At 26.8% G+C, this 72,089-nt stretch overlaps 1 protein-coding gene across 2 annotated transcripts; it reads right to left on the bottom strand.

The window, feature by feature from the left end:
• Window positions 1–19,723: 19,723 nt before the first annotated feature.
• LOC100206526 (RNA exonuclease 1 homolog) lies at window positions 19,724–69,688 on the bottom strand. 2 transcript variants are annotated; one of them, XM_065801796.1, is made up of 15 exons: window positions 53,496–53,656; window positions 50,313–50,396; window positions 49,886–50,025; window positions 49,154–49,675; window positions 48,708–48,800; window positions 48,362–48,598; window positions 44,172–44,502; window positions 43,903–44,037; window positions 40,454–40,567; window positions 32,956–33,029; window positions 32,775–32,879; window positions 28,304–28,419; window positions 26,157–26,295; window positions 20,988–21,108; window positions 19,724–20,048 (listed from the first exon to the last, which is right to left on the bottom strand). In XM_065801796.1, exons 1-15 carry the CDS (start codon window positions 53,590–53,592, stop codon window positions 19,915–19,917), a joined length of 2,442 nt encoding a protein of 813 aa, XP_065657868.1. In that variant the 5' UTR covers window positions 53,593–53,656; the 3' UTR covers window positions 19,724–19,914. The 2 variants fall into 2 exon arrangements, with proteins under 2 accessions (XP_065657868.1, XP_065657869.1); XM_065801797.1 differs by lacking the exons at window positions 48,362–48,598; window positions 48,708–48,800; window positions 49,154–49,675; ... (1 more) ...; window positions 50,313–50,396; window positions 53,496–53,656 and adding exons at window positions 58,006–58,066; window positions 66,800–66,950; window positions 67,467–67,729; window positions 68,527–68,864; window positions 69,472–69,688.
• Window positions 69,689–72,089: the final 2,401 nt, after the last annotated feature.

The raw sequence follows: 72,089 nt of genomic DNA, 5'->3' as shown, positions 1-72,089 counted from the left end.
GGAATGCTAAAGAATACTAAAAACACTATATATTGAAAGAAAACACCATACAGATAATTTTTTTAAATTATACTTTTGTACGGGAACTTTTTCCGCACCCTGTATATATATATATATATATATATATATATATATATATATATATATATATATATATATATATATATATATATATAATAATTTTTATTATATATATATATATATATAATAATAATAATAATAATAATAATAATAATAATAATAACAACAATAATAATAATAATAATAATATTAATAATAATATAACCCCGATTTTAAAAAAAGGTAATACAAACAATGCATCTAATAACAGGCCAATCTTGAAGTCAATCATTCAAGATAAAGTTATGGATTATCTAACAAAAAGATCTTATTAAATTTATCTAACAAAAAAAGCTTATTAAATGAAAATCAGCATGGGTTTAGAAAAAATAAAAGCTGCACATCAAGCCTATTGGATACTTTTGATATCATAACAAATGCACTAGAAAATAGCCACACAGTTGTATGTTATATCTAGACTTTAAAAAGACTTATATCAAACTTTAATTATCAAACTTTAGGCTGATATTAGTAAAATAATAAACATAAAAAATTCGAATGATTTAATAACTCAAAATGATAATAATATAATGTCATAGTCATCTATCTGACTTACAAAATTTAATTATAAAAAATGCCAAATTATGTATATCGGGAAAAAAACATGATTTAGGTATAATGATTCAATCAGATCTAAAATGGCACTTACAAGTTGATTTAGTAACTAACAAAGCAAGCAGAATATTAGGTATCATAAAGAGAACATTTAAATATTTAGATGTAAACATAGTAAAAAAACTCAATACGACATTCATATGTCCATATGTTGAGTTTATGGTCCTGCATGGTCTCCATTCCTACAACAAGACGTAGACAAAATTGAGATGATCCAAAAAAGAGCAATCAATCTAGCACCTACAATTAAAAACTTATCTTATAAAATTAGGTTAAATATTATGCAACTAACGACACTCGAAGAACGTAGACTATGTGGAGATCTTATTCAACGTTTTAAAATTCAACATGGCCATGATAAAATAAATTGGGTTACAAACAATTATTAAAATACATCAAATGAAGGTCCGTATTTATGATAACGCAAATTCAAAATGAAAAAACCTTTTTGCAGAAATACCTTCAGATATCACTTTTTCCAAAATGGAGTTGTAATTGCATGGAATAACTTACCATCTGAAATAGCAGAAGCTGCTTCAATAAATAACTTCTAAAATAAACTAGACAAATCTGAATTTTGCAGAAACTATTTGTTAACACATAAACAAAAAACAAACTGAGCTGTTACAGTGCAGTATCTACTGTTATTGCACTTCGTAACTGTTAACACCAGTTGTTACAGCTATACCTTATTTTTATTAATATATATATATATATATATATATATATATATATATATATATATATATATATATATATATATATATATATATATATATATATATATATATATATATATATTACTAAATATTATGAAATATTTACTTATTTTTAGATACTAAATGGTTATAATATATCAGCAGAACCAGTAAAGTTTTGTCTTGAGTTCATTGAAGAAACTTTGTCATTGCTTCTGCGTACATTCAGATCATTGCACAATCGACCTGATGAAAGATGATATTACTTATATGGGTGTTAAAAGTTTTTAAATGATCAGGTAAATGCTGGCCTATATTATATGGCTGGTTGTGTATACATGTTGTGCATAGTTTATGTAACAATATCAGTCTCTCAGTTCCAAAATTAAGAATTATGTTTCACATAGTAAATTGGGTTTTCTTACTCTTTTACAGTTCATTCGTTTTTATTTAACAATGTTCTAAAATATGAAAAACGTTTGTATGTGTAACTTTTGAGAAACTCTTTTTTTATTAGTGCACTCGACATCATCAATTAATTTAGAAAGCAACACTATAGGTTTAAAAAAATTATCTCTCCAATACAATATGAGGGTATAACGAATGTTTTTTTGATTTGAATTTTATATTTGCTCTTATTTTTTAAAATTTTTAAATTTTTATAAATAATAGAGCTTTAAAATATATTTGTTAATTATTATATTACTTTTTTATAATTTAATTGTGTTAATTTTTCTCTGTCCGTCCTCACCATTATATAAATACAATAATATTACTAAACCAATAAATAAATTTATTGTTTCAGTAATCCCTGATGTAGCAGTATAACTCTCACTTGCTTTGGGCTGATTGAACAAGGTATTGACCCAAGAAAATTACCTAAAGATGGTAAAAATGAATATTTTTCATTTACAAAAAATCATGAAATTGATATCTAAATATTACGTCAGAAAAATGGTTGATATATTAGAAAGCCCTATAATATTTTTTATAACATTTTTTAACATTTTTAAATAAAATAAAAATAAATATGTACATTGTAATTGGTAAAAAGCGCTAGTTATTGGTGTCGACCTTCAAAGATATCTAGCGTCAATGTTGCTCAGTGTGTAGGGATTCATTTTTACATGAGTTTGAGGCCCACATAGAATATTTTCCATCATCGTGTAACAAGAATTGATATCTCAAGAGATGCTCTCTGCTTGAGGACAAGGTTTGCCTCAAATAGTTTTAGAGTACTGGTTGGTTCTCTTACACAGCAACAAAGGTTTTTTTTTCTTAACACAGTATTCTTGTAATTATTTATCTGAGAATTCGCTGACTTTATGGTTTACCCTGGTCATTATCAATAACTCCATTTAAAATTTTCTAAATTTAATTAGTTAACAATTTTTACGCAAATTCTCTCGATACTGCTACTAAATATGAAATTAGCAAACAAATTTAAAAACAATTTTATAAATATTAGTTTTTATTTCTCTTTTTCTGTTATTATTCGCAAGAGTTTAAAAGTTTAAGAGTTTAAAAGGGCAGAAGCAAAGCCAAATTTGGCTTTTTCTTCTGTCCTTTTAAACTTTCACATTTACAAATGTGCATAAAAAAGTCGGGGGTACTTAATTTTTCATTGCCTTTCTTTACGGTTACCGTATGTCTTTTATTACGCCATTTCTTTCGGCTTTTCGGCGTTTTAGAATTCGGCTTTTTAGGCGGCCTTCCTGGATCTCCTGCTTTTAAAGCAAGCGCTCTAACTACTGCGCTACGGCCGCACAATGTCATCATCTTGTTATTTGTTTTATGTCATTTCTTGTTGTTTTTCAACAATCATTATTTTTAGAAAACAATATTTAAAAATAGACATATTAACCTTTATTCAATAATTTCAAAAAAAGCTAATCTTATTACTGTTTTTCAGATCAAATATATAATATAAGCAATAATGGTACCACTGTGATGGCTTTTTGTCAAGTTTAAATTATTTATGTGTTTATTGAATATTTTTATAAAAAATGTGCAAATAGTCCGATGGTCTTTGTATTAAATCATAATACAATGGTCATTGTTTTGTGATCACAGTATGACACTCTTTGTAATGAGATCAACATGTGTGAGATTTTAGGCAATTAAAGTATAGAAAATTTTCTGAAAACTTTCGTCTTTTCAATTGCCTAAATGTTTCATTAATCGTCTAAGCTTTGTTTTATTTGAAATGTTTCATTTTAAATTTTAACCCTCTAGTGCAATTCCTGCACTCTACTTTTTGTACTCCTTTGTACTTTGCAACATTGTGCAATAGTTTTTACTATACTATGCTTAAAGCTGCTAGATCAGTCATTTTAGAATCCATTGCCTCACAGATAAAGTTGTCTGTTTTTGAATTATTGTTACTAGGTTGTATATAAATAAACCTTGTGACGTTATGTCTTGTGACGTATATTGTGACATTAATGACATTTCACTTACTAAATTAACTGAACCGATTTTAGCGGCAACATCGACCATGTTAATCAATAACTGCTCTTCAATGCTATTATATGGAGATTTATATGCCGTTATATACTATTATATCAAAATTTGATCTGAAACGTGAAGGGTGAATACTCTCAAGATTTGAGTTTCCAATCATATTTAAAAAATATTAACTTAACACAATATATTGGGCACTGAATATCAATCCAATATCATTTTTAGGTTGAATTTCATCGGAGACATCAACTGACTTAAGTTGTTTCAACACCGATATAATAATATTAGAATCACGTTCGATATAACAATGTTAGAACCACGTTCGTTATAACAATGTTAAAACCACGTTTGGTATAACAATGTTAGAACTACGTTCGGCATAGCAACTTTAGAACCATGTTTTGTATAACAATGTTAGAACCACGTTCGCTATAATAGTTTCAGAACCACGTTTGAAAAACATGCTGCTCTAGCACATATTTAATAAGATGTTTCATGAATTTCTTCATTACTGGATCATAAGTCTCAAAGTTCTTTATGCGTACGGTAAAATGATACTCAATCTATAATCTTTATGATGCTCATGTTGTTGTTTTTTTCTATTTGTCTCTTATCTGAAGCTACTTGCATTACTAAATCCACTGTTTCCTTAGATATGTAAATTTTTTGTTGAAAATAAGTGCCTCATATATTCTTCATGAATTTTTGATGATTTGTGCTTCTCAATTTAGGAGACATCTTTTGCAATTTTTGACTGTCGCTGTTTAAAAAGTCAGCTCTACTGCTAAAATGCAAGCAGGCAAATCCTAGTTATTGATGATGTTTTTATTGCCAGGGTCAGATAAAGACATTAATGGAGCCCTTAGCCAGCCTTAGATGTGGGCTCTTGTTTTGCATACAAATGAAGCACACAGTAAACACTTTTTTTACTTTTATGAAAGTATGTTTACTTTTCATTTTCACAAACAGGTAGATGAAAATATAACTGCAAAATTTTAATTCACCCATGATGTGCAAAAAAAAATTTTTTTGATTTTTGAATTAAAAAATTACATACAATGTTTTCAAACTTTATTTCTTTTATTATATCTGAATGAAACTTAGTAAGCAAAAGAAGCACAACCTTTCTTGAGAAACGAGGTTCAAAAAACTGTTCATTTTTTATTTTCTTTAACTAAAAAAATGAACGCACTTCAAAACAATTAGTTACCATTAGTGGTAAAAAAAATACTTATAAAAAATACTTCTATATTCTAAGACATTTTATATCTGACTTTTCGTTTGGGAATTGTATATAGAGATCAGGGTTGTTTCCTGGCCAGTTGAGTTCACAAATCTTGCTGTTCTTGAAAATGCTCTGTATTAAAGTGTGACAGTGCGCATTCTTGAAAGTGTAGCGTGATGTATTTTTATGTTTGAAGATTGTTGTTTTGTGAGATGTTAAGAAACTTTTCTTTTAGAATTTCCGTGAACTTAAGAATTTATGGTTTTGCTCTTCGGCATAAATTGTAGTCTATCACGAAACCGTGCAAAGAAGCAACTCCAGACCCTGTACCAAAACTGTTGAATGTACTTTTATTTAAAAACATTACTTTCTCCCAGTCTTTCTGTGTCCAAAGTTTGTGTTTCTTTCAAAACTGTAACTTTTTCTTGTGTCGTTTGTCATTTAAAGCAGATTTTTGCTGGTAGTAGAGCTGGTTGCTTCAGATTGACTTGCAAAACACGCATAATTGATTTTGCAATTACGTAAACAGCGTTTTCATATTGTAAATCTTTGTTAACTCTAAATGATGAAAACTTTTTTTATTGATTTCTCAATAACATATTCACATGTCTCACTAAACTAACAGTTGTTTTCTTTGATCTACCGCTTAGTCTCCCTGAGGAAATCGTGCTTGAAGCTCTCTATCTACTTAGCGTCTTATTACACACGCTTGCAATACTTTTAAAAGAGTTAAATTTCTCCAAATTGTTTTTTTTTTTTTTTTTGTAGATCTATTACTATAATTTGACCTCTTAAAACTTAAGATAATTTTGTAAGCTTTTTATATAAAAATGTGAATGATGCGAATATTGTCACCCAAGGTTCGGTGTAAAGCTATATAAATGAATAAACATTTTCTCTAGGATTGTAAAACAATTTAAGATACCAGAGGCAAAACTTACTACAGACCACCAAAAAGCGTTTTCCGATTATAACTTGCCTTAGCAACGCTCTCTGAAAATCGAAATAGGATTTGAAAATAAATATTTTTATAATTAATCACCTGAGAAAAATAACTTAGAACTTTATAGTTTTCAAGTGGGGTAAAGTAGCTCTAGCTCATAGGAGGCCCTAGGCACATGAACTTTCCCCTTAAAATAACGGAACACCTAGCTTTCTATACATAAGACACACTACATCTGTGCATTTTTTTACAATACAATACAGTATAATTTGAAACAAAGTTTATGAAAATATAAAGTGTAGAGTTTATTAATAAGATAAATTATTTTATTAGCTAATATTTAAGTTATTTATAAATATCAATATTTCATCAACTTTTAAAGTTGTATAAAATTCTCTATAACTTATACTTTAAAATTTATTTATAACAACAGAAAATTTTATTTAAAATGTGACTTTTAATATAAACTATTATTTTTAATGTAATAGTTGTAATTCTACTTTAATAATATACTAATAACTTTTAATGTAAATTACTGAGTAATTGATAATTGATTTTGTACCATATACACTCTGCTTAGTTTACAAAACGCTTTTCAACGAAATCCACTTATTGTCGTGAAGCAAATTTCAAATTTTAATTTCGCTATTTTAAGAAAGTATAAGTTAAAGAGAATTTTATACAACTTTAAAAGTTGTATAAAATATTGTTTATAAATAACTTAAATATTAGCTAATAAAATAATTCATCTTATTAATAAATTCTACACTTTATATTTTCATAAGAGAAAGTTCTTTCTACAATAAGATACTTACTAAATAAATACAATGTGCGTCCAAAGCCGTGGCGAGAGCAATGTTTTAAAGAATACTTTTTTATTTACTTTTGAAAGTAGTAAATTGAGCATTTTTTTAAATCTTTTTTTATATAAAGACATCAGAATATAAAAATATTAGAATAAAATTTAAAAACGATCAATTGTTTTGCAATTAGTAATTATAAAAGTCATGTCGATTTACCTGAGGTATGTGTCAAAATTCTTATTTTCTTTGGTATTTTCTTTGCAAAAAGTTGCACCACCAGGGCTTTTTTTCCTTCCTGAACTTTTTTTTTCATCAAAGCAATTATTAATAACTTTTTTTTCAAATTCTCTTTCAGTGCCTTTAAGGTGGCACACAACTGAAAAAAAGCAAGTTTTTTGAAAAAAATCAATTTTTAGATTTTTGGGTATTTTGATTCTATACCCATTCCTTGAACATATAAAAAAAAAATTAGTCTCAAAAATGATATAAAAGTTGATTTAATATCATTTTAGTAGATGACACTTGAAAATAAATTCCCTAACAACGCCTTAGCAACCATCAGTCATAGGAGTTTTTCTGAATTCAAAACAGTAAAACACCATCACAAACTTGGTTTTAATTTGTTATACGCAGACTCTTGTTAGTTTTCAGTTTTAAAAGTCATAATTCAAAATTTTATTTACGAACAAGAGTGTTTTTAATCTGTTAATGTTAGTCTTTTATACTGTAACTTTTCTCTCATTTTATACCAAATAATTTAAAAATTGATTTCAATTTAGTTGGAATAAAGTTGTTTTTAAATGAATAAACAAGGAAATAAAACTAAACAAAATTTATCAAGAAGGATAAAACGAAAATGGAATGGTGTTGTTGGAAATAAAAAATCATCTTCTTCTTACATCTTATCATCGACGATGACATCGTCCACAACTCAAGCAGCAAGTAGCTGTTCTAGTGAAAGGAAAATCAAACCCAACTACTCGAATACATTTGATTCTGGAAAAGATAACTATTTTGTTTTTATTAATTTTTCAATTCTTAAAGAACTTATAGCTAAAACTGCATGCAACAACTGCTTTCAGCCATTACTTTTAACAGATGTTGATTCCAGTAGAAAAGGATTTGCACATTTGTTTCAATTAAAATGTGAACACTGTGATTATGTTAAAAGATTTAATTCATCAAACAAATCAATAAATGCTAAATTTGATGCAGTAACAGCTAACTCACCATATGATGTTAATATTCGTGCAATAATAGCTTTTCGAGAAGTAGGCTGTGGTTATGGAGCTATAAAAACATTTTCATCTTGCATGAACTTAAAATGTATATCTGAAAATGGATTTCAAAAATTAAACAAAACTATTATGGTAGCTTATAAAAGTGCTTCAGAGAAAAGTATGTTATTAGCGACTAAGGACTCTAAAAAAGTTGACATTGCTCAGGATATACCATGTGTAAGAGTTTCAATTGATGGTACATGGCAGAAACGCGGTTACAATTCATTGCACGGTGTAGTTACTGCGATTTCTGGGGATAAATGCATTGATATTGAAGTTTTGTCTAAGTACTGCATGGGCTGTAAAATGTGGAACAGTAAAAAAGGAACTCCAGAATATCAGTGTTGGATAATTGATCATCAATGTGAAATAAATCACAAATCTTCGTCTGGAAGTATGGAGTCTGCAGGAGCAGTAACAATTTTTAATCGCTCGGTTAAAAAAAATAATCTAATTTATAAAGAGTTTCTAGGTGATGGAGACACTTCTTCATTCAAAGATGTCAAAAACTCAAACCCTTACCAGGATTTTGACATCACTCCAATAAAACTTGAATGTGTAGGTCATGTGCAAAAAAGATTGGGTACACGACTTAGAAATTTAGTCAAAGCACACAAAGGCACTAAAACACCTTTATCAGGTAGAGGTAACCTAACAGAAAAATGTATAAATTCTATGCAAAACTATTATGGCATGGCCATTCGTCAAAATGTCAACAACTTGTATGCTATGAAAAAGGCAGTTTATGCTATTTTATTTCATTTTACCAACTTTGAAAACCAGCAAATGCAACATCAGTTTTGCCCAAGAGGATTGGCAAGTTGGTGCAAATATTGGGCTCTAAATAATACAAATTACAAATCAAAATCATGTATACCTATCTGGATTAAGAATCTTATTTTACCAATCATCAAGGATCTTCAGGCTGATGATCTTCTAATTAAATGTTTGCATGGAACGACGCAAAATGCCAATGAAGCATTAAATTCTATTATATGGTCTCGCGTACCAAAGCACACATTTGTTAGTAAGTCTACAATTGAAATGGGAACATACTCAGCAGTGCTGCATTATAATGATGGTGCTAATGGTGTATTAGAAGTTTTAAAATACTTTGGCTTGAGTGGAATTGTTACATTAGCTTCGTCAAGTAAAGTTGACAAAACCAGAATTCGACATATGAAGTCAAAGTCAACGGATAAAAGTAAAATGCAGAGAAAAAAAATAAGAGCAGTTAAAAAAGATTTCATAGACGATCAGCAAATAAAAGAAACAACTGATAGTTACATCTCTGGTGGATTTTGATAATTTTTATGTTGTTATATATTTTTTTCTTATTTTTGCTTTTTTCTCAATATGTATTTTTTTAAACTTTGAAACACATTTTCTCATTAACAAAACAGAATTACATAATACAATTTTCAGGATTTGTTTATCATAATATAATACTTCATTTAACCCTCAGAATTTTCATAAAAAGTTATAGAAAGTGAAATATTGATGTTTATAGTGCTGAATTTATTGATATTTCATATATATATTAGGTGATATTGTTAGAAATTCAATATTTCATGAAATAATTTAAATTATAAAAATTCCCACGGTCAAACAGGGTGAAATATGATTAGGAAGCTATGTTCAAAATTTTAGTTTCAGTAGTTGAGGCAAAATTAAGTTATTAGGTTTTGAAGATTTACTAAAAACACATGTTTTACAACCCATTTTTGGCCATTATGGATAATAAAATTAATTAAAAAAAAAAATTATTTGTTTTTTATTTTATTTTAATATAAAATAATTGTCATTAAAAAAAAAAAAATCAAAATTTTGATTATTTACAAAAAAACTTGTTTTCAGTTGTGTGCCACCTTAAGTATTTGCCATGAATAATTTAAAACATTTAAAAACATTAAAAACAAAACACTGAATATCTTTTGAAGTTTTGTAAAAAAATAATTATTCATTTTTTATTCTTACAAGCGCTTCCAAAATCTGTTTAGAAAAACTTTTTCTTTTAAGAAAATCTGTTTAGAAGATCTTTTTTTAAAAAAATTTAATTTCATTATAAAATATTTCTATGAAAATTACTTGCTAGGCAACTTTGTTATAAAGTGACAAAAATCTTAAAAGTGATAATCTTTTTTTATTAAACTCTAAGGGTTTCCCATTCTATTTATTTTCAAGATATATTAATATGGTTCTTCCCTACGCGGAAATGCCAAGTCTATTGTTTATGCAGTTTTCGTGCTCTATATTCACTATTAAGTGAATTATAGCTTTTTATTCACTATTATGTGCTTACAAATGCCTCAAAAAAATATTTAAAGAAATTTTTCTCAACAGAAAGTATATTTATCTATTTTTAATAATTTTGACTTTTCTGTTTTTATATTTTACACAGTATATAGACTATACTGTGTAATAATTTAATTTCATTTGCAATATACACAGTAAAAGACTTCATGACAAGATCATATGATCATAAGTTCATACTATCATAAGATCATCCTTTTATTATTTAAATTTTAATTTTCCTATATTAACGATATGTTGACCAAAAAAATTATTTGAAGGAAAAATAATTTGAATTTAAAAATTTTTATCAAAAGTATTCAAGTGTTTCAAAGTTCTATGTCTAATGTACAGATGAAACTAATTTTATTAACATGCCTCATAAAATTCAAAAAGAAGCTAATAAAATCCAAAAAGATGGTTGTATTTTTTCTAGGTTACACAGCAATAAGAAAATTCGCTTAAGATATTTAAACTAATTTTCATATATTTTTTAAACGTGGTTCATCAAACCTTCATTTTTGTCAGTTCTTGTTGTTTTGCATCAATCAATTTTTAAGAAAATAATAGCATATTTTATGTCATCTTGTGTTGTTTTTCATCAATCAATTTTTAGAAAACGATATTTAAAAATAGACAATTTAATCTTTAATTGATTATTTTGAAAAAAGCGAATCAAATCATTGTTTGTCAATCAAATATATAAATTAAATGATGATATCACCACTGTGATGGCTTTATGTTAATTTTTAAGTTGTTTATGTGTTTTTTGAACATTTTTATAAAAAATGTGCTAATAGTCTGATGGTCTTTGTATTACTATCATAATACGATGGTTGTTGCTTTATATACTATGGTCGTTGCTTTGAGATCACAGTACAACACTCTTTGTAACGTGATCAACAGATTTTAGGCAATTAAAGTACAAATATACTATTTTTCTTAAAACTTTCATTTTTTCAATCGCCTAATTGTTTCATTAATCGCCTAAGCTATGTTTCATTTGAATGTTTTATTTTAAACGTCTAAATATTTCATTTAAAACGACTAAGCAATGTTTTATTTTAAATATCTCATTTTAAATGCCTATGATTGTATAAGCAATTATGGATTATAATATACAATTAACATGAATAGGCTTCATGTTAAATTTTAATTGCCTAATGCAATTACTGCACTCTACTTTTTGTACTTCTTTGTACTTTGTAATACTGTGCAATAATTTTTAATATACTCTGCTTAAAGCTGTTATATCAGCCATTTTAGAATCAATTGCAACACAGGTAAAGTTGTCTATATTTGAATTATTCTTACTAGGTTGTATATATATATATATATATATATATATATATATATATATATATATATATATATATATATATATATATATATATATATATATATATGTACATGTGACATTAATGACTAAATCAACTTTAGAGGCAAAATAGACCATGTTAACCAATAACTGCTCTCCAATGCTACTCTATGGAGTAAATGTTGTTATATTATATTATATGTTATTTTTGCTCTTCAATGCTATTATAACCATATTATAACTATACTATATACAATTATATATTATACTATATTATATAACGACATTATATACTATTATATGAAGATTTTGATCTAAAGCTAAAAGCATCTAAACCTTTTGAAATAAGTGGTCAAGTTGCAATTGTTGGAAGTGTGATGGATAAATGCTCTCAAGATTCCAATCATATTTAGAAAATGATGATTTAACACAACCTATTGGGCACCCAATATTCGGGTTTAGGTTGAAATTTATCGAAGACGTAAATTGACTTTTTTGTCTTGATAAAATATTATATATTTTTAAACGTTTAATAACTTAATGTATTATTTGATGTATTTATGCCATCAAGTTTTTATAGGGATATGCAACTATATTTAATTTGTGATTTATTAAGATATTGTTAATTTACGAGCGATTATCTAGTGCTCACAAATTTTGAGATTTTTTTATTACTGATACATATGAATGTAATTTAAACTCTCATCCTTAAATATTTTAATAGCACTCTTCTCAGAAGTTCTCCGTGACTCAATTTAGATTAAAAAATTGAAAACCTAATTAGAGTTTTAAACATGTTGTGATGATTGATCAGCAAACACTCCTACTGGCATCATAATTTTATTTAAGAAAACAACGAGGCAGTGTTTAATAATATGGTCTTTCCATCCTATTAAGAGATTGCAGTTGAAATTAATCTTTACATAAATTTCGGTTACAATAATTTTAGTGAATAGTATAAACTATATAGATTTTATGCCTATTACATAAAATGTTTATAAAAAAGACTTGCTTTCGTGTTAATCAACTTCATTTTCAATAATTCTTTTTATCAAAATTCTTCTAAGCAAATTTTCTTTGAACTTCTTAACATACTTTTCAATAGTGTTTTTATAATCTTCATGAAATTTAATCCTAAAGCACTTATCAGCTAAGATAAATTATAAAGTTTACATTATAATTTTTTATTATACTGAGTTATAGTTTTAAATTGTGAAGCATAAGCTTTTGTATTTTATTAGGATTTCTACCATCAAACCCACCTCCATTATATCCATGCCAAATTATCCAATGATTACTTAGTTGGACACCGATAACATCGATCCGCATACAACATATTTGAAACCACTGTAATATTCTTAATTAGCAAATAAAGTTCTGGTGGAGGAATTATACCAAGTATACTCGTATCTCCAAATAGATCAAGTAGACATGAATGTACAACATTTTTGTAGATTTGCACAAAACATTTTTTTAGAATTTTTAGAAAAGTTTCCACACGCAAGTTTCCACAGTGATTTCAACTTATCGGAAGTTTTCATTCCTCCCAGATTTGGCTTTTCGATCATAATATAAGCGAGTGTATTTTCCTCACGACCTGACTAAACTGCTAAACGTAATTGCCTGCAACAATGTTTAGCAGCATGAGATCTGTTGCTAAGTAGAGCTTTAAATTGCTGAGCATTATTTTCCATAAGAATCTGAAGGTTTGCATAATTTTCAGTAACATTTTTGACAAAAGTCATTTCAAGAACTTTATTAATACCAGTATTCTTGGAAAGTATTATTTAGAGTTATTTAGACAGTATTTTTAGGGTTTCTCTTAACAGTCAATATACGTTTCCATATTAAAAACATTTATTACAACTCTCAAGGATCCTTGACCATTGTCTATTCTTATCGGAATTTTACTAAAATCTTTGATTTTATGAATTATAATATATTGTTAATAAAAGAAATTTATTTAGTAAGTTTTCTTGTTCAAAAAAGTATAAAAAAAACCATACAAAATATTGTAGGCCTCAATTTTAAAGGGGAGGGGGACAAATTTGCCCAATTCCCTAAAAAGTTAATTTTCTCGTCATGATGTACACCAAACAATTCGTTCTCTTCATAGATCAGTTTGTTTGTCTTTAATACCATGCAATTATACTTACTAACTAAATTAGTTAAACACAATTTAATTAATTAAATACAATTAAACGTACTACATTACACTAGTGTGCAATTAAACATTAATTGTTAATTTGAAGGTAAGATACGTTTTAAAAATTGTCTGTTCTTGCCTGTCCTGAATGATACACTTCTAATAGCACCAGCTTATTGTCTGCTCTCACATTATAACTCCACATTACGCTCCCACATGTATGCCAAATTATTATTTAATAAAAATTTAGCTGCCACTCAATCTCCATGGAACAAAAGAACTTACAAAAAGAAACTTATTGTGGTAGTATCTGAGTTTGTAAATTGATGTTTATAAATGCTGTGACAGGAGCTCACAACCCTATTTGCTAATCAAAGTAATGACTTAAAAAAATAACATTTTTAGGAACTCTGCATTGGGCTTTAATTAGGCATTTAGTTTTACTAAATATAGCTTGGAGGAGATTAATTTTGGCACGTATTTCTGTAACAGAAATACGGATTAGGTAAGAATCTAAGGTGTAAATTTTTAACTTGCACAGACTATAATAAGATAAAATCACCCGCTTCTAAACCCAACTTATTGTGTGTGTGCGTGTGTGTGTGCCTGTGTGCGTGTTTGTGTGTGTTCTATAAGTATAATAATTTCTAATAAATTTATATAATTTCTGACAAAAAATACTTTGAATAACTCTCGATAAACATTTAAATTGGAAAAGCCAAATAAAGTTAGTCGAAAATAAAGTTTAAAGGCTATAGGGATTATGTACAAACAAAACATTTTAGGGACCATCACTAAGGGGCATCACACTTTTATTTGCAATTTTTAACCTTATCCCCCTCCTTTGTCACCGGTTGTCCTTTTTTCCTATACCCCCTTCAAAAAGGATGTTTTAAAATTGGGCCCACCTCACCCCCGCTTGCCTTTTTTTCTTTATTTTCAAAACAAAATCCGTTCTAATTATGTAAATTTTTACTGAAATTTTTTATATGAATTAAATTTTTTTGTGTTTGAATATTATTCAGTAGCTTATTGGGTATTTCCACGTTTATTACAGTTGTTTGTTCTTGAAGGCCTCCCTGAAAAAAAAAAAAATGTTATATTAATCTTACTCTATATATTTAACTTAATTAAAGTGTGTCATGGGAACTTGCCTAACTCTTCCTCCATCAAAGGATTTTTTAAATAATCGTCAATTGATATGATTGGAATAGGGCTGTCCAATTCTTCCGAAATAGTGGCATCATTTGGAATATCAAGGGACTCCATTTCAATTTTGTCCTCATCAAATTATTCAGCAAAGACCGCGTTCTCTTCTACCGCATTACGGCCATTAACTCTCTTTTGCTCTTGGCGGCAATGTAAACAGGTCTAACTCGCAAAAGGGTAATAGCCATTTAGTTAATAAAATTGGAACAAGTAATGCTGACATACTTTTTTAACATGACTTGGGAGGAAAATTACAAGTTACAATGCTCGTAGATTATCTGAGACAAATTTGATTGCACAAAGGGACAAAACAGATCCGAATGTTTTGTTCGGAAAGAAATACAGCAGAAGTTTGAATGATTTCAAAGATCGAGGAATGATGCTCTTAATATTGGAGGCGATAAGAAAAAATGCAGAAGGGAAACGATTCTTGCTGGTGACGTCTGAAACGGCTACAGCTTTCAAGCTATCTTTTGACTGGCAGATTGGTAAAGGTGGAGGCAGTTATCAACCGGGAATAACATGGAAATAAGAGCTCCGTTTCAAAGAATAACATCCGGAATCCTCACACTTCACAATTAGCGTAAAATATTGGCTGGTGCGCACATGAGAGGCAAACCATTCCAGATCCTTAAAACTTAAATTTTAAAATCAAACAAATGCTATTTAAATTTTGTAACAAAGCTGTCCAGTCTACAAGGGATGGTTTTCAGCTTGTGCTCTTATGAAGAATTTTAAGCCCACCTGACCGTGATCCCGGTAGTCCATAGGCCTAGGCGGGGTGAATAATTCTACTTTATGCTATCAGCAAAGAGCTATTATTTACCTTCCAATAATTTTAATGTTAAAATTATATAAGTTTTAAGGAGAGGCGAGATCTCGGTGGTTTTTCTATCCCAGTTAGGCAGAATAACTTTTGTCCATATGAACACCTTAGTAGTAGCATAACTTTCAATTAAATATCGCATAATTATTTAAACTATCCAATTACATTGTTTTAAAACGTCGTAAGGAATCAATGGATTGCAAATGAAAGATGTTTCATAAAGCGTTTAAAAATGGTTTTTTTTTTTTGCTTAGTTTTTTAAAACGACTAATAATAAATTTTTAAATTAGAATTGAATTAATGTCTAGTTAAAAATTAGTAATATTTTTGATGGACTTACAGATGGTATTTTATATCCCTTCATTTAAATAAAGCAGTTAGTTTTTAAATGCAGCAAAAACGGCACAGAAAATCCTGGAGAAATATAATAAGCTCCTTGGCTGAGAAACGTTCTTTAAAAACGTACCAAACCTATAACTAAACGGGGAAGCAAAAGATAAAGTTCAAACAAGTAGTAGAACGTGTTCGAAACTTTGTTATTTATAACTAGTATCGAGGTATTTAAAAAATGATTACTTCCCCTTTAGCTAGTCTAACTGCAGCAAAAATGGCACAGAAAATCCTGGAGAGATATAATAAGCTCCATGGCTAAGAAACGTTCTTTAGGAACGTGCCAAACCTATAACTAAACGGGGAGCATATTTTGAAACCCTATACAGGCTCAGAATAGGCAGAAATATGAGTAATCTGATTCGCTGATTTTGAAAGAGAGGTAAGTGCGCTTTTGTTGAAAAACATAATTATAATCAAAACAAGCAGGTTTTTGAAATAAATATCAAAGTAATGATAAACTAAGCCTATCAATACTAGCCTTGTGTTACTATCGACACAGGAAATTAATTTTATTTTAGTTCTCTTCAGAGCATTTAAAAGGTATCAAAATACAAGAGAATTTTCACTCGTTAAAATCTCAAAATGTCAATAAAGTTTATCTTGGTGATTGAGATTTTATCTGTTGTTAATTTAAAGAAATGGAAAAAAAAATGTGTTAAAGTAAATTCGTTAAAGTAAAAGATCTATAAATGTGTTTCTCGTAAAACACAATGTCCTTGGCTTTAAAGCATACTCAAACACAAAGTTTATATGCAGTTGATATTCAGTTGCACGAGACTACTGGTGAAGAACTTTATTTATAAATTGATTTATATGTTAATTACAAAGAGTTAAACATTAAAGTTTTTAAAAAAGAAAATTTGTACTGATTGCAAAACTAGCTTACATGTTTCATGTCAATATATGAACTCTAATGAGATTTTGTTTTCATGTTTTGCTTCAACCTTAGTTTTGAGGAAAACTGATATCTTTTTTTATTACATAACTCTAATAAAACTTCATCCTGAAACCATTAAACACTTTTTGAAGGTTTAGAAAAAGTTCGGCAGACTACATTAACTTATATATAAAAGATAACAATTGGATATTAATACTCTGTTTGAAATTTTTAACAAAAAAAGAAAAATTTATGCTTTTCTAGTGAACAGTAATTTTTTGTACTGTTACATATAATCACAGATATTACAAGTAAGAGAAAGTATTGAAGTCAAATATTTTGACCAAATAAAAGTGGATTGTGGCATCAAAAAAATGCAAATGATTGTGGTATTTGTTTTTATTGTAATAATTGAAAAAAAAAAGATTTAAAAAAAAAAAATTAAGTGGTAAAAATTAAATATTTTAATAGAAAAAGAATAATCAAAAAAAGAAAAGAAAATTAAAAAAAAAGAAGAAGTCAGTTGTCATGCTATGTGTTTTTGTTATTATAAAATGCTTTTGTATAAACTCTTGAAATTTCAACGTGAATTTACATGTTTCTTTTTTCTACGTCTTTACCCTTGGTTCTCCATTAAGATGTGGTACAACATTTTGTAATCTGTTTTGTAATCATTTTGTAATTGTTAGATAATCCTGCGATTAAAGCTAAATTGTAAATGTGAAAAGATTTCTAAATGTGTTTCTCGTTCAATGGAATGTCCCTTTTTTATGAAGCATACTCAATACAAAGTTATATGTAATTCGAAAATTTAACAAAAGAAGTGATATTTGTTTTTCTACGGAACAGTTTTTTTGTACAGTTATATATAAGCTTTGATATTCAAGCCAGCAAAGAGTATTGAATTTTTTTATATCATTATACAAGAGGTATTCACAGAAATTTAAAAAAAGCGCACTTGATTTTATTGGTTATACCAAAAATAACATAAAGAAACTATTAAAAAATTTGGAAGTACAGAATACATTTTATAAAATTTTTTTTTTTTTTTCATTTTTCTACAGTAGACAATTTTTTTTTCTTTAGGAGTATTTAATGTAAAATAAATTGATAGCATAATAAATATGAAATTTATGAAAATTTGTCGCTTTAATATTGTTTACCATCAGTTGCTATCAGAGGGTAAACATTTTTTACCAATTATAGAATAAGATAACCAATTTTTTTTCACAGGTTAACAGCTAAATATCAACAAACATGTTTTATATGTATTTACTTTTGAAATTGAAATAAAATACAACATGTAGTTTTCTTTTTTCTACCTTTTACACTTAGTTCTTCATAAAGATGTGGTAAGTTAAGAGTTATTCCTTTTTAGTAATCAACTAACTATATCAAAACACACTTGTAGACATCAAGTTATAGACTTTTTCTTATGGTTTATTATGTTACAAAGTTTTATAATCTTTTATTACTAAAATACCAAATATCCAAATCAGCTCTTGCTTACAATTGCTTTTAATTTGAGAGTTGGAAATTACCTGGGTTAGCTATAACAACCAGTAAGCAATATTTTCAAACTTAAAATGTTTTAGTAAGGTATATAATATGTATATGAGAGTAATTAGTGTAAAATTTCTGAAAAGAAATTAGGGAGTTTTTAAAAATATTTTTCTAGCTAAATGATAGGATTAATTGGGAACTTAATGTGAAAGAAATCATACCAAGTCATCAATATTTTATGGATATTACTAGATAAATTATAAAACTGTTATAAAAATCTATCCTATGAAAATCACAGCATAGCCAAGTTTCACTATCTAGTTAATAGTTTGTTACAATGGTTGTCTTTTTTAAATCTTAGAGTTATAAAAACCATTAGGAAAACAAACTACTTCTTTTAAATCTTTATTTTTGAAAAGTTATTATGAAAACCGCGGTTGTTTTGAGTTGTGAAGTTTTTAAAAGTATAAGTACTATATTGCACAGAAATTGATAGAAAAATCATACTTATTATGTTATTATTATTTGATTTTTTTATGCAATTATTCAATTTCACTTCTATTGTCTAGTAAGCTTTTTGACATTTGTTTTGATTTTAATATACGCACAAAAGCCTCTCTTTCAAAATTAGCCAATCAGATTGCGCATATCTCTGCCTATTCTGAGCCTGTATAGGGTTTCAAAATATGCAAACGGGGAAGCAAAAGATAAAGTTCAAACAAGTAGTAGAACGTGTTCAAAACTTTGATATTTATAACTAGTATCGAGGTATTTAAAAAATAATTATTTCCCCTTTAGCTAGTCTAACTCCTTGGTTTTAAAAACTTAATTATACATTTTTTTTGGTTATTTAGGAATATAGACATCAAATTTTATTAAATAATCTAAGTCCATAAAACTTTTTTATGTGTTTATTAAAATTTTTAAAATCTATTAAAAGGTTGTGCGCGTCACGCGCGTAATTATGGATTTAGTGAACTACGCAAACTAAAATGTACAAAATACACAAAAATACTTTTGAAGTTTATATATTTACAATATAAAAATATAAATACCATTTTTTTTCTTATTTAGCAGTAATAAACAACAACATTTGAGTGAAAATATACAGTCACGTGTCAGTTTTCAATGTCACATGAAGTTGGGCATGAAGACTATCACAAATAAAAGTTTTCAATGTCACATGATAAAAATCGAACAACTTTATATGCTTTTTGATGAATAAAATGATGGTAAAGAAATAGCTGAGCGATTTTTTTTCTTCATGTCTTCTTTAAATTTATACTTCATCAGCTCCATACATGCACGTGCATCTTCACTTGAATCATGACCAGCTTCTAAAAAAACAACAAAAATAAAAATAAAAAAAATACACAATGGTATTACAAGATACAACTTAATAATCATAAATAAACAAGTGATTTGAAAACTTATTTGTATGTTATATATTATTTATATAGAAAGGATAGAGCGGTGAAAAAAGTCAGTAAGTTTCTAGCTATTAGTGACATAATTTCTACAACAGTTCAGTTTCCTAAAACCCGAAACTTAACTTACGACAACCCCCATGAGCATTTCTTTTAATCCTGCAAACGAATAAAGCATTGAACTGTATTATTACAGCTTACTTGCTTTTAACAATAACTTATATTATAAACAGTTTATGCAAGTATGAATACTAGGGTGGAGTGAATTTTAGTTTTTTTTACAATTCGTTTAGCCTGGGTGTGCAAAAGTTGTCTATTCATTTCAGAAATACTCTGAAAAAATATCAATGCTCTAGGAAATTATCTTGAGGTGCCTCAAGACCTTTAAAATTTTAATGGGTCCTTAATATTATGTAAAAAAAAGTTTTTCAAAAGTATGTCATGTTGGGTCTCAAAAGAAGCAAAATTTTATAAAAATTTCAAAAATAACAATTATTAAAAAAAAAATTGTTATTTTATAGTTTATTGCAGAAAAAATGACCTTTTAAATTAAAAATGAAAAAAGTTTATTTTTTTTAATTATAATTTCAAAAAAATCTTTTTTTTTACATAATATTAGGGACCCATTAAAATTTTAAAGGTCTTGAGGCACCTCAAGATAATTTCCTAGAGCATTGATATTTTTCCAGAGTATTTCTGAAATGAATAGACAACTTTTGCACACCCAGGCTAAACGAATTGTAAAAAAAACTAAAATTCACTCCACCCTAATGAATACTATAGTCATTTTTGTTAACTGAATCTTTTAAAACAGATGTTATTAACAAACAAAATTTAAAATAAATCTACCTCCATTTTGAATAATTTTTTGAAGATGATCAGCCATTAGATTTCGCAAAGCTCTCTTGAAAGGGTGTCCAAGACGATGAGGGAAAACTATAGAAGTATCAACAACTTTTTTATGTATCATCTAAATATAATTTGAATGATTTATTTTTTTTACCAATTTTTTTATGAATACAATAAAATATAAATAAAATATAAATATGGGAATTAGTAGACAACATAATACAACACAACTTGTTTTTAAGAAAACACGATTGTTTTAAAGACAACAATTATTTTGAAGAAAAAACAACTTTTTTATAAACAAAAAAGTTATTTCATAAACACAACTGTTTTTAAAAAAAAACACCACTTTTTAATAAAAACTAGCTCACTCACAAATAAGGCTGCAAATAAATATATTAGAAGTTAACAGAAAAAAATAGAAAGAGCTTTAGGGCAAGATTGACAGAAGACTTAAAAAAGATGTCCAAGGAAAAAAACTAGTAAAATAAAAGTTTTTCAGCATAAAAGTTACAACATAAGGATGCAACTTAGCAGGATGTCCAGTCACACCAGTGACTGGGGATTCACTTAGTGGATCTTGTGTAAAAGAGAGATAATGTAATTAGAAGAATCAGTCCAAATATGACAACAGTATTCCATACAGGGACGAATAAAAAATTTATAGATGTAGAGAATGGTATTAGGAGTGAGAAAATGGTGAGCACAATAAAAAGAGGCAACCTCAACATATGCTAACATTGCAATGGATATGTATATAAGGCTTCCGTGAGAAGTCAGCACTAAAAGATAATCTGAGAGTAGAAGAACCAGTAAAAGTGCCATTCATCAAGATTAAGGAACAATATTGCAATAATTATTATTAGTAAACAGTTTTATTTGGATTAAAATCACCAGTCACTTTGAGCCTCCTACAGCCCCCCTGCAGAAGAGAGGTCACATTTGAAATTATATCATCTGGAGATGAAACAGACAAATTGAAATTAGTCTCACAAAAAGCAGTTTTGCAATAGGTAAGAATCAATAGTTGAAAAATTACTTCAAAGACTACAAATATTTGTTAAGAATAGATTAAAACAATTTACTTTACTCATGTTGTTAATAATTTGAGAGCTTGACTCAATCATAGACACCTTAGGAAAAAGCTTCATTCAGTAGTTGCTGACACTCTAAACAAAAAGCTATGTAGTTGCTTCAGTCCAACTAATCAACACAAGTAACAAGATTCCTAATGTGGTCTCTAACTAATAGTGACATGCACAACATAATAGCGCTAATACACAAGAAAAAACCCATGAGTAGAATCAAAAACATTAATTATCCCTGGCAGGAATTAATGTAACACAGATTTACAGCTACGCCAGCCTAATAGATGAAGAAGGTTGAATAAATTGTGCAACAGATAAGTGCAACATAATTTCTCAGCTCTAATAAAATGTGACATTAAAAGAAATAAAACTAATGGTTGTTGCTTTGCATAACTCTTGTAAATGCTATGTTATAAATGCAAACATAATAATGTAATTGCAGACATAATGTACATGTTAAATTAACTTTACTTATTTTAACCAAGTATGATACAATATAAATTATACATTAATGTTTATTGTTACAATAAATTATACATTATTGTTTATTGTTAATAAATAGAATCATAAATTTTATTTATGCGTATCCGAGATATTAGGTTCTAGAGACTTATACAGCTCTTACATAAGTAAATCTTTTAAAGAAATAAAAGTTTTTTAGAAGTTTGTTATCTTATTCATTATTTTTCTCATCATAATTTTTTGATTGTACTGAATTAAATTAATAGTTTTAAACCATTAAAGTAATTGAGGAATTTTACTAAATTTAATGAATTTTTAAAAAACCATAATAATATAAAATGTTGTTTATTTTTTAATCCAGAATGTTTTTTAATTCAGAACGTTTTTATTATTTATTTACTGTATTTAACTTTATTTATTTGTTATATTAAATGGTTTATTTAGGGATTAGACCAGCAGAGTGTACATATATTGACTGACTTGAATAGGTAAAACATGCAAGTAGCGCTGCAACATCAACCAAGGATTTTGGTTTGGGCAAACAATCTATCTCTCTCTCTTTATATATATATATATATATATATATATATATATATATATATATATATATATATATATATATATATATATATATATATATATATATATATATATATATATATGCATATATTACTATAGTTTACGGCTAAGAAAATGTGTTTGCAGTAAAAAATGGCTCTTCGCTTGTTTGTGGTTTTGCTGACAAAATTAAGGTTAGATTATGTCAAAACGCATTAATTTAATTGTTGGAAGTAGTTAAATTTAAAAAACCACAAAAAACGCAAATAAAAGACTAGAATGTTTTTATTTTATTTTTCAAAAATAAAAACATTCTGAAAGTTCTTCTTTTTTTTTTAACTGTAAAACATGCGCAGAGTGTTGCTACATCGACTACCTTATAGCCTGACTCGCAACAGAGTGCTGCTTCATTGACTGAGGGTTTGTTTGGGGCAGGCAGTCAATCAAATAATTAAAAAAAAAAAAAAATTTTTCCGGTCTTTGAAATAAAAAACTTAAAACTGACATTTTATGGTAAAAACTTAAAGACAACCATGCAAGAGTATATATATATATATGTAACATATTTTTTTAAATATCTTCACTTCCAACAAAGCAACCATTATTAGAGTTGGAAGTTACTGTAAGAGAAAAGTTGAAGTTTATAAAGCGAGATAACAATTAACAGACAACTTAAAAGATTGCAAATTATATGAATCAGGAAAACAAGATGAAGGGATTGAATTCCAAAGAACTGATGTGACAATGGTTGAAGGTTGGCTGCAAGAGTAAGTCCAACTATGTTTACAATGCACCTTGTAAAAGTTGTAAAATTTAATCCTCGATTAAGGGTAGATGACTCATCAAGTATATTATTGTTCATAAATATAGGAAGATTTAGATTGTTGAACAATTTCAAAAGTTCATCAGCCACCAAGAGCCCCATGTAGCTGTAGCAGAAGTGAGATCCTTTTCAAGCACAAATGCACTCCTCCAAGCAATCAGAGAATGTAGACTTTTTATCAAGACAAGAATAAATGGTAGTATCGTCAGCAAATAATGCCACCCTAGATGTGGCAATTTCTGGGAGATTGTTAATGTAAATTAAAAAAGTATAGAGCCAAGGATTTAACTTTTTGTTCTTATGTTACAGGAAATGAAGAAGAGTTTCGAAAAAGATTGAAACCCATATTGATGATCAGCAAGTAAGTTATTAGATTCAAGATAAGAGATTAAGCCCTTATTAAAGACTCAAAAACTTATATTATGATAGGAAGAAGACTAATGGGACAGTAGCTAAATGAGTCATATCACTCTCCAGAATTTTTGAAAATAGGGATAACAGATTCTGCTTTCCAGCAGGCTGGAAAACAAGACTCTGATAAGCACTTGTTAAATAGTTTTGAATGTATAGACAACAGCTCCAGAGAACACTTCTGCAAAACTATAAATGGTATGTTTCCGGACCACAAGCTGTAGAAGAGTCTAAGCAGGAAATCACTTTAGATACAGAAGCTGGAGTGATATGTCAAATAATGGATCAACCTTTTTGTTGGCTATATCAGGTAGGATGTGATTGGTGGAATCAAGAAATGAAATTGATAAAAAGTTTTTTTTGCAAACAATTCAGCTTTGTCCTTAGGTGAGGTAACAAAATCTAAACCATGCAAGAGAGGTGAAATTTGTCCTTGTTATAGACACTGTTAAAGATTCTCCAGAAGTACATTTGTTAACAGAAAGAATAGAGATTTTTACCCAAGGACACCATGAAGAAAATCACAGAAAGAGTCTCGATCAGCCTTAAGGTAGTTGTAAGATGTATGATGAATGGGGATTCTGATGATGATGAAAAATGACATAATAGTTTTAGAGAGATCAAACCATGATCAGGAGCACCTAAGGGTGAATGAAAGAGTCAAATAGAGAAGGTAAATGATTCGAATTGTCTAGAAAACAAGTTAGAAGTTGACTATTTGTGTTAGAGATTGAGAAAGACAAAGGTTGTGGGCCTTAACACCTGCAGAGTCATTGACACTAGAACCAAGCCAATCAGTGAGAACTTGGTGATAATGATGGTTTTTTTTGGGATAGTTTTTGATACTTTAGTCATTTTTTAAATTGGTTAAAGAACTTGACTCAAGGCACAGATAGTACTCAGTACGCTATCTAATAGTCCAAGCAGTTGCCTCATTACTATTAATAAACCCTAGGCCGTAACAAAGAGCTTCAAATTTGACTGCAACAATGCATACCAAAAGTACAAATAGGGACATTATCCATGTGCAACATGGCACTGTTAGTACTCTGATACTTTATAGCTTTTGATGGAATCAGCCTCTCTGAGAGCTACCACAGAGTTCTGGAAACTATATCACTATAGTATCACTTACGGGGACAGATTTTACAAAAAAAAAAAAAAAAAGGATAACACTCAGTGTTACTTTAACTGCTATAATCAATAAACATTCTAAATAACAAATATGGCTATAATTAAACAAGTATTCCAAAATCAAGTCCAAACTTGAAACCAGTAGACATTGTAGCATAAAATAAAGTACATGCTAATGCCATAATAATAGTAAATGTATGTACTGAACAGATGCCATAAAATGGGTGATTTTATTAACCAACATTACAACATCTTGCCATCCCAAACATCTCGCCATCCCAAATGATACTTTTCCTCCATTTAAAATTAATCAAAAAGTTATTTATATACTAGTAAAAAAACACATTTCATTTTTTATCTTGTTTGCTTTGCTCCCACGACTGACTTAATTATTTTTCAGGCAAAATATTACTTTAGTAATGTTTAAAAGTAAAATATTACTATAGTAATGTTAAACTATGTTACCATGTTAATAAAATGTTTATAAACTAAACTATTGCTTATTTTTTGACTAAAGAAATGAATGTAGTAAATATTTCTATTATAAAATTATCATTTATTAAACTATAACCTACACATTATTTACTTAATTATAATAATTTACTTAATTATAACTTACACATTATTCTAAAAATTACATTGTTATCATGTAATACACAAATGAATGAAACAAATATTTCTAATAAAACGTACCTTAAGTGCAAATAAATCACTTTCAAGACTGTGACCTAAAAGAATTGTATCTTTATGTAAAATATCTAATAAGATATCTTGTATGTCTTCTAAAGTTGTTGTTATATTTTGTAGATGTTCTTTAGTTACTCCAGAAAACCTTTAAAAACAAAATTTTTTTTGAAGAATGTAAACTAAAAAAAATTTAACTATGTATATGTAGGTACTAATAAAATAATATAATTTTTTTTACATAGAATATTTACAACCAAACCTACTGTTAAATTTACTATTTAATAATTAATTAAATGTATTATTTAATAATTTTTTTTCAGTTACAGTTTTACATATATTTATATTTATATACATATAGATATATAAATGAATGTATTTTTTAAATATTTTACTCATCTCACTTAATTATAATTGAAACATAAACTTATATATAACATATTAAACATATAATTTTATATATAACATTAAACATATATTTTTATACATAATATATAAAACATATAATTTTATATACATTTTGTATACAATATATCGTCAGCCAAGACGATATATTGTATACAAAATTTTTTGTGTTTCCCACTGTTCCAAAAAAAGGCTTCCCACCCAAACCTTCTGACCCAGAGAAACCCTTTTGAGGGATGATAGTATGTACCTAGAGGATCCAAAAAATATTTAACTCAATATCACTGATTGGCGTCCGAGAGAGAAAATTGCATTTAAAGTTTATGCTATAAATGAAAAGGTTCAAAGAAAATAAAATCAGTTGTATTAAAAAAAATTTCTGTATCAAGTCAAAGTAACTCTACATACATAAAAAACAATGCAATTAAATTCACTATCAACAAAAAAAACGAAAAATCTTTTTAAATTTTTTTTCTGGAGTTAAGCGAACAAAGCCTTCAGAGTTTTGTAGCGCAACACAAACATAAAAGTCGCGTAAAATTCTGGGAAAAGACATGTATGTTTCTTTTACATTTGTGTTTTTTAAATTTGTATTTATTTAAAACAAAAAACATAGTTTTTCATGACAAAATGCCTAATAAGGCAAAGACTCATGAAAAAAACCTAAAATGTATCTGCTTTCTTTGTTTCAAAAAGGCTTCTAGAGCACTGACTGACAATATGAAACACAGATCACAGGTTATTTTACAGAAACAGATTGATTTTCAAGACCCAAGAGTCCCTCTTGGTGTATGTGAGGCCTGTAGATCATCACTTAGAAGATGTGATGAAGGTCAGAAGGTTACTTTGCCAGAACTTCACAACTTTAATTCAATCAGTCTAAAAACACTGACCAGAACTTCAACCTGTGATTGCAAGATTTGCTCAACTGCAAGACTATCTGGGAAAATAAGCCTACTTTTTTTGAAAACTCATCCAACCCAGGACCAGCCAAGGTTACAAAAGCTCAAAATCCTGTAGAGTAAAGATGTGGAAAATTAAATTTGTAAAGACTTTCTGCCAGAATGTTCTACTATTTTTTAAAATATTTTTAAAAATTGTTTTATTCTTGAGACTAGATTTATTGGACACATACACCAAATGTTGACCATAGACACACACCCGATTGATTATTGAATATTTATTGATAATAAACAGGAAAAACACAAAATGTGGACATACAGCCTCTTGGTTCTTGGCTGACAATATATTAAACTTATGACCATTTATAATAAAACAAAACTTAAAAGCTATTAAAAAATTTTGAACAACTTGACTATACATTTATTTTTAACTTGACTATACATTTGTTTTTAACTTCCATATAAGAAATAAGACTATTAAAAAAATATCAGCTTTTATCTTTAGAAGAACTTGACATGATAAAAAGTCATGAATTACACTAATTGGAAAAATTTTAAATAAAAAACTTGAAGAAAATAACAAATAAGATTTATACTTCTACCCCAATCTACCACTTCTACTCTGATCTACTACGCTGATCTAACACTTAGATTACAATCATATTATTGTGTATGCATGTTATATTATTGCTTATGTTAAGAAAACATAAAAATAAATAAAATTTTAATTTTAAACTAATTTTGAAATTATCAGGAAACATAAACAAACACATGTAAGTTTTTTTTTATACTATATTTATATACTATTTTTATATCTATAGGTAATAAATTTAAATCTTAATTACTAACCTTGTATTATAATCAACAATTGGGTTGGTTGGTTTAACATACAAATCAATCATTGGTTGAAGTTGAAAGTCAACTATTGTTAACCGAGTTAGCTCCAAACCTTGAGTTGTATAGCACTAAAATATAAATGAATAAATAAAAGTGAAAAATTACTTTCACTTTATTTTATTTGCTAATATATATAAAACTTTCAACATCCTACTTAAACTTACCTAAAGTCTTACTATCTTAAAGACTATGTAACTAAAGACCTCACTTATTTCTAACCATTCAAATATTTTATGTAAGAATGTATGTATACAGGATGTATATGGGAATGTATATATACAGGAATCTATGTATACAGGGTGGCCATTCAAATTCAAAAACGAAATTTCTAGATTTTTCTTTTTCATGATTTTTCATAAATTTCAATAATCATAAATTTCCATGATAAACTAATTATGGGTAAAATATCCAATGCTTGGCATACACTTAGTCATTGTCACTTAGTCACTAAAAAACATGCACACCAAAACTAATTGCTAGGAAGTTCCGAAACCATGTCTGAAAAAACTAAGTTGTATGCATTATAACTAACAAAAATTTGACAATTGTAACTTTAAAAATAAATGGCACAAGATCTTTTTTCAGATTTAGATTTGTAGAAGTAGCAAAGATAAGAGTGCATGGTGAGCACCAATCTCTAAATAAGAATTTCTATTCATAATCTGTTTATTAGATCAATTTATGAACTAATATTTAACAATTATATGCACACTTAGAATAATGGCTAACGTAACTTTACTTTTCTATTTCTGAATAACAAATTACTATTACCTTTTTTTTTGTGTGTGTGTGTGTGTGCAAGAGATATAAATCTTTGTTTTAATGATTAAAGTGCTAAAAACTGGTATATTATTAAAACTGATATAAAAATTGGTATATTCTAAAAATATCTTACTCCTGGAAAGAAATATATGGTCTTAAAAATAGTGTTTATTGTAGCTATTTAAAACTTTCTTAAATCCAACAAAGCGAAGCAGGCTGTTCTCAATGCATTTAAAAAGTGAAAAAAAAAGTTTAAAAAATTTAATGAAATCAGAAATTCAATTCAGAAAAGCACAAGTAATCACATGAGTTATTTATCTCCTAAAGTTATTTATCTCCTAAAGTTATAGTACTATAAAGTTGTAGTACTATAGTTTAGTGATCCTTATTTTAAATTTTTTAAATTACTTATTAGTTTTAATTATTAAGAAGCAAATTAAAATTTTTGAATCCTGAGTTATCAGAGGTTTCTAATAAAGCTGTTTCTTATGTTATTATATCCACCTCCAACAGTAGTTTAGAGGAAACTATTTTTTATATCTTTGATACCCACATGACATACAAAGTGATGCTAAAAACAAAAAGTGATGGTTACAAACTTTGTACAAAAATATATACAAGAAAGTCAAACTACTACATTCTAAAAAAAATAAAAACTTTTAAGATATGAAATGATTAAAACTTGAATTGACCCAAATCAATGCCTTTAAATCTCTATTTTTACAACTGCATTATCCAGCTGTTAAATAAGTGTTTGCTTTTCTTTTACTTTTCCCCTAATATCCCTCAGAGTCTAAATATCCCATAGAGTCTAAATTTTCTGCTTGAATGCTGAAACATTAAACTTCATTATTTAGGATAACAATACACAATTGAATATCATTCTTTCTCATTCTCACATCACCAATTTCTTCAGCAATGAGCTTTCTTTTTTTATGGTTTTTAGTAGAAACATTATTCCTTTTATTTTCATTCAAATATCGCACATATCAAAAATGAGCTAACTTTTTGTTAATTCAGTAGTGTTACGATGCTGCGAAAGCCTGCTTTTGTTGCATTTATATGGCTATAAACAGTGCCCTTACTGTCCAATGAGATTTTGCATGTTCTCTAAAAAAGCTCTTAGTCAACACTGCAACCTTCAATAGAAGTGAGATAAAGTGTCAACAACCTTCAATAGCAGTGAGATAAAGTGTCAACAACCTTCAATAGCAGTGAGATCAAGTGTCAACAACCTTCAATAGCAGTGAGATAAAGTGTCAACAACCTTCAACAGCAGTGAGATAAAGTGTCAACAACCTTCAACAGCAGTGAGATAAAGTGAAAACTAGGATAAAGACTTTCCTTTACAATTCAACATATTTGTTCCCATTCAAATAATGCAAATTCAAATAATTCAAATTAGTTTTTGTAAACAATATTATTTTGGGAAAGACATACTGCATTGTGCCTTACCATACTACATTGTGCTACTACGATTTAAATTTTTTACGTTTGGGCTTTTTGTGTTAGCTGAGGCATTTCTAGTTTAAAAGTGAATCTTTTTTTAAAAAGTAATTTTTTACAATCGGATGCCTATCATGATGTTAATTAGATCATGTCAATATGTTCAGAACTTTTATTGGGATGCTATAATTAGGCAGTTCGTCAACTATAATTTATAAGTTCCTTTTATCTTTACCCAGAATTCAATTGGGGGGTTTATATCAGAGTTTTCCTAAGTGTCCTAAGTTCTTAACTGAAGCAGGTTATATGGGATTAAATATTACCAATGGCAAGGGGACCTGAACTGAGTATATTATAATTGATTGATTGATACAAATTCAAATAAAAATTTATAAATGAATTTTGATTATTTATTTAACTGATATTTTGAATACTTAAATATGAACTTCTAAACTTATTCTTATAAAAAAGGCCTGGCCTAACTGATTGCAATAAAATGATAATCTATAACTTGCACAGCAATATCTTTTTTAAAAAGGTCTTAGACTAGATATACTAGTAGTTTTCTTTGCAAATATCTTAAAAATATAACAAAAAAAAATCATAGAAAAAAATAAAGACCATTTTTAAAAAGCTCCATGAATATTCCATGACTACCAATAAAAAATTAGAAATTCCATGATCAAATGAAATTCCATAACATTTCCATGATTTCCATGACCAGTAACCACCCTGTTTATAACATTTGTTATAAACTATATATAACTACATTACTTTTTTTATTAAATTCACCTCCATAAAGCTTGAGAGTTGATTACTAAAGTCATACATACATTTACAAATGTGTTCTGAGTGTGTGGTCACTCTCAGAACATTTGAAGCTGGTAATTGTTATTTAAAGTAGGCGATTGCCTTTATTAATGATAGTAACTAAGCATAATGATGATAATTTTTTATAGTCAGGAGAGGGAACAGCAACCATTAATCGCCCAAATCAGTATTTTGTTGAAAGTAAAAGATTTCTATAAGATTTTTATAAGAGGCTTCTCATTTTTATTTATTTATCTTTTTTGAACTTATTTTGCAGCTGAGAATCACATACCTTGCAGCTGAGAATCACATACCTTGCAGCTGAGAATCACATACCTTGCAGCTGAGAATCACATACCTTGCAGCTGAGAATCACATACCTTGCAGCTGAGAATCACATACCTTGTTAAATAAGATTGCTGCGTGTTTGTGCTGCGTGCATTTTATATTGTTGAAAATGATTTCAGAGTAATTGAGATGAAATTGAATGAAGATTTAAATTCTATATCTTTATTTTTTTTTTTATCTCTTTATTATGATAGCAATGATTTAATAATAAACTTGCAAAAAGGAAAAACTGAAAGTATGGTATTTTGGAATTTTAAAAAATGTAAATAAACTTAGAGAGCTTAAACTTATAACTAAAAAACGTTTTAAAAATATATTTATATATTTAACTATTTATATTTCTAAATACATAATTATAAATATATTCCAAGATATTTATAATGCTCTGTTTTAATCTCTGCTTTGAATTTAAATGAGCATACAAAATGGCCTTTTTCTAATATAAGATTAATGAATTGTTTAATACTACATTTAACTAAGAAACCATCTTTAACTGTCTACTTTAAGTGTCTATCCTTAGCAGTACCACTACTAACTTACTATGTTATTTTTACTTATATTTCTCAAAAACTCAAATTCAAAAGCTAAAATCCTTAGAAGAGCTCATGTCTTATGTCATTAGGAGCCCATAGCACCATCAAGTGAGATGCAAATTTAAAGGTGAAAAAAGGATGTATAACAAGGTAAGACACCATTCATTCATTAAGATCCATGAATGTTTAACTGGAAATACATGTATCAACTTTTAAAAGTACTTTTCATGAGTTAATCATTCTAAGACAATGTAAAACAACAATCTCAAATTAAAATGTCAAATTAAAAAAATTTAGATTAAAAACAAAACACTACACAATTTTTTTTTTGTTTTTATTCTTCTTTTAATCATCTTCTTTATTTTTTAGTATTTTTGATATTTAAACAGATTTCAAAAAGAATGTCACAATTAAGGATAATGTTTAATTTCATGGAAATACTTGAAAAAAAAATTTGATGTTTTGTTGCACATGTCATATGTGTATAAAAAGTATGTAAATTGTAGGAAAAAAAAAAAAATTACCATTTCACAATCCAATGCTAAAACCTTTTGTTTTGCGTCCACATTCATGCAATTTCGTGTTGAAATAAACTCATTGAGAGGAGTCATTTTATCGCAAACATGAAGCTTTAAAATCAAAATAAACATTTATTTTAACAATCAAAAAAAAAATCTTTAAAAACAACTGCTAAATATTGCTTACTCTTGAAAAAGAACATGGTTTTCCACTTTCACTGGATTGACAACATGAGTACTGGGTACTAAATAGACCTTTCTCTTAAAAAGTAAAAAAAAAAAAAGATTAATACAAACATAGCTGTTTTAAGAACTCAAGTTGGTTCCACCAACTAACTGTGCTATTCTATAGATAACATAATCTATCTAAATAACAAATAACATAATCTATCTATATACAACACTGGGAGACAATTTGAAAAAGAACTTCTGTTGACTTTTTATACAAATTTTCACTTAAAAATGGTGAGCTGATTCTAAATTTAAGTTTTTTTTTTAGTACATCAAGTTTTTTTTCTCTAAAGCTCAAGTTAACATACAGTTACACATATTAGATGTTTAGATGGTTAAATTGAGTTTATTAGTTTCATAGTTACACATAAATCTTCTATTTTTTTCCAATCTACTAATCAATTGTTTCCAGTGCTATAAATTTCAAAAATCTGGACTAATGTCTTTGATGGTCTCAAAATTTGGTAGCTTATCAAAGATGAACAGTTTACTGGAACTATGCCAGATCTTTAGAGAATTGATTAGTTGTTATTTAAAGATGCCATCAAGAATTATATTGGAAATCTGTATGTTTGTGTTCTATCTGAACCTCTGGCGCAGTGTTTGAAATGATTAAGTTTGTTTTGATACAGTGTGAGCTCATTAACTAGACACTCCAACTATTAAACCTATGCTCACTCTTATCTCTAGTATTGTGTTGGGTGTAATATTTTTGCTAACACATTTCCAAAATATTATGCATGGTGGTTTAAGTTGCTGTTTGCAGGAAGTAGCTCCTTTTAATTACACCAGGTCAGGTCAGGTTCAGGATCATCGCAATCATCCTGCTACTGGTACTATGTAACCCAGTACTACCTGCCCTATGCCCTGCTGCCTTGTAGAGTGTGCTTTTTCAGGCAAAGGCTAGGAGAAACAAACTCCGACTTAAAAATCCCCTGCCTTGGGGCTCTTGGTTGAGTAAAGGCTAGAGATTGTGTCTTGATAAAAATATTCATCTTGGGCAAATGTTAACTGCATCCAGCTACTCCCTTGTAGAAGGCCTCCTAGGCAAAGACTTTAGGGGTAAGAAGAATAATTCTGTTGACCAGCTTCGAACCCCTTCTTCATCTATTAGGCTGGCCAAGAAGTAAATCTGTGTTACATTGTTTCCTGCCTAGGATGATGAATTCTGGATCTTCTTGACTCTTCTTATAGGTTTTTGCTTGTGCCTCCTTGATAGTGGCTATGCAACTCTTACTGTTATCTCCTAATAAGGGTACAGCTCTAAAACTCAGCTTTATGGTTCTGAGGCCAGCTTGTAGTGAGGTTTCCTAAACTCTTTGGTAGCTCTTAGAGAGGCTGATTCCATCAACAGCTGCAAAATATCAGAGTATTAACAGTGCCATGTTGTACATGGATGGTGTCCTTATTAATGCTTTTGGTGCGCATTGTCAAGGCTGCATTGGGAGCCCTATGTTACGACTTAGGGTTATTTATCAGGACTGAGAAAATTGCATAGCTCATTGCTTGGGAGGCTGTGTTCTATCTATGAATGAGTCAAGTTCTCTTTAAACTTAAATTATGCCGAAAAGAAAACCAAAATATTAAACATAAAAAACCATACCCACCACTTAATTGTTTTAATATATCTTTTACTAATATTCGTGGTCTGCAAAGCAACTTTCCATCAGTTGAACATTACCTCCTGCAAAATTCACCTGACTTGCTTGTTCTTAGTGAGATTAATTTAAATTCTGCTATTCTTTCTTCTGATCTCAATGTTGATGGGTACTATCCTTTGATTCGCAACTATCCAATAGTCACATGCTTGGCTTTGGAGTATACATACCAATCAATTCAATTATTTTTTGTGAAATCAGGTTCAAATCCTTTGACCATTCTTTTATGTACTTCCACTTAGCACCTCTTCACTCTATCACCTTTCTCTTTGTTCTTTATCGTTCTCCTTCTTTCCAAAACTGAACTCTTTTAGCTTAATTTCTGATCAAATTGACCATGCTCTCTCTCTTTACACCTATGCCAATATTGTTGTTATTGGTGACTTTAATGCTCATCACATCATCATCATGAATGGCTAGGCTCTAACACCACTGACCCTGATGGCACTAAAGCTTGTAACTTCTGCATTTCTCAATCTCTTACTCAGATAGTTAACATTGTGACTCGTTTTCCTGACAACCCTAATCATTTACCTTCACCCCTTGATTTATGTCTTGTTTCTGATCCTAGCTTGTTTTCAGTTTCCCTTTTTTCTCCCTTAAGAGGTTCTGACCATGCAATGATCTCTTTAAGTTTTTTATCTTGTACTTCCTTTTCGGACTCATCTTATTGCACTACTTACTACTACCCTAAAACTGACTGAGACTCTTTTTGTGATTTCCTTCCATTCCAATTCAACAGATTAACCCATTGTCAGACATTCAAATCACTCGAGCTTCTGTTGCTAAAGTCATACCTCGATTAAACTCTTTTACAGCTTGTGATCCAAACAACATTCCTGTCACAGTCTTTCAAAATTGCTCTCCAGAAAAATCTTTAATTCTCTCTAAACTATTTAATAACTGCTTTCCTGAGCCTAGTTTTCCTACCTGCTGGAAAATGACATCTGTTGCTCCAATTTTCAAAAATTTGGTGAACATTATGACCCCTATAATTATTGTCCGATCAGTCTTCTTTCTGTTATTAGCAAAGTCTTTGAGTCTTTGTTAAACAAATTTCTCACATCTCATCTTGATCACATCCATCTTGATCACATCCATCTTGATCACATCCATCCTGTCAGACAGTCAATACAGTTTTCGATCCTTTTGCTCTATGACTTGCTCTATGGCTATAAAGTTTAGCATGCTGGTCTTCTCCATAAGCTTGTTTCATAAGGTGTATAATTTGGGAAAGCGTTTGAGATTATCAAACTGTTTTTTTTAACCGCTTTATTAAAGTCATCCTTGAAGGCCAACACTCTTTTGTTTCAAGTAACTTCTGGGGTACCTCAAGGTTATAACCTTGGTCCTGTTTTGTTCCTTATCTCTATTAATGATCATCCTGACAACCTTACATCTAAAGTAGCTCTTTTTGCTGATGACTTAATTTATACTCCTGTCTTGACAAAAAGTCTTCTCTTTTCAAATGCTTAGAACAGGTAGCCGATCTTGAATCTGATCTCACTTCTGTAACAGATTGGGGCTCACAGTGGCTTGTAAATTTGGGCTCACAGTGACTTGTAACTCCAACAAAACTCAGTTATTTACTGCAAACAACTATCACAGTACTGTTGACATTCCTATATTAATGAATAGCAACCCTCTCACTGAGTCCTCTTCTTTATGTCTGCTTGGATTATCGTTTACTACTGACCTTTCATGGATGCCATATATACAATCAATTGCTAAACTAGCATCTGCTAAGGTTGCTTTTCTTTATCATGCTCACAATTTTCTCTCTCCTGATTCCATTATCTACCTCTACAAATCTCTTATTCATCCCTGTATGGAATACATCCCTGTTGTCATATTTGGGCTGGTTCTTCTAATGATGCTCTTTCTTTTCTAGACAACCAGCTATCTACTTAAGTTAACAAATAATAAGTCTGGAGCAACTACTGAACTACTTAATCTTGATCACAAAATCCCTCATATGAACATTATCCCTCATATGAACATTATCCCTCATATGAACATTATCCCTCATATGAACATTATCACTCATATGAACATTATCCCTCATATGAACATTATCCCTCATATGAACATTATCCCTCATATGAACATTATCACTCATATGAACATTATCCCTCATATGAACATTATCCCTCATATGAACATTATCACTCATATGAACATTATCCCTCATATGAACATTATCCCTCATATGAACATTATCCCTCATATGAACATTATCACTCATATGAACATTATCCCTCATATGAACATTATCCCTCATATGAACATTATCACTCATATGAACATTATCACTCATATGAACATTATCACTCATATGAACATTATCACTCATATGAACATTATCCCTCATATGAACATTATCCCTCATATGAACATTATCCCTCATATGAACATTATCACTCATATGAACATTATCACTCATATGAACATTATCACTCATATGAACATTATCACTCATATGAACATTATCCCTCATATGAACATTATCACTCATATGAACATTATCACTCATATGAACATTATCCCTCATATGAACATTATCCCTCATATGAACATTATCACTCATATGAACATTATCACTCATATGAACATTATCACTCATATGAACATTATCACTCATATGAACATTATCACTCATATGAACATTATCACTCATATGAACATTATCACTCATATGAACATTATCCCTCATATGAACATTATCCCTCATATGAACATTATCCCTCATATGAACATTATCACTCATATGAACATTATCACTCATATGAACATTATCACTCATATGAACATTATCACTCATATGAACATTATCCCTCATATGAACATTATCACTCATATGAACATTATCACTCATATGAACATTATCCCTCATATGAACATTATCCCTCATATGAACATTATCACTCATATGAACATTATCACTCATATGAACATTATCCCTCATATGAACATTATCCCTCATATGAACATTATCACTCATATGAACATTATCACTCATATGAACATTATCACTAATATTCAGAACTTGAAAGACAAAATAAATCAACACATACAGAGACTTTTTTCAACTTATTTATTTTAAATTATTCAACCAATGTTAAATAGAAATTTAACAAGACTTATGAATTCAAATAACTAAAGAATAGAATATAGAATGAATGGAAGAAGATGGGTCAATGTTTCATTTGATGTAAATAATTTTTATTCATCCATTCATCCATCCATTCATCCATACAAATTAATGAAGCCTGTTATTATTGTGCTTTTATCATTAAAGACGATGACGCTGATCACAATAGGTCAGCCAAACGCTGGTCAGCCAAATACTGCTAAAATATAATTAAACCATAATTTTTAAAAGTTTATAGGCTGCTATTTTATTAAATTCAACTGGTGTTTTTTTTTTTTTTTCAATCTGATCATCAAAACAGGTTATCACCAGAGGTGGAAAAAGTAACAAAAAACACCAGAAGTGGAAAAAGAAAAAAGTGAAATTTTACTCAAATACGTTAAACATTAATTGGTCGAAAAGTTTACTCAAGTAAAAGTAAAAAGCAACTCAATACAAATGTTACTTTTTGCCATTTTCAAGTAACAAACCTGTTGAATAAGAAAACATAAACAAGGTGATTTATTCTTTTCTGCATATCTTTTCATTTATTATATTTAACTAATATTTTTAGGTGTGAGTTTATTAATACATACAATATAATATTAAAATAAGGCATTATTTAATACTTATTTTATCAGTTTAAGCATGCTTTTTTTTTCCTTCTTGCCATATTTGCAGAAACATATGGAATTGGCAAATTTATTATTATACTTTATAAAGTTATACATATTGTGTATATATGAAAAAAAAAGCTTTGAATATATAACTTATTACTTAAATACAAGGAGCATCTAAAAGGAACATTTTTAAAATAAAGCCAACATTTGTGTAACTAGGATATATGATTCCTTGAAAATAACAAGTTATTTTTTATGCTTTTCCATACTTTGTATAAAAAGTAAACATAGTAAATATTCTTTTTAAATTTTCTTTTAAAACTCTAAAAGAAAGATTAAAATTCTAAACGTAGGCGAGGCGAGTTTTTAACTTCACTTTAAACATTAATGAAAATTATAAGGAAACAATTTTTATAAAACACGGAACTTGTAAATACTTGTGTCTAAAAAAAAAAAAAAAAAATGAATTAAGTTTTTATTTCCAACTGTGAAATCTCAAGTTCTTGAATGATATTTTTAAGTGAGGAATTGCTCAGTGCTGGAATTATTTACTTATTGCAAAGACATTTAATAATAAAATTGTTTAAATTCCATTCCTCAAGAAAACAAAAAGAGTTACAACTACCAGCATTATTATTTACTATTATTATTTACTATTATTATTTATTATTTATTATTATTTACTAATTTTTATAAACAAAATAATTAAATAATACTTTTTATGAAATTAAATACTAATACGTAATTAATTTTTTTATTCAGTAATGTATATAATTTAAAATGTAGCAAAGTGCAATACTTTGAAAATATATACTTAAGTAAAAGTGAAAATACACATTTAAAAAAATACTTAAAAAGTAAAAATTGATGAAAAAAATACTTAAATACAGTAACATAAGTAAATGTAAATTGTTATTTTTCACCTATGGTTAACACCAAAAAGGTTGTAAAAAAGTGCTTTAAATATTCTATAATGTCATATTTAAATATAAAAATATAAAAATAAAAATTAGAGAGTGTTGGTAAGTTTCAGAAAATTGCTTACACTAATAATAGCTAGAGGTGCATTATCAAAGATTAAAAGAAAATTACACACCACATGCGTTCAGAGAGTTATAATGTATGACAGGGAAACAATGTGCGATAAATGTTAATGATATTTATTGAAATGAGATGAGATGGTGAGATAGATGTACGGTGTGACTGTGGTGTGAAAAAATTAGTGAGGTGAGGAGTGAGGTGATAAGAGAAGATTGATGTTTTGGACATGTAGAATGTAAAATGTAGATGACTGAATAAAATGTTTAAAAGAAAAAAATCAAGCATCTATATTTTCGATAAAAATTATTTTTTTAATTATTTTTTTAATTTTTGAAGCGTCAAGCGATTAAAGAGTTGTAATAAGCAACTTTTTTTTCTGAACAAGTTGGAAATCTAAAAAAGTTGGAAATCTAAAAAAGTTGGAAATCTAAAAAAGTTGGAAATCTAAAAAAGTTGGAAATCTAAAAAAGTTGGAAATCTAAAAAAGTTGGAAATCTAAAAAAGTTGGAAATCTAAAAAAGTTGGAAATCTAAAAAAGTTGGAAATCTAAAAAAGTTGGAAATCTAAAAAAGTGGCAAAAAATGACAAAAACTGTATTAATTAGTTTTTTAGAATAATACTTCAGTGTTAGTAATAAGGTCATCAATAATAACAAAGATAACTTGTAAAAAAGTGGTAGAAGGCTTTAAAACATGTGGTGACAGCCATAAGTCCAAGACAGAAAGTTATAAAGCCACATATTTTGAAGCCAAGACAAAAACTAACATCACTTCAGATCTTCTCCATTTTTGTTTTGTCAAATGGTGTGTATATAATGGTATTTATTATATTACAGTATGTAGTAATCCTTATGTATTTGCATACATAAGGATTAACAACACTTACATACATAAGGATTAACAACACTTAGAAGCATACTTGTTGACTAATTATATTAAACTGGTAAGCAAACATGCACATAGTTGAATGTATGCTTAATAACAAATTTTTTTGAATGAATGTTACCTTTAACTCTTCTCAGTTTACCCCAATGAAAGTTACATTCTTCCTTTGTGATATATTTTCCTTTGACATTCATAAAATAATCTTTTCCACATCGACAACATAGTCTTTTTAAAGCTTCAAAAAAAAATTTATATTAAATAAGAATACTTTAACTTTTAAGACTCTCTCTCTTTATATATATATATATATATATATATATATATATATATATATATATATATATATATATATATATATATATATATATATATATATATATATATATATATATATATATATATATATATATATGTATATATATATATATATATATATATATATATATATATATATATATATATATATATATATATATATATATATATATATATATATATATATATGTATATATGTATATACCACCCTTAGAATTAGGGTTGGCATTCAGCAATGCCGACCTAACTGCCAACCTAAAAGTGTTTGAGGTCAGCAAAAAATTGCCGACCTTGTTTCAATGTTTTATGGTTAGAACTTAATATCAAATAATTTTTCCCGACCTCATGCCAACCTCTAAAAGATTGAGGTTGGCAAATTATTGCCGACCTTATTTTTCCTAATTACGAGGGTTGATATATATATATATATATATATATATATATATATATATATATATATATATATATATATATATATATATATATATTTAAACAACTTTAAAATGTATTCTACAAAATAGAGTACTCAATGTTCTTAAAAGAACAGATCAATTATAAATTAGTAGAAAATCACAGCATTTCTGATGAGTCTTTATTGATAAAACACAGTGTTAAATGAAAAAAAATTTTGTTAAGTGATTTTCTACTAATTTATATATATATATATATATATATATATATATATATATATATTATATATATATATATATACTTATTAATATTTCATTAGCCATTAAAGCTGTTACAAAACTACAAATTTTAATGGAACTTTAATGACGTTTTTAATAAAAGATGTACTTTTTTTGTGTTAAATAATTTGAAATGGTTTGCAAACCTTAATTTAAAAGGGTTTTTGCAAATGCCAATATACACTTTATCTTTGTATTCACAATTATTTGAGCTTACAGTGGATTGGTATATGATGCAGCTAGATAAGAATTGATTGAAATAGATCAATTGACAACTTTTTAATTGACAATTATTCTAATTGTGCTCTTGCTAAATATTGTGTCCAATTTTAGTTAAACATTTTTATTAAACAGAGGATTAAATTTTGTCAGTGATTAATTTTCGACTCTGGTTTCAAGTTTTTACTTTTAGTAAAATCATGATTCTTAGAATCTGATCCTTTTAGATGTATTCTGTTTCTTTTAATGCATCTGATCCTTTTAGGTGTATAATGATCTTAGCATCTTCATTAAGTAAGACAAATTTATAAGAAATGAGTTCATTTAATGATATGCAGATAATCAAAACCTGATATTTAGTGAAAGAAAATTTAAAATAATTGGTGTACAAAACTTATTTCATCAGGTTTATAATAAGGTTGGGATGAAGTGATAATTAACAAATTTATTCTTGCAATTCTTAGAGATACTGAGATCATTACTTTTAAAAATGCTTTTTTGTTTGCTTAATTTGCTAGCCGCTTTAATTCATTAAAATAACTAAACTGTCATTTTGATAAACTATTTTGAAAAATAATTATACAATGATGTATTAACTTTCTTCGAGCTTTGTTTGGTGGCATGTTTAGACACCTTGTGCCAGTTATTTAAAACCAACGCCATTGTGTTTTTGAGTCGTTGTTTCAAATGCGTCCTGCCTATGAAATCCTGCACTAATTTGATGAGTCTTTCAGTCCTGTCATTAACAACTGGTATTTGATGCTCACTGGACACAAATTTCTTAAAGGAATCATAAAGCGCCAAAACAAGTTGTGTTCATATTAAAAAGAATGATTAAAAAAAAATGTTTGTGGAGAATTTTTTAAGTAAAACAAAATAACAAAGATATACAAAAAAAACTTTGTTGTTTTACTTGAAGCTTGCCATCTCCATGTTAGCCAGTCCTTCAAAGTCTTTAAAATATATGCCGCAATCTACAGACTTTATAATTTATTCGAGTGCATTTAATTCCAAAGAGTTTTTAGTATTTAGTAAATAACATTATTGTAGAATTTCAATAAGAAATCTGAAAATTCTTTTTTATTATCAAATAATAAAAAAAATTTTTATTATGATTTTAGATTACTAAAGCATTTGTTAAGTTACTTATTATTATATAAAAGTTTTTTTTTTCATCATAAATTTCTGTAGAATTTCTTTAGTTATTTTATTTTCTAAATTTCGCAAAGTTTGCATTAACAGTTTTTCAGGAGGAAAAACAGTGGAAGATCACTATATAATCTGTTTCATCCTGAACAGTCTGAATTTCATCACTGAGCTGCTTGTTTTAATTTCTGGTCATTTGCATTGCTAACAATTAGAATGAGTCAGCCATGAACCTTACTTCATGGTGTACATCAGGTTGTAGAAACCTGAAGTTTAGTAAATCTGCTCCAAGATAAAAAGCAATATTTGTTTTAAAAGACGTTTTGTAGAACTTCCTTGTTTCTGTTGAAAGATTGTAAAAGAATGTTCCAGGAGCAAATTCAGGTCTGTTTCAATCCAATTTTTCAATGCTATCAAGTCTATTTACAAGATTTTTAATCTTAGACTTGATCTTGATATTTTTTGTATAAAGGTTCACTGGGTTCCTTGTTTCACTGGTTTCCTAGGTTTCTCTCTGTATTTCTGTCATGACATGGTGATTGCAGTTTGTATACCATATACTATACCTGCACAATAACCAAAGAATCATACCAGGAAGGAAGGGTGTAAACATGCCACAAACTAAGTAACTCTTGCTTTCCATAATTGAGAACTTATATTCCATAACAAATTATTTTTAAAAACATTTAAAAACAATGCAGTTGTATTAAAAAATGTAAAAATCATGAAATTCATCAAAATTACAATAATTAAGTAACCATTCTGTCAGAATTAGTGAATTGGACCATGTGCATCAATTTAATTTGATTATATTACAAAAAAATTGAATAATAATCTATATTCTTACAAAATATTTAAAAGTTTCAAATATAAAATGTAAAAATATCCCGCAATCTCTTCACAATTTATATGATTTTTTTGTTTTAAAACACTTACTTCAGCAAAACAATGTCTTAGAGGTCAGGTATTTTTATGGTGTTAATTGGGATAAGGAGAATTGCCGTAGAGCACATAGTTGTTTTCAGAAAAAAACTTTTCTGGGACACCTTAATGTGGCACCATTAAATCAAGGAAAATTATAAAAAATTTATTTATTAAGTATATATATATACATATATATGCTATATATATAATAAAAATAACTTTAGAAAAAATAATAATAAATGCATTATAAACAATTTAAAAAAAATTAAATGTTTACAGTTTCGTGGTATTGGAGAATAGTCTTTTATTATTGCCATTTTATCATTATTTGGGTCAATCAATGGATATTTATTTTCCCATAATTGGCCATCACTCAGTAAATAATCTTGTAAATATGTATAGAATGTATCCTCTAAAACAAATTTAAAATAATTTCTAAAAAAAATGGATACCTTGTTATAAAAAAATTGTAGTCATCATTATAAAATACCAGCAATAATAAAACAAAGAAACAAAAATTTAATTCAGTGAACAAAAAAAGTCAACCATTTAATTCAATTGGCTCTGCTGATAACCTTCTTTGACTTATGTCTGTAACTTTAGCTGTGGATCCAGCAATTACCAGTGCTGGTGAGACAGGTTTAATTATCTTTTTCGGTAACGCAGTAGAAATTTTTTGATTTAACTTTTGATAACCAGTAATTGAAGAAGTCATTAGGCGACTAGTTTCTGTTTTAGAAATATTTAAGTTTTCTTCAGTATCAAGTGGAACATAGGCAGGCAATGATCGAATTTTTTTAACAATGTTTGCACAAAGATTTAAATACATTTGTTTTCGATTGCTACGTTGATAGGCAGTTGCTTCCTCAGCAAAACCCTATACACACAAAAATTTCTAAATATAACTATAGATTCTTTCAAGAAAAATGTTTAATTTAAAAAATAAATATGGCTAGAAATAAATGTAGTTAAAAACAAGAAATTATGAAAATCAACATCAATAAATATGAGAATACTTAAATAAACAAAAAAACATTAAAAAAAAAAAATAATAAGAAACTTCCTAATGTAATATAAGTTCTTCATATCTAGATGTACCTGCCTAACACCAAACTCTCAGTTGATGTATGTACTGAAGGTCCCAAAGACTATTTCAATATGACATTATCAGTGTGCGTTAAATGCTGCATTTATTGACATATACATATATTTATATATAAATATATATATATATATATATATATATATATATATATATATATATATATATATATACATATATATATATAATATATGTGTATATATATATATATATATATATATATATATATATATATATATATATATATATATATATTTATATCATAGGTGGAAAAAGTAACAAAATTTTGTACTCAAATAAAAGTACTGTTACTTGAATGAAATTTTACTCAAGTACAAGTAAATGTTAATGATCGTAAAGTTTACTCAAGTACAAGTAAAAGTTGTAAAGTTTACTCAACTAAAAGTAAGTATAGTAAACTCAGAGTAAATGTTACTGCGTTACTTTTTTAACAGCCCGTCTCAGGTTACAGACCTGTTGAATAAAAAACATAGACAACGTGGTCTATTTTTTTCTGTATATATTTACAATTATTATATTTAAGTAATACTTTTAAGTGTGTGTTTTTTAATATAAATAATACAATATTAACATTTGTCATTATTTAACACTTATTTTATCAGTTGAAGCATTTTTTTTTCTCTGTATTTGCAGAAACATAAAATTGGGAAATTTCTCATTATATTTTGCAAAGATATGTGCGCTATGCGTATTTGTAAAAAATGCTTTGAATAAATACTTTTTTCTTATAACAAGGAGCATCTAAAAATGAACATCTTCAAAATAAAGCCAATGATTGTATAACTAGGATATATAATTAATTAAAAATAACAAGTTATGCTTTTTCATAGTACTTTGCATAAAATGTAAACATAGTAAATGTTCATTTTAAATTTTCTTATAAATTCTTTTTAAAATTTTCTTTTAAAACTCTAAAAGAAAGATTAAAATTTGAAATGTAAGTGAGGCACATTTTTAATGTCTTCATAACTTGACTTAAAACTGAAAACACTAAAAAATATATGGAAACAATTTTATAAAACAGGCGATAATTTTTAAAGACTAAAAAAATTAATTCATACTTTCTGTGAAATAATTTACTAATATGCAATAAACTTTTTTACTTAGCAACGTAATGCCGATGGCTCAGTATCAAACTCTGGAACAGACATTTGCAATATTCTTAATGATTATTTTAAATATCTATTTGTAGAGGAATCAAATGAAGTACTGGCACCACATTTTGAGAATTGCACATCAGCAAATATAGGATTTCAATGCTGTCCATTAAAAATATTAGTAAACACCTATTCAACTTGGACATTAACAAAGCTCCAAGAGTCAATGGAGTTCATCCTTGGGCACTAAAAGCATGTCACTATGAATTTTCCAAGCCACTTTTTATGATATTCTCAAGCTCTTTACATGAAAAAATTACCTCTGACATATTGGAGATTAGCCAATGTGACACCATTACATAAGAGTGGTAATCATAATAACCCAGCAAACTGCCGCATAGTTTCTTTGACTTCAATTCCATATGAGGTTTTGGAGCGAATCATAAAAGACACAGTCATGAATCATCTCTTAAACAAAAACTTAAACAAATTGAACACAAAAGACATACTATACTTAGCCAAACAACAACACGGATTTGTATGCAATAAAGGTTGTGTTACTAATTTATTGAAAACATTAGATGTAGTCATGACAATACTCTTGAAAAAACAGTGGGCTGATTTTTCAAGAGTAGTTTTTTAGATTTTAATGAAGCATTCGACAAAGTAAATTTATTAAATATTTTCATGAACTTTCTTGAAAACTTTCTAGAAAACAGGCAACAATGTGTTGTGCTTGGAAAAAACATTTCATATTGGGCCAATGTCACCAGTGGCATACCACAAGGAAGTGTGCTTGGACCACTGTTATTTATAAACTACATAAACGGTCTTCCAAATGTCTTAAATTATTATTCCTGTAAGCTTTATGCTGATGACAGTAAATTAATAGCCAAGATATCAAATAAAGAAAATTCCAAAAAATTACAAATAGAAATAAATGCAATTGTAATTTTAACAGAAACTTGGCTCATGAAACTGAATGTTGATAAACTTAAAGTTATGTATTTTGGTTACGATAACCCTAAATTTAGTTTCAATATATCCTTTGGAACAACTAGTCATGCTTTAGTATCAACTAAATGGTGTGAAAATTATGTCTAACCGCAATCGGAAAACACATGCAATGAAATGTGCTTCCAAAGCCAACAGCATCTTGGGATGGATAAAAAGTGCTTTCCTAAGTAGGGATATAAATTTCTGGAAAAATTTATACATAACCTACATTAGCCCGCATCTAGAGTTTGCAGTACCTGCATGTAATGCTTACTCAAAAAAAGATATTAAATGCATTGAGCTTGTTTAACATAGGGCCACAAAAGTCTCTCACCCGCTTAAAAGTTTGATTATGAAAGAAGATTAAAAATTTTTAATCTAACAGAAAGAACATGTGCAGATTGCATTCAGCAGTACAAACTTGAGAATAAATTAGACCATGATAACTGGTATATCGAACCAGAAACTATTGCTCCACAATGAGGACAATGTAAGCACCTACATCGCGAAATTATAAAAAACTGTGAACACCGACACTTTCACTAACAGAATTGTCAATCATTGGAATAATTTGGACAACTCAATATTGTTTCAGAAAAGTGTTGGAAGTTTTAAGAACAGTTTTGACCAAAAGAACAGTTAAACTAAGATATAACAATTAACAATGACCGGCACTAAGCCCCTGATCTGCTTGTAGCAGAACAAGTACTCATATTCTGCTTAGGAGGTTCACTCCTTGCAGATTAATAATAATAATATATATAAATACACGCACACACACAAATATATATATATATATATATATATATATATATATATATATATATATATATATATATATATATATATATATATATATTCAGGTAGTTCAAAAAACAACATTTTTGAAAAATATCTACAGCATGCACCATAATGTGTTCTATATGATAAAATAATGCTGGATTTATAAATTTTTTGCATAAAAAATATTTTTAGGAGTGCCTCAAGACCCTTGAACATTTAATGGGTCTCTAATATTAATATATAAAAAAAAACTTTGTCTTGGGACTAAACAAGACATACTTTTAAAAGAATGTCTTGTTGAGTCTCAAATGAAGCTATATAAAAATTTCAAAAATAATCATTTTATAAAAACATCAATTATAATCAAAAAATGGTGTAAAAATGCACTAAAAATTCAATTGCTATTTAGTAAAATCTAAAATAATAGTTTTTTTATAAAATGGTTATTATTTTTGAAACTTTTATATAATTTCACTGCTTTTAAATTCTTAAAATGTTAATATTTTCTATTACCATTTTAATAATTTTTGTTAATTTTAAAGGAAATCTAGTGACAGTGGTCTGAAACTATGGGTTTTAGATTAAAATAAATATTTTTAATGAAAATTAAAAAGATAAATAATATTAAATTTATGTAATTATTAATTATTATTATGTTTATTAATTACTAGTTATACCGCGAATATTTCCAATGGAAATTAATTATTCTTAATTGATCTTGTTTAAAAGCTTGTTACCTTTTCACAAGCATCTGCTTCAGATTGACATTTTGGAATAAACTCATCTATAATTTTGTTTAGATAGAGTTGGCGAAGATTATGAGCTATTTTGCTTCCGTATTCCACTTTTAATTTTGGACGTGTAAATGATTCTGAGTTAATCACTGGAACAACTGAAACATGAGCTTGGCGCTTTTTACCAAGATAAATTCCTGTTTCGGCAGTATACTTATTAACATCTATTGCAGAAGTTGTCTAAAAGATAAAAATAAAGTTTAAAAGATATGAATTCTGCAGCAGTTTAAGCTTTTGCGAATTTATACTTCAATACTCAATTATCTTGTTAAAAAGGCAACAACTCAACAATTGATGAAGAGATCTTTGTTGTGGATATCAGAGCTGCAGATGGAGAGATCTTTGTTAAATTTGTGGATATCAGAGCTGCAGATTTTGCAACCTATAAAAAAAATTACAAAACAATTCCATTACTATGCTAACATTTGCAACCTTTTATGTTGAATAACATAATAATTTTATATTTTTAGTTGAAAAAAAGAGGATTAAAAAAACACAGCAATATAAAAAGCAAAAACAAAAACCAAACAATTGTTACCAATAAACAAAATAAAATCAATTAACAAAATCAATTAAACATTACTATTATATATGTGTGTGTGTATATATATATATATATATATATATATATATATATATATATATATATATATATATATATATATATATATATATATATATATATATATATATATATATATATATATAATTAAAAAAGTATTAATAAAAAAGAACCTCTGTCTTTGAATGAGCAATTCGTTTGTTTTTAACAAAATTTTGAGGAATATTACTAGTCAAGTCAAAATCATCTTTTTGTTCACTTTCAGTATCAAACTTCACATCTAAGAGTTTTTTCTTGACTGAAGATTCGCTTTTTTCAACATTTGATTTCCTCTTTCTTTTTCTTAAATCTTGGATTTCTTCAGTTGCAAAAAATGAAACATCTGACAGTTTTTTAATGCTTTTTGGTATAATAGTATTTTCATTTTTGTTATCCATATTTTTATTAGGAAAAGAAGAGGAATCTGTTTTCAATCCAGATGAATGATCATCCACAAATCCTGAACAGTCAGGATCATCACATTCACAAACTTTTTTTGTAGGTATTTGAATCAGTGTCTGCGTAATGTCTTCTAAGCAATTAACTTTTTTATCATTATCTAAAGTTTTGTTATAGAACGCTTCTGTTAAACTGTTTTTTTTAATTTTATTTTCCTCATCTATTTCTGCTAAAGTCTTCTGAAGTTCACGTTCTTCCTAAATCCAAAAAATACTTCACGTAAATGAAATATAGATTGCAAGTTTTGCATGATAAATATAAAGCCAATAATAAACACCCTAGGGTGTAGAACATTTGCACACTTTGTTAGTAGCAACAAATGCAACTAAACATTTAACCTGCAACAAACACCCTAGGGTGTAAACATTCAACCTGCAACAAACACCCTAGGGTATAAAACATTGAACCTGCTTTCTCTGAGCATAAGCAAACAATTTAGATGGCGATATATTCTTTACTATTTTCATCACTTCATCATTATCATCGTCTTCATCATTATGTTCATTTAACACAGATGTTAAAGGTTTATTGGCATCATGAGTGTCCACTGTAAATAATAACAAATTATTTTAATTGCTTTTTTAACTTTTGCATTTTTTTTTTTAAATTTCAAAAATTTTTTAAACATTCTAGTTTAACTACCTTCTTAAAAAACAAATTTTTTATCACAAACAAAATTTTTTTATCACAAACAAAAATTTTTTATCACAAACAAAAATTTTTTATCACAAATAAAAAATTTTTATCACAAACAATTGCAAAAATACAAACGATTGCAAAAATACAAACAATTGCAAAAATACAAACGATTCTACTTTTAAATAAAGTCTAAACCTTTATGGAATTGAGGACTACAATCTTCTTTAATAACTTTGTGTTCTTTGTTCACTTGTTGTTTTTCATTTATTCGTTGTTCCTCTATAAATACAATTTTTTTTTTTTGTAATTAATCCTTGGGAGTTAACTTAACAGGTGAACTTAGCCTTAACCCTAACATAATGGATTATTACCCTAACAGAAACAAAACAAAAATGACTAGATCTTCGTTAAAATTAGTTTAAAAAAAATGATGTAAAACACAAAATATTAGGAGGGACCTGTATAGCTAACACAAAACATTAAGAGGGACTTGTGTACTTAACACAAAGCATTAGGAGAGAAATGTGTATTTAACAGAGAGGGACCTGCGTACCTAACACAAAACATTTGAAGGGATCTGCTAAAAACTAAAAATATAACATATATATATATATATATATATATATATATATATATATATATATATATATATATATATATATATATATATAATATAAAATATAATTACATTATAAAATATAATTACATTATAATAGTATAATTATATAACTGAACTATAATAATATAATTATAACTGAATATAACTAATAAATACAACTGAGTTGATATACTTATAATAAATTTACACAACTAAATTAATAGACATGTTAAAGTTAGTTAATATTAAAACAATAACCTTGTGAGTATGTACATATATGATATAGCTCAAGTAAACATTAAGAAAACATTAACACTAATAATATAAAAAATATATAAACAGTATTAAAGTTAGACAACTATTTATCAAAGAGATGTTATTAGTATGATAATTGCCGTTAGTTACTGCCATTAGTTATTGTCATTAGTTACTGTCAATAGTTACAGTCATTAGTTACAATCATTAGTTACTGTCATTAATTTGACTTTTAAACTACACGTTTTGTTATTCATGAGTTGTGATAAGCAGGTTCTTATTTATTTTTTCTGCTTTTTATATCATCTCTTTTATCTTAACATTTAATAAAAATTATGTCTTACCCACTAAAAGTTTCCTATATAACAAAATAACACTAGATTTAAAAAAATTTTGAATAAAAAAAAAATTAACCGTTGCCACAAGACCCTTGCACATAGGTCCCTAATATTATCAAAAAAAAAGTTTGAAGCGAAATTAAACAAAAATTTTTAAAATAATTGTTGAATTCTCTTAATTTAAATGACATTTTTAGCTTAAAATTCTTTAAACTAAAAATTTCGTTTTGTTTTTAGTAAAATCTAAATTATTTTATTTTTATATTTATTAATATTTTTTAATTTTTTTTTTTAACATTACTTAGTTTTTTTAAAATTTTTTTTTAATATAATATTAGAGGCCTGTTTAATGTTTGAAGGGTCTTGTGACACCCCTAAAAATATTTTTTTAATTAAAATCTTTTAAATTAGAAAAAATGAGGTCTGAAAGAATTTGCCAATCTTAATCTTTTAGAGCTCAGTAAAAAAATTTGATACAAATATATATATATATAAATATATATATATATATATATATATATATATATATATATATATATACAGCCCTCAGAATTAGAAAAAACAAAGTCGACAAAAAATTGCCAACCTAAAAATGTTTTAGGTCGGCATCAGGTTGGTTAAATATTTAGAAACAGAGTTTGACAAATCAACATACTGCAAACATTTAGCATAAAATTGAATTGTCAAGTTTGCAGACTTTTCTTTTAAACCTCTGCATTTGCTTAAAATTTGAAAAACAAACAAAGCATTTTACCATTTTATTAGAATTTTAAATAAAACATTAATTTTGCAGGTTTTATTTTAATTATTTTATTTAGAGTTAATAAAAAAAGTTGTTTTTTCCGTTTTTATATAAAATGTTCATTTTTCTATTTTTACTTTAATTATTCCGTTTACAGATTTGAATAAAACATTGGTTGTTCCATTGTTGTTGTTTTCTTTTAGTTTATTTGTACTAATTTATAACTTAATAAAAACGTTTGTTTTATCATTTTATTTTAATTATTTAATTTAGAATTTAGTTAAATTATATTTTTAAATAAAATTTATTTATAAATTATATTTTATTATTTTAAAATTTAATTAAAATTTAATCTATATAAAATAACTAAAATAAAAACAAATTCAAAAAAAAATTAAAAAAATAAATTCATTTAAATAACACATTAAAACCAATGTTTTATTTAATTAAATAAAACCTTCTTAATGTTTTTAAATTAATTTGTTCAGAATTTATAAAAAAAGTTAGATGTGCTATTTTTACTTTAACTACTATGTTTAGAATTTAAATAAAACTTTATTTTTATTTAAATTTAAATAAAACTTTATTTTTATTTAAATTTAAATAAAACTTTATTTTTTCCATTGTAATTTTAACTATTTTATTTAGAATTCACAGTTTTTTTTTTAACTATTTTATATTTAAAATATAATAAAAATGTTTTTTTATTTTTATTTTTGACAACTTTATTTATTATTTAAATACAACATTTGTTTTACTGCTTTTATTTCAATTTTATTTAAAATTTAAATTAAGCGTTTGCTTAAATGTTTTTAATTTATTTGTAATAGCAAATAAAATTGAGTTTTACAAATTCTGAGATCGGCAAGAAATTGCCAACCTAAGACACTGTCAGGTCAGTAGTTAGGTCAGCATTGCCGAATACAAACCTTAACTTTGAGGGCTGTAATCTATAGATAGATAGATGATAGTCTATTGAAGAAATAGCACATGGAAGTAATATTTTTAACACAAAATAGTCCATTTTATTAAAAATAAAACTAAACTATTTTATATTAAAAACTAAAACCATTTTATATTAAAAATAAAGGTTAAATATTTAAGTTTTAGAATTTTCAAGAACCTTCTCTGTACCAAACCCCTATGATGTGTTGCTATGAAATGTCTACCCACTTATGTTATGTTGCATACAATTATGATAAGTGATAAAATTTTTGGTTGGCTGAGTGATAAAATTATTAACTGACAATACTTTTCCTTCTTAGAAACAATAATGGAATAATGTTCCTTGAATTATTTATTTTATTTCTTTATAAAGTTTTCTTTTTCTTTTTTATAAATGGTTATTATAATTGAGTATATTATTTATATTATTTTTTATATATATTATTGGAGTATATATATTAGAGACTAAAATTTAGATTCATTAAAAAAAAAAGACCAACCTTTAGCATGCTTGAAGTGACAATATGGTCGATGACATAATCCATGTTGATAAAATGGACAAACAGTGTTTCGAAAATAACCTTTCGATGGAAACATCTTAAGTTTCTATACTAATTTTCTAAGAAAAATTCTTTTTAAAAGAATAAAAACATATTAAAAACACTTTGAATTTTAAATTTTAAAATAATTGAGATTACCATTTGTTTAAACAAGATATACAACATAAAAATTAAATGCCAAGCATATATATATATATATATATATATATATATATATATATATATATATATATATATATATATATATATATATATATATACATATATATATATATATATATACATATATATATATATATATATATATATATATATATATATATATATATATATATATATACATATATATATATATACATATATATATATATATATATATATATATATATATATATATATATATATATATACATATATATATATATATATATATATACATATAAATATATATATAAATATATATATAAATTTATATATAAATATATATATATATATATATATAAATAAATATATATATATATACATATATATATAATAATATATACACAGTGGCAGCTTGTCAATAGGGGCCACAGGGGCCGGGCCACTCCATGATTTATTCAAAATAAAGTATTTGTAAATGTAAATATGTATTTATATATATGCAAATATGCAACTATTAGCCTAAACTATTTGCAGACAGGTTTTATAAAAGTAAATAGTTCTAAGTTTGTTCTAATTTTAAATTATTTCATTTTATAAGTAATATGCTTATTTGCAAATTATTTAAAGTATTGTAGCGTTGTTTTAATTCATTGCCAATAACGGCTGGGCTGATTTTTACTGGCCCTATTTCATTTATTTGTAATAATATAACTTTTGATGCGCACACAGAATTTATTGTACTTTCAGGTGGGACAAAAAAGCATACAGCAGGGCCTCATTGAATTGGCCCAAGAAGAAATGAAGTTTAAAATTATCGCTAAGTTGTAAAATTTCATCCACCATTCTTAATTCTCGATTTAAAGTGAAGAATTTACTGCTGCAAAAAGTCAGAAGTTTTAATGACTCAATAAGGTACAGTAATATTAGGAAACTTTATAACATTAAATGTAAACATTTATTTGTAAAAATAATGTTGTAAACATCATACATTTGATAGTATTGCAAGTTTACTGTGAATATTAACAGTGTTAATATTGCAATATTAACAGTGTTAATATTGGTTTCTTTACATGGATATGTAGATATAAAATTTAACATGTAGTTATTAGGAGTATAAATTAATAGGAATAGGAACATGGCAAAAACATAATATTTAAAATAATGTAACAGAAATTACTTGTATGAATGTTGGTTTGACATAAACATTTAAAGAGATACAGTTAAGTAAACAAAAATTAATTTTTATTAATTTTCAGAAACTAGATTTTCAAGGAAGTCATTCTATTCTATAATTATAACAGGAATAAATAATTATAACAGGAATAAATAATTATAAACAGGAATAATAATGGTAAAAAGAATAATTAAATTATAAGTTTAGAAATTCTTGGGAAATCGAACAGTTTGGAAAATTGATTTTAAAATATCATGGAAAAGTTTCGCATTTCTTTTATAATCAACAATCTTATACATTATATAACTTTTGTTAGTGAACTACATTTTCAGGCATATATTATTTTATTTTATTTTTTAATTTATAACGCTTGTTTGCTTTTTTACAGGGAAAAAATAGTGGCTCAGCCATATTAATGAGAACCTTGATTTGTATTAATTAAATTATTATTGTGTATTAATCAAATAAATGTATCGCAAGTGTATGGCGATGTTTAGCAAGTTTATATATTATGACACGAGAAAGCTTACGTCATTTCTACAAATATAATAAGAGCTACAAACTGTTTGTATTTTTGAAATTCTTGTTCTATTCTCAATGAGGGATTGCTGAAGTTTATTTTTTCCAAATAGCTTATGCATTATTTTCTGTGGCATAATGAATCGGCCATTGAAAATTGTTTACATTGTTTGGTGGCAGTTGAATTATTCTACCTTTTAAGTTGCTAATTAGATCGATGCTGAACCAGAGCCAATTTCAACCATGATGATAAGCATCAATCACAAGTTTTAAAGAATTTTTTATCAGCAAAAAAATTCAACTGGGTTTTCAAGTAATATTTTAAAGTTAGTGTTATTATTAGTTTGATACAACCAAGGTACAAACAGCTAAAACAACAGAAGATGTAAAGAAAATTTTTTTTTTAATCACAAAAACTGTACCACTGGTGGTTCTGTTACATTTTATTGTATAGCTTTAATAATTGATACTTCCAAAAAGGCACTAATTAAAAAAATATACAAAGTTTAGATTATTTTAAAATGTTCGACATTTACCATTACCATAGAAATAAAATAATCAGAATATTTTATTGAATTGTTTTTTTTTTGGGGGGGTTTAAGCTGAAACCAAATAACTAAAACTATATAAACATTTAAGTACTGTTATGTATGCTTACCAACAGATGTTAAGTTTTTATCTTTAATTACATGAAATCGTTAAAGCATCTTTGACAATGTAAATATTCTTGTGAGTTTTACTATTATTAATGACTGACATTGTAAATGTTGTATATAATAATTATGGATTTAATTAAATAAATTATGTGTTGTATTATGAAAAAATTATTTAAAAAACTTGTTTAAAAATTTTTTAATGTTTTAAAAGTATCTTTTGTTTTTGTTGACCCTTTCATCGTTCTCAGAAAACTTTATGTGAACCTGTCAGAGAGTTTAATGTATATGTAATGTTACATTCTTTATTATTTTATCGATTGGTAATTAAAATTAAGAGCCCTTCTTGACTAAACTACTGTTGATAAAGTTTTTAAATCATGCTAAAGTCATAGTTATAATATAGTTTAAAGTATATTTCATAGTTACAAAATAGTTTAAAGTATATTATTACGATAGTTTAGGATCATTAATTATATAACATGAACAAAATTGACAGTTTATTGGCTAAACGTTTCTCGTCATTGGGATCCGAAAACCAATTTTGGATCCGAAAAATTTCAATTTTAAAGGGCAAAATTTCCTCGAAATTGTGTATAAAATATTAAAATAACTAACCAATACTACGTGAAGTAAAGTTGATGTCAGGATTAGCCATTTCGATGAAAATGCTGTTTTTAGTGATAAATGCACAATTAATGCCCTATCCCAATTTATGCATGAAAATAACCTGGTTGAAACATTTTCTGAAGTATTAAAGTTGATAGAGATTGTTTTGGTTATGTCTGTGCTGATGCTGAACGGTGTTTTATTACTTTAAAAAGAGTAAAGACACTTAAACTATTAGGGCAGTTTATAGTCAGTTTTTGCTGGTTTTTACGTAGGTTTAAAAGATTCAATGCCATTAAATACTTTATTTTGAAAGTATGCTAGCGCTTAACTCTCTCAACTAATTAAAAAACACTGGCGTTCTAAAAAACACCAAAGTATCAATTACGCTGACGGCAAGGCGTTGCAGTATTGTTCGATTAATATTTCCTGGCCCCACCAAAGTGTATTTTTACCGGCTGCCACTGTATATATATATATATATATATATATATATATATATATATATATATATATATATATATATATATATATATATATATAATATAATATATATATATATATATATATATATATATATATATATATATAAATATATATATATACATATATATATATATAAATATATTTATATTCAAAAAAAAAAAATATATATATATATACAATAAAATAAAAAAAAAGTGATTATAAATATGAAGTTTTAAATTTCAAAAAAAAGTTGTACATAAAGATTTTAACTTAGCAATTAACTTTTTAACTTAGCAATAAATTTCTTTGTACAACTTGGCTTAAACAATGTTATGACAAGGTTCCCCCTGGTTTTGTAGAAACTATTTGGTTTCCAGTTCCCTTTGGAAATTTTACCAAAGCTTTTAATTTGTTTCTATATTAATTGCATCAGCACATTGAAAACATTTTTAACATACAAAAATATATATTATATATGCTCATGTAAAATAAAAAAAAAAAATAAATATATACAGATATATATATATATATATATATATATATATATATATATATATATATATATATATATATAATACTGCAAAAAAATGAAAAACTTAATAATAATGACATATTGAAATATGCATGAGAGTTACCGTTTGGGCAGGCAGTAGCTAGGTATAAAAGTAACTAGGTATGAAAAAGAAAAACACACATACAGTAAAAAAATACACCAAAATAATTTTTTCATTTTTATTATTACTTTTTTTAATGAAAATAAAATCTGGAGTTACCTATCAAAAACTAAACTCTGTATAATATATTAGAACAATGCAGAACTAAATATGCATAAGTTTATAAATTTTTCATAAGACCAAAAAAAGTTATAAAAGAGTACTCATACTAAAAATGGCAAAACTGCTCTTCTGTGTTTTGGGTAATCGTCAAACTTTTCCAGATAAAACCTTAAAAAATGTTAAAAAAATTTAAACTTTTAAGGAAAAACAGAAAAAAAAGTTTAAAAAAATAATTATTTTACAGTGGCAATGCTTTATTGCCAACAATATAAAATTGCAACATATGCTCTTTAAATATGTTTACTAATATTGTATTAAATGCAACTTATGTTAGAGCTCACTATAGACTTGTGTGGGATAGAGATTCTTTAGTCTTGTGTGAGATGAAAAGTGTACAATAGTCTTACAACCATAGTGATATAATTATTTAGTGTTATGTATATTATATATGTATGCATGCATGTATGTATGTATGTATATATGTATGTATGTATGTATGTATGTATGTATGTATGTATGTATGTATGTATGTATGTATGTATGTATGTATGTATGTATGTATGTATGTATGTATGTATATTTATATTTATGTATATTATATGCATAACACTAAAGTTCTCTCAACAATAGATAGCCTGAATCATTTGTTAACAAGTAGTGTTGCTCTACGAGTTTTTTATGAAATAATAGTCAAAAAGTCAACAGCTTCAACATCCTGCAACGCATTGGCGAATGAAGTTGTATTTTTTGGCTAATATTCCTACTATAGTCTCATGTAGTAGCTAAATTAAAGAGTATTCACCACCTTTTAACTTGTTTAAGCACAGGAGTAAAAAATCTGCTACTCAACATAGCTATAAAGAAAAATTCACTGCTAATATGACATTGCCCATGGTGTATAAGTCACATGAAGATAAATAAAGACAAAAAGTTCCTAATAGACCAGAGAGGTCCCCTGAAAAATGCTAATAATATCCAAAAACCTAATATAAGCAAATTTTTTTAAATATAGAAAACAAAAACTTGAAGAAAAAAGGCACCAGGAACAACATAAAGGAAGTAAGGTTTTATCTACAGAACTATTAATGGATTACAATTCAGATTACTCTGTGAATGACAATTCTGGCTGTGATATGTCAATTTAAAAAGAAAAAGCCCTTGCTTATCTAAAACTTTCACAACTTTTTACTTTAATCACTATTTAACTATCAATTACAGTATCCAAACATTGTATTCTTGACAGTCAACTTTTGACTTTAGAAAACCCTATGTGGTAAAGAAATAAAAAGAATACTTTAACAGCACTTAACCTTGTAAAGAATATAAAGGATTTAATGGGTGACAACTAAAAAATGAGACTGGATTTAAAGACATATATCTCTTTAACGGAATAAGATTTTAAAAATAGGAAAACTATTTATATAAAACTATAAGTTTTAGAAGGTATTTTTATTCTAGTTTTTAAATATTTTATGTGTTTTTATTTTTTATAGAAAAATGAATAAAAACGTGTATGAATTTTATTTAAATTACAAAAATGCTGGTAAAAAGTTCACTTATGACCACTTTAAAGTTGAGAATATACCTAAAAGTACTATCTACAAGATAATTAAACATGCTGAAAGTGAATCTGGGTACCAAAGAGTTCAAGGAAGTGGAGTAAAAGCTAAAAAATGACCAGGATAAACATTGAAAGGCTCAAACTCATGTTTGACCATAAAGACGGAGTTTCTCAACAACAGGCAGCTAAAAAGTTCAACTGTACTCAGAAACACATTAGTAAAACATTAAAAAAAAGAACAAATGTTAAATTAAGAAAAAAAATGACGATTCCAAAATGACCAGCAAAAAGGAGCAGCTAGAACTAAGTGCAGTCGATTGTATCAGAAATTCAAAAATCGTAAACCAATCATTGACGATGAGTCTTATTTCACGTTAAATCACTCCAGTATCAATGGAAATGATATATTTTATACTAGTGATGTAAAATCTACTCCATCTACAGTTAAATACCAAACAAAACAAAAGTTTCAGAAGAAATTACTTCTATGAATTGCTTTTTCTGAAAATGGAATTTCTCAACCTTATTTTGTACCAAGTGGACTGGCTGTAAATCAAAAAATCTATTTAAACAAATGTATTAAGAAGAGACTTATTCCATTCATCAATAAGTATCATTCAGATGGTGCATACGTATTCTGGCCAAATTTAGCATCATCTCACTATGCAAAAACAGTAATCATGTACCTAAACAAGGAAAACGTGCATTATGTTGAGAAAGCGGATAACCCTGCAAACTTGCCAGAATGTCGTCCTATCAAAAATTTTTGAAGTATTTTGAAAGGCCTTGTCTACAAGAATAATTAGCATGCAGAAAATCTTATAAAATTACATTCTAGAATCAAGTATTACCTTAATAAAATTGATATTGAGCTCATACGGAGCCTAGCTCAGTCTATACCAGGCCTAGTTGATAAAGTCAGAAGAAATGGTTTAATTGAGAACAACTGATTATATATTTAAAAACAAGAATAAAAATACTTTCTAGAACATTTTTCCTTTTTGTTTAATCTTACTTCTTTAAAGAGATATGTGTCTTTAAATCCAGTCTCGTTTTTTAGTTGTCACCCGTTAGAAGACTAGCACTTTTCAATTTGGCAGAAGATGATGGTACAAGTATTTGCATTTTCATGGGGCTTACCATCGTGCAAGATGGATGGCTAAAGGTATATACCAGGGATGGCCAAATGGCGGCTTTTAAAACGCCATTGCGGCTCGCGAGCCACATGTGGCCTTTTCAAAAGTTTTATTGATTTACTGATAACAAAAACTTGAATTATACATACATAGCCAGAAGACATATTGTTTGAAAAATGGATATAGCAAAAGGTGACAATAAAGCACTGCACAATAAAAGTAAGAAAAGAAAAATTGAAGGTGAGAAAAGATTATTTCATGGTGATTGGACAGAAAAATATGAATTTATTGAAAAAGAAAATAAACCTATGTGTTTAATTTGCAATAATGAACTTGCTCATAATAAGACATGTAATGTTAAATGTCACTATGAAACAAAACATATGTATTTTTATGAGGAATACCCATTAAATTCATGTCATAGAAAAAATAAAATCGAGTTGCTTAAAACAATACTTAAAAATCAACAAATGAATATTTCATCTTCCAGCAAATAATCAAATATTACTACAGAAGCAAGTTTTATTATAGCTTAGAATATTGCAAGAAATAAACATCCTTATACCGATGGAGAGTTTGTAAAAGAAAATCTTATAGATCTCAGTTTTAGATCCTAATAATAGCAAAGTTCAAAGTTTAATTTCAAATATTTCTGTTTCTTGACATACAACTGAAAGAAAATTATCTGAGATTAGTGTCGAAGTTGAACAGCATTTGTTAAATGACTTAAAAAATTGTGAAGGATTCAATTTGGCATTGGATGAATCAGCAGATATTTAAGATAAACCTCAAATGGCAATATTTGTTAGATATGTAACATCATATCTAACAAATATTGCCATTTGTACTTGTAAAAGAAGAGTTGCTAGATTTAGTAGAGCTAAAAGACACAACTCATGATTTAAAGGAAGCCCTTGACACTGTTCTGGTGAAAGGCAATGCTCCTAAGAACAAGCTTGTTTGTGTTGCTACAGATGGTGCAACAGCAATGGTTGGGAAACATGTTGGGCTTATTGGTTTACTAAAAAGTGATCCAACATATCCTGAGTTTATCCCAGTTCATTGTGTGGTTTATCGAGAACATTTAGCAGCAAAACATTTTAATTTTCCAATTATTTTTAAATTAGTGCTGGAGAGTGTAAATTATACTTGATCTAATGCAAAAAATCACAGACAGTTTAAAAATTTCATTAGTGAATTGGAACTTGCTGACAAACCAAGTGATTTGTCATTTTACTGTGCTGTAAGATGGTTTTCAAATAGTAGCGTTCTTTATAGGTTTGTAGGACTATTAGAACCAATTAAATCTTTTTTGCTTGAAAAGCAAAAGACATTGAAACCTTTGACGATGTGAATTTTTTGCAAGATCTTTTATTTTTAACTGATGTAATGCAACATTTACAAAATCTGAACTTGTCACTTCAGGGAAAGGAAAAAAATTTATCTGATTTTGCTCGGACTATTTTTAGCTTTCAGAAAAAGACTGTTCTACTTCAGAAAGACCTTAAAAACTTTTAATCATTTATATATGATTATAACATATACATGTTAGTCTTTATTTTCAACAATGAAATTTGTTAAATCAAAGTATCGTGCCAATCTTACTAGTGCTATAGTAGAATATTTGTTAGACTTAGAATATCAACTACAAGCTTGAAACCAGATTTTTAAAAACTTACCAGTAGCGTTCAAAATCTTAGTGCCTAATAAATGTATAGTATAGAATTATGCACGTTATTATGCAAGAAGAATATTCTAATGGACTTTTACAAAATAATTGATGTTATAAAAAGAATTCTTTCAAGTCTAATTTTTTGCTTAAAAATGAAAATTTATTTTTTAATTGTAAAAAATAAAAGTAATTTGAACTTAATTGAAAATCATTGAAAAATTTGTTTTATTTTGTAGTGATTTATTTGGTATTTTGCATTTTTTAGTAACTTATGCTATTAAGTGATTATAAGCAGGTTCAGTTTGAATAAATGCAAGTTTAATTTAAATAAATTAACATAATTTCTTTTTTTAAAGAAACCTTCTTATCTTTAGATTTTATATCTTGGTCATAATTATTTTTAGAAGAAAAGTTATGTTTGTTGTAATTGTGTTAATTTAAAAAAAAATTAATGATCTGGAGATGCTTTCTCAATTTTTTCTACATATGCTTTTCTAGTGTGAATAAAATGGAATCAGATTTTATGTAGCCAAGTTTACTTTAAGGAATAGTTTTTTATTTTAACAAAAAATAAATACTAAACATAAATTTTATACATACTAAATTTATTTATAAAAGTACAATTTCCATTAAAAAATTCTAAAAATTCTCACTAATTATTTTTTTTTAAAGTTGACGAAGCAACATATTTATTGTGGCTCTTCATCGCACCTCAGTAATTATATGCGGCTCTCACGTCAAAAATTCTGGCCAATGCTGGTATATACTGTTTATAAACTTTGTCATCAGTTAGGTCTCATAGAGAAAGAATTTAGGATTTTAGGGAGAATATGTCTCTTCATAACCACAATATATGTGTTTCTGGTTTTCAGCTTCTCTAACAACGAAGCACCAAAAAATGATCTTCTTTAAAAGTCAAGAAATTTTGTCAAGTTGAAAGTAAAGTTGTAAATATTGCAAAAAATTAAATTAAACCTCAGTTATAAGTTATTGTTGTGGCAATAGAATCTTTATAACCATAAAGTACCCAAGTAACGTTTTCAATCAACTGATTTTTATTTCATCAAATCAATCAAGATATTGAGGTTAAACACACTGAATACTCATAATATTGAATAATTCAATGAAGATTTGTCACAATTTAGCTGATTCACTATTGATGCAACTAATTTTTTGACCACCTTGAAGGACTTTTTGATTTGAAACAATATTATTGAGTTCGGTTGTACTTCATCAGACAAAAGCAAAATCCTGTGTTAACATTTTCATCAGACAACAGAAAATCTTGTGTAAAGATTTTCATCTGATATTTATATATTCTGAACAAAGAAAGTTTTTGAAAAACTGGTATTAACCTCTTTGAAACACCATTGTGCCCATACCCCTTAAGAAACGGTCACCTTTGTATCCTTATCATACCCCTGAAGAAATGGTCACCTTTGCATTTACAATTACTACTCATTTTTTCATTTTTTTTTTAATTACTTTGTAATTTTTTTTTTAATTACTTTGTAATTTTTGTAGTTTTATTCTTGGGTCTGGGTTGGGTCTTTCACAATTTTATCTAATTTACATAGCTATTTGGTATATATAGCATATATGTATGACAGTTTTATTTTTTGTATCTATGTGAGGCATAACATAAATTTTATAGGATTAATATTATAAAAGGAATTTTCAGAGCTAGTTTTTTTCCATAAAGTTAAGAAAAAAAAGTACAATAAAAAACATTTTTTTATTTTTTGTTTTTTTATTATTCACCTCCTCAAGGCCGAGAAGGCCACTACAGATGAGGAGGCTACTTAACAGTGGTTATAACCCTCTCTCAACTCTACAACTCCAAAACACGAACCTTGACAAAAAAGGCCGCTGCGCGGAGAAACAAGTTGACATATTAAACAAAAAATAAAAATGGAGTTGTAAATTACAATTAAATAAATACAAACCCAAAGAAAAATGAGTAAATAAAAATAATAAACAAGTAATAAATACTTTCAAACTTTATTTTAAAAAAAAATTGAAAAAGCAAAAGAATAAGCAAAACAATTCTTTACGAAAAAGAAAATAAATTAGATTTAAAATAAAACTAAAAAAACTCGAAGTTAAAATTACTTTTTGTTACGTTTTTAGTTGCATTTGAAAAAAAATTACTTTGAAACTTATCTTTTAAAACATTTAAATAAAGTTATGCAAAACGCTTTTACAAATTACTTCTATTGATTGTTTAATAAATGAAGAAATTTTATTTAAATTATTGAAAAGATAAAACATAACAAAAAAAAAAAAAAAAAAAAAAATATATATATATATATATATATATATATATATATATATATATATATATATATATATATATATATATATATATATATAGGGGAGAGTGGGGCACCATGAAACATTGTAATTGTGGAGGCATCCTAAGAGTTGTGACAACCGTGATACAGTTACTACTATCTATATCGTGAAACAGTTACTACTAGAGCTATGTTTTGAAAAAAAAATTATATCATTTGACATTTTTATGTCTGCGAGGGATCGAAATTTGTGTTTTTTTGATGACAAAGTAATTTATTACTCTTTAAAGCTCATAAGTTTTAAGGTACCTTATTCATTGCATTATCAGTAAGTAACATTATTTTGTAAACTTCAACACAAGCTTTTTACTTTATTAAACAAAATCATTAAAATAACAAGTTGATACTAAAAATAAAGCAATTGTTTTCTTTTAGCAAGTATGGGGTAACTTGATACAGCATTTGTGGGGGGCCCTAAAACTGTAGAATAGTACTCCACTGTGTTATAAACAGTTTTTAAAATCATTTCTTTTAATATTTATAGCCAATTTTAAAAAGATTTATGTAAATAAAACACAAGGAGATCCCATTTCAATACAAAGTCATTATTTATTGACGCTTAAAAATGACATTTAAAACGATACATTATCTGGTCTTCTGAAATTTGACATGGACAACTGGATGCATTATTTAGGTTATAAATATTATTTTGTTTATATATAAAAAAAAATTCTGCTTTTTCTTTTATGTTTTATACTTTTTATTTACTTTTTTAATGATGCTCATAGTGTGTTTCAAGGTACCCCATGGGTGGGGTACCTTGAAACAAATTTTACTTTAACTAGTCTTATAAGTTTAAACTTTTTTATAATTTATAGAATTTATTTTGTAGGTATAAATTTATTCTACAAATTAAACCAATTACCTAAAAGAAAAGTGTGTTAAAAAAATTGTTAGGAAGCAAAAACCAAAAGTGTGTCATAGTGCCCCACTCTCCCCTATATATATACATATATATATACATATATATATATAATATATATATATATATATATATATATATATATATATATATATATATACATATATACATATATATATATATATATATATATATATATATATATATATATATATATATATATATCCTTAAAATCCTTACTTTTAGTCTCAGTTTTAATAGTGGGAACCCTGATATATATATATATATATATATATATATATATATATATATATATATATATATATATATATATATATATATATATATATATATATATATCAGGGTTCCCACTATTAAAACTGAGACTAAAAGTAAGGATTTTAAGGAGATTTAAGGAGATATTTTCCTAATATTTAAGGAGATTTGGTCACGAACAACAACTTTTTGAATTAAAAAATTAGGAGAATTAATTAAGGAGAAAACGATTTCATTAAAAACAGAGTCTTATTTTTTTCAATAAATTTTAAACATAAACAGAGAAATTATTATAAATTATTATAATATATATATATATATATATATATATATATATATATATATATATATATATATATAAAAATATATATATATATATATATATATATATATATATATATATATATATATATATATATATATATAAAATAAAAATATAAGTTTGCAAACTATCAGAGTACTATATATTTTCTTTATCAATAAGTATAATCCATTCACTTAAATAAAATTTCTTAAATGATTTAAAAAAAAAAAAAAAAAGAGAAATTAGGAGTGCAGTCAAATTTTAACTTTTTTTAAGGTTATATAAAAATATTTAAGCAGGGTTTTATTTTTAAAAGATATTTAAGGTTTTTAAGGAGTGGAAACCCTGTATATATGTATATATATATATATATATATATATATATATATATATATATATATATATATATATATATATATACATATACAAATAAGGTTATATAAAGATATTTAAGCAGGTTTGTATTTTTTAAAGATATTTAAGGTTTTTAAGGAGTGGGAACCCTGTATATATGTATATGTATATATATATATATATATATATATATATATATATATATATATATATATATATATATATATATATATATATATATATATGAAAAAATATATATATATATATATATATATATATATATATATATATATATATATATATATACATATACAAATTTCTAAATGTATGGATTTTTGACTGTATGGATTCCATTATTACATTAATAGAAACAGCCTACTACCTGTGATGGTGTAGAGCTCTGGGTACAAGATTTGCTATTGTAAAATACGCAAATGCAAATGAATACCAATTCCATGCAGCAATGGCAAAACCAATCCATTCCAATATTTCACCAGTATAGTTTGCACATGAAACAAAGTTAAACAAACCACCTGAAATTCATCACAAACTATAATTAAAACTACAATTATTAATTAAAACTATAATTAAAACCAGGGGTGTGGAGTCTTAAAAAAAAAGGACTAACTCAAACTCCAACTCCAGTAATTGAAATTTTCAGAGTGCAAACTCCAACTCCAAAGTAAAATTTTTGAAAAATTCTTTGAACTCTTTAAAAAATATTATGCAACAAGTTAAAAAAAAATTTTTTTGTTTAATTTATGAAAAGTTCTTAATTGAATATTTTGTACATGCACGTGCAATACCAAGAAGTTTTACTATTGGAGTCAGAGTCGTAATTTTGTTTAGCGACTCCGACTCCGCTAAAAATGTCGCGAATTCGCAACTCCGACTCCGCTAAAAATGTTGCCAATCCGTTACTACAACTCCACTGCCCTGATTAAAACTACAATTATTAACTAAAACTATAATTATTATTTATTTTTGTTGATTACTATTAATTATTGTTTAATCATAACTGCATAACAAAATAACAACACATTAACAACCTTTTGGTATTTTGTAGTCTGTTTCACCAGGTTTACGTAAACTTCTTAATATTGAATCACTCTGTAAGTTTATAATCAAACCAGAAGAAAACATAAAAAGCCCAAATAAAATTCGTATAAAATTATCTTCATGGTCATTTTTGGATAACATCATGCCACGTGTTTGAATATACCCATTTACGCAACAAAACAAAAAAGCCAATAACATAGTATAGAGTGGTGTTGGTTTACCCCCAACAATATTGTATGAGTAATAAAAAGTTCTAAAGAGTACAAAAAAAAACATGAATATTCTACAATAGTAATGCAATATATTATTAATATGTTACCAATTGATGTGTGTTCCTATCCACTGTGCAACATTGTTAATACAAAAAATTAGTTTTTAATATTAAAATAATTTTACATTATGACTATATACTAATAAAAATAGATTTATAATAAAAAACAATAAATATACTTACGTTGTCTAATTATACAAATATATTTACATTAATAATTATATAACGCTGGTTAGACCACACCTAGAATTTGCAGCTCCAGTGGAATGCATTAGCAAAAAAAGTGGTATCTACAAAGACAGTAGATAAAGCTAGACCAGATAAACATTTGTTAATGGCTGTTCAAGTATAAATTTTGAACTTTATGCTCCACGACAATAGTCCTTACAGCACTTTGTATTACTATTATTACTATTACTAATTTAAATATTTTACCAATAATAATTTGATAAAAATTAAATAACTATATACATTGTTATAATTAACAACTAAACTTGTTTTAAAAAGAACACAGGCTTTGTTTTAGTGTGCAGAAATATTAGATAAGCTGATGTATCAAATGAGTCTGATAATACTTTGTCATTTGTTAAACATCATTAAATAAGTGAAATGTTATTATAGAATGTCTAAATTAATTAAATATATTTTTTATTTACATGTTAAGCATTTTCAAAACTTTTTATATTTGTAAATAAACTAATTTAAATAATATTACTAATTAAATTCAACAACACTCATTAAATTCAAAACAATGATAAAAGTAATAAACAATGACAAACCTAATAAAATAATGAAGAACGAAACATCCAAGAACAATTAGCTGTGTGATAGAAAAATTATATTCAATAATATCCAGGTAAGAACTTCCAATAAAAAAAACTGGTATAAAAAATGCTGGTGATTCTTGCAAAAACCACCCTAAACGAGGAGATATTGCCAAACTTATTAGCTTTCCGGTTTGTGAATATCGCCCATAAGGTGCAGGTAGCCATAGTAAAATGATAAACACAATAAGTCCAACAATAAACATTGAAATAGTTAATAAATAAAGAACTATCCATTCATATTGCAAGTAAAGTAAAAGTACGGGTGCAAAATCCATATTCAAATAATTTAACTGAAAAAAAAATTACCATGCATAAATAGTTATATTTGTATAGGTTTTAAAAAAATAAACTAAAAAATTACATATATGTATGTATATATATATATATATATATATATATATATATATATATATATATATATATATATATATATATGTATATATATGTATATATATATTCAGTGGCGGCGTTAGGGTAGGGCCTGGTTGGGCGATGGCCCAGGGCGCCAAATATAAAGGGGCGAAACTAATTGGTTATTTTACCCTTTGCCTTTTTTTTGAATGGGGTTAAATTGAGCTAGGGGTGCCGTAGAAATCTCGCCCATGACGCTGGTAGTGCTAAAACCGGCACTGTATATATTCATATATATACATATATATTTATATAAATATAATATATATATATATATTATTATTATATATGTATATATATATATATTATTATTATTATTATTATTATTATTATTATTATTATTATTATTATTATTATCATTATTACATATGTATATATATATATATATATATATATATATATATATATATATATATATATATATATATATATATATTATATATGTGTGTGTGTTTGTGTGTTTAGATTATAAGTCTGATATCATACTGAAACAGCCTGCTGCTGGAGCTTCAGAACATAATTCCATAAATCGACTAACAAATAGGTAGAACATGCAAGAGAGTGCCGCTTCATTGACTAAGAGTTTGAGCTAGGGCAGCAATCACTCTTTTGATTATTCTTTTTTTTTTATCTTCTTTTTCTGAAAAAGCCGTATGAAATAAATTAACCAAAAAAGTTCGACAAATGTATATTTAGATATGCTATAGTAGATTTATATATATAAATATATTATTATATTATATTTATTAGTCATCATAATACATACATTTTGATTATATACAGCTTAGTCATACTAATACATACTTTTGTAATATAATGGCCATTTCATTATAATTATACCAATACTATACTAATATTAGTATATGAGTCATATTTGATTTGACATATTATGAGATACAACTAATATATACTTATTTGACATACAAGGCTGTAAGACATTAAAAACTAAGTATTTCAACCAGTATTTGACTCAATCAGTATTTGAATATTTAAAGTTTTAAAAAATTTATTTTAAATTAAAAAAAAAGCATAAAATAAAAAACCTTGTAAACTAATAAATTTATTTTAAAATGCAAAAAAGGGAAAAGAATGTCAAAGTTTTTTTTATTTTCATATTTTTTTATTTGCAAAAACTTTTATTTCTTCTAAGATTGTAATTAAGATTAATTTCATGTAAAGTTTCTTGTAACTTCATGTAACAAACATAATAATTCAATTGCTGTTACATTTAATATAACAATGTAAGTTAGTAAAAAAATGTAAAAATATAATTAAAAATTAAATTCAGTTATTTTTAATTTTTTTCTTGTAAATAAAAGTCATCATAATTTTTTTTTGTTTCATAATTTACTAAAGCAAAAAAGAAAGAATGTTACATTGTTACAATATAAAAAATAACTGAATTTAATTTTTAATTACTTTTTTACTTTTTTTTATGTGATGTAATAAATTACAAGATATTTTAAAAAACTAATAAAAAAAATATACTTATATAAGTATATATAATAACTATGAGACGGTAGAACCTGAAGAAGAAAAATATTTTATCATCAGTAACCTTGGGTGAAAAAAAAATTACAAAAAAAAAAGTTATTAAGAATTCGTCATGGTTAGGGTTTTAACATAACAATTTAAACATGGTATAAAAAGTATATAGTATTAGATTTTGTTTGTTAAGAAATAATCCCGCATACGTCCGAGTTAAAACCTTATCACCATGATTGTGATTTGATTTGGTTGAGAAACAATTTTTTTTTTTTTTTTACATTTTGACTTCCAACGAGGCTGCAAGCAATCACTACTATACTTTGAAGTTACTGGAAGAGAAAAAATGAAGTTTGTAAAGCAAGATAACAATTAAAAGATGACTTAAAAAATTGAAAATTAAATGAATCAGGAAAACAAGAAAAAGAATCAAGAAAAAAATCAGGAAAACTAGAAATATTCTAATGAACTGATGTTCGAGCGAAAAAACTCGACGAATAAGAATTTTTGCAACAGTATTCCATACATAGATGGATTTGAGATTTATAGAGAAAAAGAATAGAATAAAGAGCAATAAAGTGGCGAGCACAATAAAGAAATGCTATATTAGCAGATGCTAATTTTGCAATGGATTTGATATATGGTTTCCAAGAAAGATTTGAAGTGAGAGTTAGCTTTAGAAGACAAATGGTAGATGACTCATTAAGTACATTACCGTTCATAATTATAGGAAGATCTAGATAGTTGCGATAACGATTAGCTGAAAAAAACTGAGTTTTATCTAAGTTGAAGTCCATCACTGAAAGCCGCATGCTGTAGCAGAAGTGAAATCTTTCTCAGGCTCAAATGCACCCCTCAATGCAATCAGAGAGTGTTGGTTTCTTATAAAGACAATAATAAATGGTAGTATCACCGAACAAGTTGACTGTTTACGTTAGAGGTTAAGAATTTGATACGAAATCTGTGGGCTTTAACGCATGCAGAGTCACTGAAACCAAGTCAAACAACGTAATGAGCATTAAAGTCACCAATAACAACAATATTGACTAATGGATAAGGAGAAAGGGCTTGGTCAACTTGATCAGAAATAACATCAAAAAGAGAGCAGTCTTGAAATGAAGGGAAGCGATATGAAACAAAGACGAAGGTGATAAAGTGAAGTGGAGCTAAACGATAGCACAATACTGAACTCTAATTAGTCTCACAATATTGAACTCTAATTAGTCTCACAAAGAGCAAGTAGGTCTGGTAAACTTTACAAGAGATAAGGCTCAACAGAAAAAAATTCACTTTGATGACCATTAGAAGAATAAAATAAGTTACCTAGTCATAATAACTTGATTATTAGAAGAATAAATTAAGTTACCTAGTCATAAAACGGAGACACAAGCAAAACCCAAGCATTGAGTCAAGAAGATCCAGCATTTAACATCCTAAACTGTAAACAATGTATATAAATACATACAACCTAATAGATGAAGAAGAGGTGCAAAGCTGGTCAACAGATAGAATTTGTTTACCCCTTAAGTCTTTGCCTAGGAGGCCTTGTACAAAACAGAAGCTGGATGCATTTAGTATCTGCCCATGTTAAGTATTTTTATCGAGACAACATCTTTAGT

This window comes from Hydra vulgaris, chromosome 07, assembly GCF_038396675.1.
Source record: "Hydra vulgaris chromosome 07, alternate assembly HydraT2T_AEP".
Lineage (NCBI taxonomy): Eukaryota > Metazoa > Cnidaria > Hydrozoa > Anthoathecata > Hydridae > Hydra > Hydra vulgaris.
The sequence above is the reverse complement of the archived record's forward strand: the minus strand, read 5'-3'. Positions and strand labels throughout refer to the sequence as shown.

Excerpts from the sequence above, each read along its gene's own strand:
- LOC100206526 (XM_065801796.1), bottom strand. The coding sequence starts at position 53,592 with ATGTTTCCATCGAAAGGTTATTTTCGAAACACTGTTTGTCCATTTTAT. Across the intron at positions 48,599-48,707 it reads CAAAGATCTCTTCATCAATT|ACAACTTCTGCAATAGATGT; the intron begins GTTGAGTTGTTG and ends TTTATCTTTTAG. Across the intron at positions 28,420-32,774 it reads TAGCATTGGATTGTGAAATG|TGCTATACAACTCAAGGTTT; the intron begins GTAATTTTTTTT and ends TTTATATTTTAG.